The 64,037-nt window shown below is 39.0% G+C and overlaps 2 protein-coding genes across 7 annotated transcripts; both read right to left on the bottom strand.

Annotated features, from left to right (window-relative positions):
* Positions 1–2,394: 2,394 nt before the first annotated feature.
* CHST2 (carbohydrate sulfotransferase 2) lies at positions 2,395–4,314 on the bottom strand. Its single transcript, XM_062603500.1, has one exon. It carries the CDS (start codon positions 4,185–4,187, stop codon positions 2,892–2,894), a length of 1,296 nt encoding a protein of 431 aa, XP_062459484.1. The 5' UTR covers positions 4,188–4,314; the 3' UTR covers positions 2,395–2,891.
* Positions 4,315–16,967: 12,653 nt separating this feature from the next.
* Positions 16,968–62,493, bottom strand: U2SURP (U2 snRNP associated SURP domain containing). Of its 6 annotated transcripts, none has more exons than XM_062603172.1 (28): positions 62,149–62,493; positions 55,411–55,458; positions 52,507–52,605; positions 51,279–51,393; positions 50,752–50,885; positions 49,578–49,619; positions 48,728–48,795; positions 46,956–47,050; positions 46,833–46,868; positions 46,648–46,730; positions 46,005–46,170; positions 44,762–44,973; positions 43,775–43,818; positions 40,483–40,587; positions 39,187–39,257; positions 38,941–39,100; positions 37,636–37,798; positions 35,647–35,726; positions 34,470–34,557; positions 33,299–33,421; positions 31,893–32,049; positions 31,425–31,520; positions 30,784–30,850; positions 29,593–29,755; positions 22,901–23,011; positions 20,285–20,403; positions 19,277–19,453; positions 16,968–18,132 (listed from the first exon to the last, which is right to left on the bottom strand). In XM_062603172.1, exons 1-28 carry the CDS (start codon positions 62,476–62,478, stop codon positions 17,994–17,996), a joined length of 3,291 nt encoding a protein of 1,096 aa, XP_062459156.1. In that variant the 5' UTR covers positions 62,479–62,493; the 3' UTR covers positions 16,968–17,993. The 6 variants fall into 6 exon arrangements, with proteins under 6 accessions (XP_062459156.1, XP_062459157.1, XP_062459161.1 ...); XM_062603173.1 differs by having other exon boundaries at positions 46,836–46,868; positions 62,149–62,289; XM_062603177.1 differs by lacking the exon at positions 22,901–23,011.
* Between the last annotated feature and the right edge of the window lie 1,544 nt (positions 62,494–64,037).

Here is a 64,037-nt window from a genome sequence, read left to right as displayed (position 1 = left end):
ACATGCCCAGGTACAACCGTTCAGTATGTTGGGTAATTCCTGCTGCAATGTATCAGGTAGAGCTCAGATTATGGACCAAATTCAGATGCTGCAACTCTACTGGCACACTGTTCATACCAGTAAAGCGAAGCAGATGCTTTGATCCACCATTACTAGAAGAGCAGTGAGTGCTCACTCAGAACAACAGGATGAGCTTTTTAATATAATTAGAAGCCAAAAGAGATTTTTGGAAACTAAGTCATTATTTCACACTCCCAGACACAATTACCTCCTGTTCACTTTATTCACACAGAAGAGACCAAGGAATTCTGCACACATGAATGATCATGCTTCAGCCCCAAAATCAAAAGAGGTTATGCTGTAACACAGTCATGAGAAAGCCTCATTTAGAAACCACAGCGAAGTTTTAAGCCAGGGGAGCCAAAATCATGGGGCACTGTTCCAGCCCAGAGGGGACACTGGGCTCACTTCCTCACAGGTAGCACCCCACTCTGCAGAGGCTCTGCAGCTCCCCGGGACCGCCTGCCTGCTGGTAGCAGCGCTGGCAAACACACGCAGGGCGGTTGCGAGGCAGGCTGACAGGACTGTGCGGTGGGTAGCAAGGGTGGGTCGTAAAGTAGTGGGTGGATAAAAAGCAAGCGACACGCTCTACAAGCAGATCATTTTCAAGCACTGCCCCAGGACACACAGAATGATATATAAAAAAAATAAAAAAAACACCCCACAGGATACAGCCAAAACCCAGACATCCAAAATCCACTCAGCACCACAGCAGAGTACGTACAGAGATAACACAAAACACCTCAGTCCACGACAACACCTTACTTAACCTTTATCTTACACATCAAATTAACTATTCCTCCCATTTTTAGCACTGCTATCTGGAATTTAGGAATAGATCCTAACAGGCCAATTACAAGATCTCCCACTGATAGAAATTATTCACATTATTTGTGCCGATGATGAACTGAGGGAATGGACACACATAATGCAGTCACCCAGCAAGTGTATAAGCAACCTTATGCAATAATCTTTTAACTAGTTTATTAAATTAGTTTCCTTTTCAGAGTACGTTCAACATCTAATGCCAAAATTTAATCAAGAATAGCTTAGTAGCCAGTTATCACCTCTATAAGCACTAACACAAGAAACAGACATATTACACATCACAAACATTTTCACACTTACGCACACACACACTTATCAGCAGTTTAATAAACTGTCTAACAACAGTTAATAAACAGTTTAATAAACTGTTAAAATCAGTTTATTTTCACAAATCACTTTCCTTTATCCGACTCATACTCTTCATCATTTCTGAAGGCACAACACCCAAATAGGCAATGTAAAATGTACTTCTTGTAGAAAAATCTATAGTCTCCTAAGAGAACAGTTTGGCAAAACCACTTTCATTTAAAAACTCAGGTTCCAAAATGAGCCTTCGAAGAGCATCAGAGAATATCGCAAAGATTAAAAACTACTTGAGGTGTCTGTACTTCTCGTATGCAACACACCACTTAACCTTTAATAAAACAAGAGCTTTTCAGGAAATTATAAAAGCAGAAGTAGTAAAATCTGTTTTGGGTTGGCTTTTTTTTAATCAAGTTTTAACGATGGGGCAGAGTCTCTGGGCAAAGCTCCCAGAAGGAGCCAGACCACCATCTGCCTCCACCACAGAGCAATAACAATTCACAAGAAACAAGCATCTAACCAGCACTCTGAAATCAAACACTAGCTTGACTCCGTAAAAGCTCCATCACAGCTATGAACAGACAGCTGAACGTTTTCTTCCTCTTTGTACATAAATATAACTTTGGACACTTGATAAAGGGGAAAAATAAATCATTTTATGCATTTTTATGCTTCCCTGTTATGCCTGTTATCAATCAATGTCAAGAAATATCTTACATATCTTATGTATTGTTAGCACTATATAATATATATAAATATATAATTTTTTGTTTCCACACATGCTAATGTTTTTCCAGTATGATAAATGTCTTTTTAAATCCTGCACTCCTTGTCACGCTGTAGATCCACTTCTATTTGACAGTGACTCCTGGACATACATGTCAAGACAAAAATAAATACTGCTGTGATGGCAAACGTTTCAGAACTCTCAGAACACTAATACAGTGGCACTTGAAAGACTTTATAAATACAACAAAAAAGACAATAGTTAAATAGAAACCTGCTTTAACATAGCCATAAAACCTGCACTGCATTTGTGAGATCTGTACTTGCTCCTGCAAAAGCAGCTCCTAATCTTTGAACATGTCAAATGTTGCACTCCAGCCCCCCCACCCATACTATTTGAAAGTCCATGTTGCTATTTTAAGGAAGCATCCCCTCCAGCTGTACATAAGCAACACTGTAATTCCCAAACAATTGAGGTAATTATAAAAATGAATATCATTTATTGGTTTCTTGATTACTATCATGTCATATTTTCTTTCATACAAAAAGTCTGATTTTCAGCATTATGCTTTCCAAGGGCAACCCTTTCACACTAAGGGAGATAAAGATGTGTTAGGAATTGTGCAAGAGTTTCCGTTAACCATCTTCAGCCTACAAGAACTCCATTAACAAGATTTTGGTACAGAATCATTGCCTGACATTTTAGAGAAGGGGAAAGGAGCTTTACACGTATTTTCTGATCCACTTTATTTATTTACTTTAATAGCATCTAACTCAATGGAAGGGAAGGGGTAAAAAAAGAAAGAAAGAAATCATCACATTACTGTATGTTACCCTTCAGCAGTCTTTGGAGGAAATCAGAAGCCAGGCTGCTTTTCCCGGCTCCCTCCCTCACTCAAGCCAGCTGGAGCCGCTCCTCTCCCCAGCAGGGCTCAGCCACCAGCCAGGGCAGTTGGCAGGCACCCGCTGCCCCGTCACAACCGCGGCTTCCTGAGCAATGTTCTGCTGAGGTCCTTCACCTCTTCAGGGCTGCCAACCCTCTCATAGCCCAGCAGGACCATGGGCTGGTGGCAGTACTCCTCAACCTGCTTGATCTGCTGGTAGCTGAGTGCAGTTCTCCAGGCGCTCAGCGCCTGGGTGGCGTTCCTGGCCGACACCACGAAGGGCTTGGAGGAGTAGCCGGGGCCACTGGTCATGTTGAGGGCAAACTTTTCCATCTCTGGGCTGACGGCCAGGTTGACAAAGCTGTACACCTGCCGCAGGGTCTTGATGGGCTCCACCACCAGGTCCTCATAGCGCACAACCATATAGTTCCCCTGGAGCCAGTCAGGGGGGTGCAGAGCAGTCTGCAGGGTCTTGGCCATGCTACTGCAGATGACCTCCATGGCACCCAGGGCATGGTAGTCTGAGCCACCACCGCCCTCCTTCTTCCCGCCCAGCTTGTGGCCAGCATCAAGGAAGGGCATGCGGTGGATGTGGGGGTCCCGGCTCCTCACCACCTGCAGGCTCTCCCGGATGAGGCCGTGCCGGGACTTAATACGAGAGCTGGCGACAGCCCTGGGGTCCCGCACCAGGTGGATGACTTTGAGGTCCAGAGTCGGGTCCCGCATGAGCGGGGCGAGGACAGCCAAGTCAAAGACACGGACACCTTTGATGACCAGCGTGCGATACTTGTGGCATTCCTCCTGGAAGCGGCTGAGGCGCTGCGGGGGACACTTCTTGCACACCCGGTCATCCACCATGCCCACCACCTCCTTACGGTAGGCCGGGCAGAGGGGCGAAGAGCAGATGACCTTGTTGGTGGCCGCCCCGAAGATGCCCAGTGTGGTGAGGTTCTTGCCGGCGCCCGCCGTGCTGTACAGCTGGAAGACGGAGAAGTCGCAGCGGTACAGGGAGCTCAGCATGTCGCGGGCTGCCCCTTGCAGCGAGACGGCGTCCCCAGGGTACAGCTTCTGCCAGACGTGCCACACCGGCTCGTAGAGGAAGAAAACCTCGGGGTTCTGGTTGAAGAGCTCCCCGAAGAAGGACGATCCCGAGCGCCAGGTAGTGAAGACATAGACCAGCTGCCGCCGGGGGCCCGCCGGGCCGCCGCTCCCGGCCGGCGGCGGCGGAGGTGGCGGCGGGAGACGGTGGCGAGGGGCGGCCGGGGTCTCCCCGCAGCGCCGCGGCTCCCGCCGCCACTTGTACTCCAGCAGGTTGAGGGCAGCGAGGAGCAGCAGGAGCGCGTAGCCCAGGCACAGCGCCAGCGCCTTCCGCCGGCACACTTTCATGCTGGGCGGCGGCGGGGCCAACTGTTGCTCAGCGCCCCGGCGCCCCGGGGCCCGCGGCGGGCAGCAGGGCGCACCGCCCCCGGCGCCGTCTCCTGCCCGGCCCCCCGTGCCCGGCCCGCATGGCGCAGCCGCCGCGACGGCCCCGCCGCCGCCCCCGCCCCGCCGCTGCCCTACTTAGTAGCCGCGCGGCCACCCGCGCTTCTGCCGCGCCGCCATCGCCGACCGGCCGCGGGCGCCGCCGCAACCTCTCTCACGGCACCCGCCGAAGCGAGGCGGTGCCGCGCTCTGCTCCGCTCCGCCCCACAGCGCTGCCACGGGGGCGGGAGCAAGGGGCGGAGGGCGGGAAGAGCGGAGGGGGCGCGGCGCCGCGCCGCCAGCGCGTATGGTGGTCCTGCCCCGTGCCGCACGGCAGCGGGCAGACCCCCGCCGCAGCTGCTGGGCCGGGAACCGCTCTCAGCTGCGGCCCGAAATGGCGGCGCCCTCCCCCGCGCTCCCTATTGGCGGCCGCAGCCGTCACTCTGCCGCAGCCCCGCGCCCGCCGCAGTGCACGGCCGGGTACGGAGCGCCCCGCGGCGGCGGAGGTCGCGTCCCTGCCCCAGCGGCAGCCCCGGCCCTGCGGGACAGCCCGGCCCGCTAGGTAACGGCACCCGGCCCCGCTCCGCCGGTGCAAGACGGGCGCTGTTTATGAGTTCCCCTGTGCCCTTGGCGGGGGGGCTCCGCCAGCCCGGCTGCGGGGTGCAGGGTCCGTCGGCAGTCGCGGCTCGGACAGCGAAGCTGCGCCGGTAACAGGAAACGGGAGAAACAACCGTAAAAGGCCTGAAATGGGTAAGATGCCAGCGCTGGTCCTCGGCATCGTCAACTCCGATTACTCAAAAGCCCTCTAGTAACTCCTGGCTGTCAGACACTGGAAGGCTGTGAGCACAGGCGCTTTAAAGATCCGTCCCCAGAGCGCACGGTTATGTCAGGGCATCTTGTTTCGGAGGTTCCCCCCTTCCTCCGAGGGAGGGAAGAGCAGGGACAAGGACGATCACTGGTTAAAGAAGCACTCGGTGACTCTCTTCTGTCCATTGCCTTCACCCAGCAGCTCCCCCACCCGTGTAGCCTTTCCCACCCTTAAGAGGACTGTGCAGCCGCCCTCTAGAGAGCAGAGAGTAGGTTTGAGCTGCTAGAGAGCTACGCCTGACTCATTCCCCTACGATGGGTGCCACTGACAGAAGTTGTTGCTGGAGTATTTATTTTCTGACTGACACAGATCCAGCACTACAGCACCGTTTTACCTTACAGAGTGGATAAAACGACAATGCATCCAGTGTGCATCTTGTCTGGTAGCACTCTGTTTAAAAAAGGGAAGAAAAACGTACAGTTGGGTGAAGGAGGTAAACGTGTAAGCAATCTTTATATCTCCTATCAAAGGGATTGCTATACTCCTCCCAGGTTTTCCGCAGGGACATTAACAGCCAAGCTGCCTCTGCAGAAGAGCTTATAAGCCCTTCCAGCCCCAAAGTGATAGGTAACATCCATAGCAGGAGTGCTCCACTGTCCTCTGCTCGCTCCTCTGATCGATGAAGCCTCACAGGGCACTGCGAGGGGAGCGAACCCTGGCCCAAGACAGGAGTGGCACCCACAGACAGCCTGTGAGCTATACAGCGATTAGAGCACAGGGGACGAGTCATGGGAGTCACTTCATAAATTGCTAGCGACTCCCGGAGCAGTATTAAACTGTTAATGTGACTTTTCATACAGAGGTAATTTGCTAATAGCAGAATTAAAACCACCATGAAATATTTAAGAGAAGTCTGTAATTCATCAGATGGTGCAGGAAAAGGGGAAGCCATTTTTTATCCACAGCCCTGCCGAGGAAGCATTTAAAGTCCCATTCTACAGAAATCAAATGCAAAGTTTAAACCCAATAAGCTTAAAACAAGTAACTTTTGAATCATAGTATCTAATGAAAAGGGATATACTTTGCAGCCCCTTGCAGCATAAAACTCTTGCAGTTGTTTTATTCTTTAGTCCTAATCTTTGAGTTCTTCACATACAAGAGTACTTTTGCTTGTATCCCTTTTATAAAGGTACCAATCAAAAATGCTTTACATCCTCACTAAAGATGAAGTGACCTTCGCCCAGCTGAAGCAGAAATGTTTATTTTAAATTTTGGAATGGCTTGTAATAGCCTCAATGAAGCTATATGAAATGATGAGTAACAAACAGCAGCACTACAACACAGTAGTCAAAAAAAACAGTATCCCACACGAATATTGAACTGCAGTGCTAATGCAATAAAGGACACACTACAGGGAGCAAAACCAATTCATAGCAGTGAAAATCATTAAAATACCATGAAGTTAAAATTATTCCCCTCTTTCCAGTTTACTTGAAGGCAGGTACCGAATTTTGTAGGGGAAAACAAAAAAAAAAAATAGAAAATAACCAACCTACAAAGCCATCTCCAGTCCTTACACAATTTAAAATTTATCAAGTAACAAATAAACAGACATGAACTGCAAGTGTAACATTTGAAATGGCAAATCAGTAAACCCAAACACTGAAAGCTGTAATTGGATTGTGCACCCTCCCTGCCCTTACACAGTGGTTACATCTCTCTGAATCAGTGCATGTGCGAGGCTGGCACTAACTGCCTTCATCACATGGCTCCACCTCTACCCAGGAGCAGGGGTCAGAGACGCTCTTTTAAGTCGATGTACACACTGCAAAATGGAATCTTGCTTTCTCAAAACCAGAGTTCTGTATGTATTTATTCTGTGCAGGTGGACTCAAGCACCCACACAGAACCCAACTGAAATGATTCAGGTTCAGTGCAGCTGCAATATTTGATCTTCCTGGAACGAGTTTCAGACCTGGTAGTCAAGTTATCACTTTAAGCAACTCAATATCAATGAATACTTAAGAAGTTTCTATGGAAAAGATTTATCAAGCCAATGTTCACACCAAGTTTGGTCGTGTGTGGGTTTTTTTATTAAATCATCTATACATCTGATGTAAAGTATTACAAACATAGATGGAAAAAACCCCAGATCACTCACATTGCAGAGCTGTTCATGAAGCTGACACACAAGTGTTTCGGGCCATGGTCATTGTGTACAAAGAACTTATAAGGATTCTGAATTTTGGTTTTTCTTCTGCAGGCTGAGATTTAAAGTATTTGCTGATCTTTGAGAGCAAGAGTGCAGGCAGGCAAGTGGGCAACACTCACCATCAAGAAGTGTAATAGCAAGTTCTTTGCTGTGCTTTGCCTTGCACCAGCTATTTGGTAAGGCACAGCAGTGCGTGCAGCCAGAGCAATGGGTTGTAACAGTGATTTAACTAACACAAGTTGCTGAAAAGTTCACACAACCCCAGGTTTAAAAGACAGATTCGTAAAAAAAGCATTGAGATTGTACCAATGAATCACTCATCTCTTTGCAACTACTAGGGAAAGCTATCATCTGGCAGCTGGCAGGGAAGAACTCTTGGGTTTTGCACTGAAGGGAAGAAAAGGTATGTCTATCAGAGGTAAAATGAATAATAGAAAAAGTGATGGGGCAGAGTTTTGTCATAATTCCAGGCCCAGGTTCCTCACTGAAGAGCACTCTGGTAACTTACCCACTTGCAGAGTTGCTTCCATGATTTTTACAGCTGCCCCCAGATAAAAAAAACAAACATGAAATAGAGCCCCAGTTCAGTGAAATGCTGAAGTATTTGCTTCATTTTAATCATGGGCTTAATTACGACAGTAGCCAATTGAAAATTGAACTAAAATCAGCACCATAGTGAAGGAGTTACTTTGTATCTTTTCAGATAATAAAAGCACTTTGCTTAGTCTCTCAAACCGCTTTTGGAGAGCAGGTAGAGTGTCTCAGCAGATGGTTCAGGCTCTGTGGTTCAGGCTCTGCGTGGTCTTACCATCTTGCCTATCTGCCAGAGTAAAGGTGTGCAAGAGGAACATTCAGCCCTTCACAAATTTGTTCAGATACTTCAATGTCTATTTTCCACCCACTGTGTTGCTTCCTGCCGGTCTAATTTAGGCTCATTAGTTTCAGTACGCCAGATCACTCATGCCAAGTAATAAAACCTTCCTTTACTTGACAAGTAAAATTCACCATTAAAAAAAAAAAGAAATTAACACCCCACCCCCCCCCAATCACTTATTTCTAGACCAACTTAATTTTTTAAACATTACATCTTGTTTGCTTTCACAAAGCAGAAAAGACTGCATCTTCCCCTGTGCAAGTACTACACGCTACAACCCTGTCATCCCTCAGACGTAAAGAAGGTGGCTGTACTTACCCCAGATTCTGCAGCCAGCAATGTGTAAAGTGAGGGGTAAGTAACTGTGATTAAAATTCCCTGATTTAAGCTACAAGGAAAAAAAAATATGAGCTTTTGCATTTAATGCTTAAATATTTTATGACACAGTTTAGTATTTTATATCTAGTTATTATGATTTTTACATGGAATATTTAGACAACCCGAATCTTAATTAGTTGAATTATTTATCACCCTCAAAGTGATACCACCCAGGCCAGACTTCTCCAAGATTCCTCCCCCCCCCCCGCCCCCCCCCCAATATCCCTTTGTTTAACAGATGGGGCCACAAAAGGTTTGATCCTTACTGGGACACTTCCTGATTTGATTTTGCTTTTAATGCTTTGCGACTCACCTTTCTCGTGTTCACAAGGGTGGAGTGGGCACAGGGTAAAGAAGTTTCTCCTGAGGTCAAACTTCAGCAAAACATTATCTTTAAAAAAATCACATTATTTTGGGATGAAAGATGAAGATTTATGCTTTTACACACATAGTGTGTGATAAGTTCAGGGTATTGATTAAGAAATCCTATATCTAGTCTAATCTATTCAGGATAAACATTCATGCTGAATTCCTCAAACACTGCTCAAAAGTGAAATTCTAAAAAATAAAGCATAAGTTATAAATCACAAAATGTGAACAAAATGCATATAAAATGGAGTAGCTGCCCAAACTTGGAGATCTATGAATTTAAGACTGTATTTTGGTATCACCACTAGAGATGGGTGAGAAAAATCTGCACAGTAGCGCTTAGAACTGCAGATGTTTACATTTTGCACCTTCCTTCAGTACTGTGCAAAACTTTTAACAGCTTTTTCAAGGTCTCACACAGTAGTGGCAGTTGATTTTCCTCCTAACACACTCGTTTACAACCACACTGAAGTCTTCAGCAGCCATTCCATTAGGCAATGGGTGCAGCAGTCTGCCTTCTAAAGTGCTCATTTTCTCTTGGATGTTCCTTCTGAACTGTGTGTGCAGATGCTGTGCTGCAGAAGCAGCTGGCAAGGACTGAAATTAAACCAAGTGGTCATAAACCAGAAATATTTAGCAAAGTGGACACAACCTATCTGTAACAAGCTGTTCCCGTACCCACCCCCAGTTTCTCCTTCATATTTACCTCCAGTTGCACAAGTGACATTTCCAAAGTTAGTTTCAGTAAATACTTATAAACTCCTGTTTGTGCAGCTGAAGGAATTCTAGAACTTTATGAATGCCCCAAGGACATTGCAGTGTAGTTCAGTCTTTGACTTTTATTAAAGTCAGAAATCTTTTCTCAGCTGTTGTGTAACTGGTTTATATTCTGAAAGGAAATCAACAGATTCTGCTTTCATAACCGAGTACCTTAAAACAACTGGCAATGTACTGTTTCACATCAAGAGCTTCCAAAACCTTTAGCAGATCACAGAGAAGAGGTGCCTCAGCCACATACATTAGGGTATCTCTAAAATCACTATAACCAAAACCACAAACCTGGGTTAATTCATGTCTTTACACCCTCCACCTCAATGGCTTGCAGTGTCCAGGAACCGCCAAATCTTATCAGTGCACCTCTCCCCTTGGTCAGCATCCTGGCACTGGGGGGCTCTGCCCAGGCACCACACAGGGTGTCACCCTGCACCTCCTGCCGCAATCCCCGAGGACAGCAGGCAGCAGAAGCCATACAACAACATTCCCTTTCAGCATTCAGATGATGGAGCAAACTAGCTGGTCCTCATTTGACGACAGATTCAGTGCTTATCACGTAACTAACATGCAACAATGACTGACTAGGAGAGATCTGGAAATTAATCACAGAATCATAGAGTAGCTGTGGTTGGAAAGCACCTTAAGATCATCTAGTTCCAAAGCCCCTGCCATGGGCAGAGACACCACACACTAGACCATGTCACCCAAGACTCCGTCCAACCTGGCCTTGAACACTGCCAGGGATGGAACGTTCACAAGTTTCCTGGGCAATCTGTCAAAGTGCCTCACCCCCCTCACAGTAATCCATTCCATCTCTTGAAAACTCAGTGAGTAACATAGATCATTAACTCTTGAAAATCTTCAGGATTTGAGAAAAAGGGTTTAACATGATCAAATCTCCACTCCAGATCACAGTGAGGATTTCCTACAGGCTGGCCTGAAAGTGAGCACCCCCAGTGAAACCTAACTGCCTAGAAATCAGGCTTTATCGCAAACTGTTCTTTTTTTTTTTTTTAATTAGCTAGGATAGTGACCCTCTGTAAAAACAAAGGATGAGAATCCACAGCCCCTCAATTCACACAATGGCCAGAGTTCAATCCCAGTCTCGTGTCTTACATTTTATAGCCAATTCTTTTCCTGGGCTTGCTCAAGGCAATATCCTCCCTTCAGTTAACCAGCAGGCAGTTCTTTTCCCATAGCGCAGGGAAAAGAAACTAGAATGCCAGGAAAAAAAAAGTCACCAGCAACCCAAGAGATGCAGATTTTATGATGAGAAGACCAGTATCAGCTGTAATAAAAACCTCTCTACTGTAAGTTCAGAAGGTTCATCTCCACTCTCTGAGCTACTGTTTGCAACAGCGCAGCATTAGCTCTCACAGTATGTAGCAGGTGAAAACATCTGGATAAATGATTCCAGAAACATCAACGGTATATCCTTTTAGCAGGGCTAGAAAGATGAAAACAGGTTTCCACTTCCAATGATGAATTTGGCAATGATCTTGGACATCCGATTCTGAGCACAGGCCAGTTCCGTGATCCATCTTCCACAAATCCAAATTGCATGCATGAATTCCGCCTTCCCCTTCCCACGTCAGCTAAATTTTATACCCAGAACAGTCAGTCATTCAGAATTAACCTATTCTGCTAGGTTAAATCTTTTCCTGTAAGATTTCTGAGACCTATTACATAGTAGACCTCACACTCACCCCTTCTCCATGCTCACCTTTTTACAGGCACATTTACCGTACACAACCCCTACTGACTGAAGTCTCAGACCTTAGTCCAGCCTCAGAAGCCCAAGAGGAAGAATCAGATTTCACACTTGCAGGCAACCTCTTAGTAACGGTTTGAAGAGCAAGATTGATGGTCTGGATTCAAGGCAACAAACTCCAGGAAGTTCTTCAATCTAAACAAGTAAAAATAAAAATAGAGCAAGTAGGATATCACAACATGCTGTGTTTCTTGACTGTGAGCTCTAAGTGAAGACTGTTAGTAACTGGGACTTGTAATCTAAATGAATGCTCTGGGCAGTAACATCAAGAGCTCATATTCCAACCTTTCCCATCTTGTGGGGCATCTGAGGTCTCTTTCCTCATTTTGGTCTTCCACAGATCTTGCAGACGCTAAATTATCTTGGAGATATTTGCTCCTCTCAGATTTGACCAATGTGTTCAAATTCACTGGAGAATAAGAGGCAACAGAACAAGGCACAGCCAGTGGAACAGCTCACTGCTGCTAAGAGAGATTGTCCCAGTTCTGCATTTCCTTCCTCCCATGCACCTCATCACATCAACCTGCCTACCCTGTGCTTGTCCTACTTTTCCACTAGGGAAGTGGTCAAACAAGTGCTAGAGATGGTGGTGGGAAAGTGACAGGAGTACGCGACCACAGCGGAAGTGAGCAGGGTGCAGAGTGCAGCATCAATGCAGTGCATCTTATCAAAACACACACTTCAAATGAAAACACTGTGGACGCAATTGCACATTACAAGGGAACTGTTACCAGAAATGAGGACCGTCCTGCTCACTGTCTGCCCTGTTCCCTGCACTGAGCCAATTCAACTCACACAGACAGCAGAAAGTCGGAGTGAGAACAAGCACACAAGAAAAGTGTTTTGCCGTAGTAAATTGAACTGGCTACTCACAGGGCACAAAGGCAGCAGTGACAGGACCTGCACCCCACAGCAGCAACAAGCTGTGACACGAGCCCAGCCACAACACACAGCCTTGCACTACAGCATGACACGGGCTCCATTCCTGTCACCTCGCATTCCTGCAAACCATTCTAAGCTTTGAAAAGCTACTCGTCATCATCCCAGTATCTGAGCAGCAGTTCTGAGTGGGAGGTTTTCTTTTTTCAAGAGAAGGTTATACAAGCAACTCTGCAGTGATCAGCCCACGCCTCGCTACTGCATTTCTGAGAAGCACAGAGGTCTCTGTCAATAGCACCAACAGAAGCAACCACTACAGTTTGACAATGCAGGCAGAACCGGCACCAACCAGCAGAATTGCTGGTGAGGCCAAGAAACTGCCCTTAGCACAACACGGATGAACACTGCTCTTTTCCAGGTTAAAAACAAAACCATTGCTGGATATTGGCAAACTGACACTTTTATTGTTGCCATGTCATTTGGAAAATTCTCTGCATAAAATACAATACTAAAAGCAAGTATGACAAAAAAGTTCACATGAAACTACCATTTCCTCTTTAAATAATGACAAACAGAAAGCTTTCCAGCTTATGACAGTTATACAGTAAAACATTCCTGGCACAAGACGAGACATGAGAAGTGGGAAGTGGAACAGGCTTACCCATGAAAACTGACTGTGCTGACAAGAAGCAGGTGGAGGGGGAAATGGTATGCAATTGCTTTAGACTTCTGCATCCTACACAATGAGAAATACACAGGGACAAAGCTAAATTAACATTTTAGTCATGACTCTTACAAACTGACTTACAAACTGCAGAGCAGCAGTTACAGCAGCAGCATGAACTGGTGGAACACTGAAATCTTCCAACACCTCGCGCAGCAATGAGAAGAGAAATTCTACTCTGAGCTGTTTTATTAAAAGACAAGTTTATGAACTCAACCTTATTCAAAGCCTTACTCAAAACAGTAAATGCTGGATAATGTTCAGGGTTTGACTGGTCATATCAGGTTTCTAATTTGTTTAATCTCATGATACTGAACAGTGATTTTAAAACAATTGTGAAAGTCTCATCTTGATTATTCACTGCTGCCATCTTCAGCTACAGAATTCACTACCCTTGCTGCCCCAAAAATCAAGACGTCAACAAAGAAAATGCGTAGAAAGCAGACCAATCTTTAGTAAAAAGGCAGCAATTCAGATACCCTTCAAAATTACCTTTACCTTAATGCAGCCAAATGCATGTGCCCTCAACTAAGTATTTAATACAGACCCCAACAGTTGAGAAACAACTCACCCCAAATTCCTCAAGCAGCTATATGAAAAGTACAGCAAGCCAACAATCAAAAACTAGATAAGGCCTTAATCTATCTACAGAAATACAATAATGCTCCTCATTTTCATTAAAAATATTCATTCCACCAAAGAACGGTAAATGCCTGTGGAGGAAAACCCCACATGTAAGCTGCCTCAAGTCATCAAAGATGCTTGGAACAGATTTGCCATTGTTGGCTGATCTCACTTCTCTCATCACAAGATTCAAGTTTTGAAGTCATGTTACATGAACTCCTTCAGGACATCTTCCAAGGCACACGTCAGAGACCTATTTTCAACATGCCAAGAACACACCCTGAACACTGGTTGATCCCCAACAACACCCTAAGGATAAAACTGGATTTCCTATTTTAGCACTCTAATGTAGAGGTCTCAGGCAGTATTCATACCAAGGAGGTCTAGTACAATTTTTACACAGTTTCAGCTATAAAATCTGCCTCAAACCAATACGAATTCAAAAGCTATCCCAATGGTGGGCATAATCACAAGTTCATAACCAAAAAAGCGTAAGAGTAGTTTTACATGCAGAAAACCACAACAAATACAATAATCCAGCATCTTCAATGGGTTCACATGTGCTTGGGAAGAGTACTGTATTAGTACAGAAGGTGATTTATAAACGCGGAAAGCAGAGTACATTTGGTATCACTGGGACAGATTAACTGATGCTAGCAAGAGTTGCAATTCTAAATATATGCTTTGAAAAACAATTTGTTACCCTTGTTCATAAGTGGTTTATTCTTAACTTCAAAACCTCCACGGGGGAGGCAGGGGGAACACACATGCACCTAGTGCCCAAATACTAACCTGGCATTGACTTTCTGAAACAAATTCTTCCTCAAATAGAATTACAAAAGGTACATGCAGCTGGCGTGCAGAGAAGTCAAAGGAAGCCACAGAGTTTAAAAAAGGCAGTTTAAATATGAACACGTCTGTAACACTGAAAAGAAGTATTTTAACTGTCAAAACAGAGACTCTATGCGACCAAGTAACTTTTCTCACTGAGACAAGGCCCATGTGCTCAGAGCATGACTAAGTTCTACAGAGATACACAGAGGTAAGGACTGGTTGAGAAAAACAGGTGAACTAGCAACCCCATACATAGGCCTTTGCATGAACACCTGAAAGTCCTACAGAGTGCTGGGAAAGCTTCACCAAAACATATCAGCACAGCAGCCTCTGCCATATACCTGGGAATACACCATATACGTTCCGTTTCTAATATGATCCCATACTGAGACAGGCCTCACCAGTTGCTGTTTCAGGCTGCCAGAAGCTTACTCCGACACACTGGAATTTGTCTGTAGCAAGCTACAATCAGTTTCTCTGCTTTGGATAAACCTAAATGCTAAAGCATGAATATTGACCTCTGATATCATCAATAAGGCAGGGCAGGACAGGAGAGAGAAGCCCTTATCTACTGATGCTCCCCCCTCCAAAGGAAATGGTCAGATGCTCCCTGACTGGAGGATAATGGGCTTTCTTCCTGTACAGTCACTAAAACCATTTAGAAACACTGGACCACGATGCGTCAGGACAGAGCTTTTTTTCCACAAGACTTCATCTGGATGCTACTTCCCGAATCCCAGTATCAGTATTTAAATTACACCTATCCTGCATCAACTAGATGATTTTTTTCACCATTTCACCCCAAAAAGCTGCAGAAACAAAGTCACATGGTAATTGCACACCATGACTATATGCTGTCATTACAACATGATAGTTTTCAGTCTTCAATATTGATTCACATCTTTTACAGAAGATTTGTTACCAGATGCTTCTGCTCCCTGTTTTAATTTGTGGAAAAGCCAAGCTATAAACAAAACTACCTATAAAACAAGGGAAGAAAATGTAGGATCAAAAGATACTCTTTTCAACATCTCAGCATGATTAAAAAAAGACATCCAGTTAAGGATACAGTCTTAATTGTTCAAGAGACTATTAGGTATAAAAGAGCTTTTCTACAACCTAGGCTACGAAGCAAAGAACAAGAGGTATGAAAATGGCATTGAGAGAATAAAGATACTGAAAAAAGGTATTGCATAATAATGCTGTTACAAAATAAAGTCTAATGGGTGTCTCCCCTTTAGCTCTCTAGCTACTTGGCTTAAGCCTTTTATAATCACTGCTGAGAATTTTATACAAGCTGAAATCAAAATTAATTATTGAGAAGTATGCAAACCTATAATGCTATTTTCTACCCTGACAACTTTTAGCTATTAAATGAAATACACAATTGATTCCGCAGATAGAATATTCCTGTGGCAAACCATCCTTAGTCTCACTTTACCTAAAACATTGACATTTATCACTCTTCCATTTACAAACAGCTATTCAGATAAAAGTAATAGTTTTAAAGTTGTTAATCAGATCTGAGGTGATCTTCCCATTGTAACAATTCTCCCTGTCCACAGCTTATGCTGACACCTATTTTTTGCTCTAGAAAACCATCTGTCCAGTCTGTCCCAGGTGTGCATACACAGCATTTAAGAAAAAGTAACCTAGTTTCTAATAGTTTAGCTACCAACATCTGTACATCTTAAACACTCTATGTTACAGGGAGAAAAATATAAAATATAAACTCTCCATATTTCTAAGCCAGTTTCTTTATAATGTAATATAAACAGATATAAGGTGTATTTTCTTATCAATGCATCTATTCAATACTTAGACTAAGAAAGACTTCACAGTACACATGCATTCCCCATATTTTCAGTATTCCACATAATCTCTCAGTTCCCATTAACAAAGGGAATTTTCCACTTAATTCTCACTTTTGCATCAATTCATATAATCTTTCAACAGTTTCCTATCAGCAAAAAGAAAACCTGAGTTTTTTTTTTAATTAAATATGCACTTTTTCAGAAGACTTCTTAAATCCTGGTTCTGAGAGCATTTTCTCTTAAGCTATATACACATACAATTGTGATTTCCCCCAGCACATTTACAAGATCCTAACAATGTAAAACCTGTAGATACACAACTATAATAGCGGCCATCATTCAGCACCCTGTGCCTGTGTTTAAGTCCAGATTTTGCTTTTAGAAACAGTTCACAGGAGGCCAGATCCCTTTTAATTTTATGTTTTTATTACAATCTCCCCACACCTCCAAGTATAAATATTGAACCCTCCCCATTTCTCATCCCTCCCTGCCTCCCACCCACAGAACGTTTGCATGGTAAGAGACCAAGGTGAAGCGTTTTAAAGCCACATCAATGCCTAAGACACAGAACAAGTTTGGAGAAAGGAAAGCCTAACATTAAGAAAAGTTAAACAGCTCTGATTCCAAAATATTAATAAATAAAATATGTAGTAAAAAAGTTTTATTTTTCCTAATTTTGAAAATTTTTCACAACAAAGGAATAAATTCAATAAAATAATGTAAAAGCTGTCATTTTTGGGGTAAAAATCTGGTTTAGGAAACAATAGTGTACTGTAGGTTTCAATTATGGTACTTAGACTTAAGGAAAAAGTTATAGAGCCTCAGGCTTGCTGCCCTTTTATTGTTCCCTATGCAGGCCATAAATATGGCTTGTTATTGATACATCATATATATATATATATATCTGATATAAATATACATATGTATGATGCATCTCTGTGGAGGCCCTTTTTAAAAACCAATCAAAAATGTTACTGTGGTGTCACAAATATTCCCTGCAACTAAAATGGAGAGATATGAAGCAAAGATTTACTTATAAAGCTTATCACGGTAGGCACCAGACTGTTCAACTGCTTAGAGTAAAATATCACAGCAGGAAAGAAAACCCATCCACCGGATTCACAAGTTGATTTTATCTGGATAGTCAAACTAGTGAAAGCAAGAACAGCTACTGCTATACTGAGAGAGCTAAGCACCATAGTATGTCTGAAATACACAGTACTTCTTAAACAAACTATGCATTCCTTTAGAGAGCTGTATCACCAGTGGGGCAAGAAAACAACATTTAATTTTCTGTTCAGATTTTATTTGAAATCTAATTCAAATTGTCAAAGCTACAAAAAGGGGGAACATTTGAGTTATTCCTGCTATGTCACAATATTCTAGAACAAAATATCACTACTGCCAGCAGATCACTTACACACATTTCTGATGAAACTTCTAAACACAAAAATGTTTCTTTTGGGAAATAGTCACAATGAAGGTATTTTGTACAATATAAAACAATGACAAGTCTACAGATGCCATTACTCATGAGTACTCGTGCATTCACAAAAAAAAAAAATTATCAGGAATGCTTTTTTGTTTTTTGTTTTTTAACAGACTGTTCAGGCACAAAAACAAAACCGCATTTCCAGTAAGTGACAGCATCATAAAAAATAGTAACATTGTCAGTGTTTGCTCTTCTTTGACTTCTTGTGAGATCTGTGAGGAGAACGGGACTGAGACCTGGATTTTTTCCCTGACTTTTTAGGGGATCTGGATCGTGATCTTCTTGATCTTTTGGGTGTCCTGGAGCCAGAAGGTGATCTGCCCAAAAAAAAAAAAAAAAAGAAAAGAAAAGGTTCATGTCTAAAACTGACTGATGAAACCGGCTTTGCTTGCAGTTATTTGGAATTTATTTCTTCAACTAAACAAGGTAGAAAATATTTTTCGTTAGTAAGGGGAAAATAGCACAATGATTTCTTGCCTTTGAGAATGAGGCAGTTTTTGCATTATAAGGTTTTTAATGCATTTTGGGGCTTAACTGCAGTGCTTAGAACCCACAAGAAAAGTAATACCAACTCATGTCCTCCTTAAAACTACATAAGGAATTCACAGCCTTCCACATCTGCCTCAACCACCTTGGCTCTTGTATTAATAGCAGCCTATATCTGTACATAATAAAACAGAAATGAACAACTGTTTTGAACTGTTACGCTAAAATACTTCTGTTTTTATCTGAATTCCCAATTTATAGCACAAGAATCCGATTACTGTGAATATTCACTACGATATTCTCAACAACATGAAAAGAATATTCCTCAATATGTCTGAGAAATCTTCAATTAATGAGACATTCTACACTTTTAAAAGAAATGGAAGCTAAACTTTCAAGTTTTGAACTGCAAAACCATCAATACAATAATAAAATCTCACCCCAAGTTTAACATTAACTAGAAACAAATATCTGTCAGTCTGGAGAGTAGGAAACACCTACTTCAGAAACAAAACCCCATAAGCAATATCTAATCTAGATTTTTTTTCCCATTTAAAAAAAAATCATGGGAGAGGAGATTTATGTAAGCAGATCAACAGTGAAAGTCTGCATGCTCAGTATAATTCTACAAGTTTTATTGGCTATAGAAGATTTGTCCTTTGAAAATAAAATCTAATAAAGCAGTAAGGTGCTTTGGTTTAAAAGCAGTATTACTCAAAATTATCAGTAAACAGGTGAACAAGAAGATAGAAGTGAAGAGTCTTGAGCTATCAAGGCAGGAGCCTGCATACATTTCAGACACCAGTGTCCAAAGATATTACCCAGCAATATGCAGCATAGTCCATTACTAGAGAAAATAATTGTGTATCCAATGTGCTCTGTTAAAAAAAAAACAAAACTCACCCACAAAAAAAAAAAACACACCTATATACTTAACTTCTCTACAACCTAAAAATGGAGAAGATACCAGCTTACCTTTTGCCTTTTTTACTGACATCTCTGGGAGAATCCTTATGTGATGACCGAGAACGTGAACTCTCTTTGTGGGACCGTTCTGAGCGCTCTGATCGTTCCGATTTTGGTGACGGAGATTTTGCTCGTCTACTGCCACTGCTGCGAGATGGGCTGGGTGAAGCACTGTGTCGTCTTTTCCTTTGTAAAGAAAGATACAGTCATATACATACACACAGAGACACAGAGAAGTGAAAATGGATACTAAAAAAAATAACTTTCTTCCCGTAGATATTTTCTTTTGGCAGTATAACATTAGATCCTTTGAAGTAATTATGAAGTAGTAGAGTTTTTACTACTTAAAATAATAAAAAGAAGTTCAACATGTGCATAAGATTTTCTCTGGTTGAAAAAAAAAAGTAACAGTTAAGGCCTGTAACTCTTCTGCTCATCTTTGACAGTGTAAAAACATTCTGTCATGGTTTCCTGACAAGCAAGACATTCTACCCAATCTATCCTTAATACCACAGATAAGTTTGGCTATACAAGTATTAGAAAATCAGAGTGTACAATCAAGTATCCTAAAATCTCACCGTTTTGAAGAGTTTTCACTATGAGATGAGTAACATTTAAACCATCACAAATAATTTGTGGTATGACTTCAGTACAGTTTTCTGAGTAATACATTGCAGTTAGTTCACTGCTAAAAAAAGAGTTAAATATCCTTTTTGCAACTGGTAGTGATTCTACCATATTTCCTCAGGGCCTAAATAAGCCAAAAAGGAATTCTAATCAAAAGGGTACATCACTTGGCGCAGGATAAAAATGACACTTCCTTTAATATTTTGAAGTATGTTTTAATAGCCAAAGCATGTTTCTTATTGTTTGGTGGTTTTTTTTTTTGTTTGGGTGGCTTTGTGATTTTCTTTTAAAATAAGGTGTGTAATACACCACAATCTCAAGGCTGCCACTGTATACAAAGATACTATGAGGTTTTTCCTCCCATCCACTTTACTCCAAGGAAAGCCATACCTCTCTTTTCTTGTTGGTGTGCATTCCTCCTTTTCCTTCTTGTCTTTGGACCTGGAGTCACATTTTTCCTTGTCCTTTTTGTCTCTGTCTCTTTCTCTTTCCAACTCTTTTTCTTTTTCCTAAATTATTAAAAGCATTAATGATTTCAGGAGAAGTGTGACTAATTATTAAGCAAAGAAACTTAAGCTAATCACAAACAGCATAAAAGCAGTGAGCACTGAAAGAACACAGCACATAATCCAAGAGGGAGCTAATGTCACACCACACCACTCTTCAAATCTGTACTACTGCTTTGTACACAGCAGAATTATTTATTGTAACACAAACATTGACAAAACCATGTAAGATGTTGCCCTAGGTAAGAAAGTCCGAGTATCTAATTGGAAATGAACAGTCTTCATTTTATAGATTTTGGGGAAACATTACAGCTGTAATAGATTTTCTAAACTAAATTGAACACAAAAGGATACCAAGAACCTCTTTTCTACTTAAAACACATGCATTCATCTTCATTAATCCAGACTGAAAACTGAGATAATCTCATAACTACAAGATATCTAAAGACAAAACAAAAATAAACAAGATTCTGCAATCACATCTACTCTGTCAAAAAAACCCACAAATATGGTTCATTTCTATATACCAACAGGACCATTTTGAAAGAAAAAAATATACCCTGAGCTAACCTTGCCTGTCTGCCAAATATAAAAGTAACTATACAAAAATAAACCTAAACCATCGGCAAGTCTGAACACAGAGATCAAGAGATGTGCTTCATCCACTATTGGCATAAGAAAAAAAAAATCCTTCTGTGGCAAAAGAATGAACAGATGTTCCCTGCATACCCCATAAAGATAACAAAGAAGGGGCAATTTCACTAAATCAAAGAAGGGGTGGGGGAAATGAGGGGAGATTAACACAAGTGCAGGAAACACCAGGACAGTTATACCAATCTAGCCTCGCATTTTCTTTACATGGGAGACTTATCAGTAAAATTTTAAAGTTCCCCTTATCATTATACCTGCTATTGCAAACTACTGTTAGATTCCATTAAAATCAATGGGCTATAAAGATATTCCTAGTTTGTTAGCATAGCTAATTATTTCATCTTGATAAATAGGAATAAACTATCTTAAATAGCTTTAAGTTCCTATTTTCTTAATAATACACAACAGTACTAGGATCTACTCTTGGAATTAGACAAAAAATGACAACCAGCTACCAAGTTCGTGGGAAATGCAATCAGAGCGAGTATAATGTTATAAAAGCTAGCTTTATTATGGCATTAAAGCAAAAGATAAAGTTATTCCCTTATCAAAAGAGTTGTTATTTAAGAACACCTGTTCTTTATCATTAAATTGTTATAATTGTTAATTATCATTACATATTTCTTAACTAAATACTACCTACTACAGCTTTGAAAGTGAGATAATTATAAAACAATGTGAAATACTGCAAGTTGGTTGAACTTTTATTCTACACAAGGTATCTAACAAAGTTATCAGAACTATGATTTCTGGGGTTATAAGCTAACTGTTTAAAAAAGTAGGTAAGCTAACTCTTTAACGTAGGTTCTAACTTACTGTCTCAGTAAATATTCTACGCTTATTGTACAAATCACTTCTTTCTCAAATTACAGAAAACACTGAGGAAGTGGAAAGTTTTAGGATGTAACTACATTTAAAAGGAAAGTTACTTCTAAAATCAAAGTCTTAACCACTAACATCAACCTCCAAATGTGTAAATGTCCTTTAGGGATCAGCTTTCTTAATTTTTACAAGTCTCTTTCTTCAAGGTACTTGGCAAAGTTACTTTAGCGAATTAGTCAGATATTGAGCGCCAAATAATGCAAAGAACAAGTGACAGCCAAACATCTGGTGAAAACTGCCTATTTGTATTTCGCTTCCAGGAAACCGCATGGGTACCTAATTTCATCATCGATCTGTCAGGCTGTGAAACTAGATTAGAGAAGCATCTGCCAGTTACTCTCCCTCTCTAAATGCATTGTCCAAAGAGGCTCTGCGTTCTTTTGTAATGTTTCAAAGATTCAGATCACGTCACATGCATAATGCTAATTTCTAAAGCCACTCTGACTTCATAGTGCAGAGAGGACTACTAAAAATGGTAATGATTCAGAATTATTCCCTTTTGGGTGACAGTATGAGCTGGAATTATCCAGGAAATCTTAGACACTGGAGAATCAGAAGCATATATGCGGCTTAACACCATTCTTTCTCTTCCTTTGGAAGCCTTTAACACAATGGATCAATTACTGAAAGAAAAATGAAAAGTCTGAGGAACAGCTTCAATTAACAGCTCTCCCTTTTCCCACATAACAGTTTGCTTTATGTAGGAGATCCAGAAGTGACCTCTATGGTTTCAAAACATTCTAATGATACCCATATGTACAGTGTGAAATCCTACACCATTATGAGATTATGTAGGAGAGATTATGTCTACTCTGCAGAAAGCACTTGGACTCAGACATGCAGTTTGACATTATAGTAGAATTTTATCGAAGACCATGGGTTGTTCTGCTTAATGCTACCTTACATTCAATAAACTCAATAAAATCCTATCACAGAATCAGAGCCAAACATAAAGAACATTTCTTACCCTCTGGAGCAGCTTGTCTCTATAGTGTTCAACCTGTTCCTGAAAACTCTGGCCTGGTTTCTTGGGTCTTTTCCCAGACTCTAACTCATCCTGAAACTTCATCACCTTAAGCTGTGAAAATAATACTGACCATTAGGTTATTGGGCTTATTGTTATCCAGTTAGGCAGGTGACTGAAAAGAAAATTCCCATGATTTGTATTCTTCATTCTTCCTATACAAGTTTGTGCACAAAAAGATACTAACTTTATTTAAACTGGATCAAATCAACAAAACCACATACACGTCTGCAGGCACCTGCAGTTGTTTACAGACATGTTAAAAACTAAAAATAAAGGGATCATTTTCTGTTATTCTATTACATTCTGTTCACATCATTAGAATAATGCACTCTTATACTTCTTAGATAATCTGTTTGTTTCCTTTCAAAATTAAATAATTTACTGCAGGTTTCCTAATGTATCATTTCAACTTTTCTGGTCTACTTCAAGTTTTCCTTCAGAAACTGGGTTTTTTTTCCATTGAACCCTAAATGTTAAAAGACTGATACACTTAGGACATTAAAACAAATGCATCTCCTCTTTAGGGCTGTTTGCACCGAGTGGCTGATTTGAAAGAAGTTGTTTTTTACTAACATAATACTCTATCGTGCACTAGCAAGCTTAGCAACAAAATTCAGTTAAATGCAACACTAAATTTACTGTGATAATATTCCCAACTGAGTCAAAAAGTTAAATAAGTGCCAGAATTTTTCCATGTGGATTTTTTTTCCCCCTAAATGGCCCAAAACCTTTCCCCGAGTTGATTCACATCATAAAACTTCTCTCACGTGTCTTAGCATTCATTTGTCAATTTTTAATTCTTACTGACATGGCCTTTTATAGACAATACTTCAATTTTTCTTTTTTTTTTTTTTTTGTGATCAGAAGAATTTGGGGGGGCTGAGGGGAGGGGAGCAGCTTGGTAATAAGTCATGTTGTATGTGTCAACCATCTTTCAAATGTTTATGCTCTGACCCTCCTGTATTTCCTGCCTCAATACCAATTGCACAGTCATATATGCAGGAGTAGATTTTTCCAGTGCTTGAGGTTTGGTTTCATTTTTAGCTAACACACAAAATATTTTTGTCTTTAGAAATATTTAACTCTTCCACACCAAACACACGCACACACACACACACACACACACACAAAGGGAAAGACTTTGTCAACTGTGTCCATTTTGATTATCTGAAGGGATTCTTATTCTTCAGGTCCTCAATTCCATAATATGAAGGAGGCACTAAATCAAATCCTAAAAATTTCTTTTTTCCTTCTCAAAAGAGAAGGCCATACCAGATATGAAGACACCATGTACTTTAATCCTTCCCATTACTGACAGAGAATGAAGGAAAGGTGCAACAAAAACATATCAATCATAAGAGCAAATATTAACCCAGGCAAAAATAGCACTACTTTGAACAGGATCCTCTTCCCCTTCAGTTATAGAGCTTATACGAACAACACATTTTTCATTTTAGTCTCAAAATACTATGGAGCAACTTGGTTTTGGGGGGGAAGGGATAGACCCAAATGAGGCATTGCTACCTTGTAGAAGCTAAATTTCTGACAAATTTTCTGCTTACCTCCCTCATTTTACAGAGTACATGCTACCTAAGGGTGAGCAGTTTTGCTTACAATTCCTCCAGTTAAAGTCAGCAGCCAACACAAAGCTGACGTCGTCATTTGTCATTTTTTCTCTGCTCCTTGAAATACAGAAATACCTCTTGGATCCATATATTCAGAGTCACCCTGTCCAACCTGTTCTGCTACAAAATCAAGTTTGCTTTCTCTACCGTGATAAGGAAGGAAAAATAAGAAAAGCCTATATAACCACTGACTCAACACCTCCCCAGACTCCAACTACGTTAACATCCTATGGTTTCCCAAGGCAACTGTGGTCTTTTACAGAACAATCATCAATGGATCTCTGCCCCACATAGTTCCTGTATCTCCCTTTAAACCTATGTAAACTGACGCCTTTTAGTACAACCCTTGGAAAAAGAGAGAAGTGGTACAAAATGCTGAGGGCATTAACAGCTCATGTCCACCCTCCCTCACCACTCCAAAGAAAGAGTTCCTCCTCACCCCTGCCATCATTAGAGTGCTTGGCTTAGCCTTCCAATAGCCAGATCAACTCACTAATCCAGCAGAAGTCCACTGCCCACCTTCAATTCCACCCACACACATACACTGCCCACATTAGTGAGATGTATTGGCTCAGGGTAAGAATGAGCAAGTGACAGAGCTCACAGGGAGGATCAGGATAGTCCCTTTCAGCAGAGGCAAGTAATTAGCTTTTGCTATTTCATCACCACCATAACTGTGTTTTAAAAGAAAAACAATTACTTGGGTCTCAACGTCCACAAAAGAATTCTCTAAATAATTCTACCGCTCAGAATTACTATGTAAACATATACCTTAGTTACTTCCCTTCAGCATTTCACTATTCATAGCATATTAGTCATAACAAACATTATTCTTATTGATCTTTTCATGTAGTATATGATGTTTATATTCCTATCATAGAGATCCAGATACACACCCAGTAGAAAGAGATCTCTAAAACTTAGGCTTAAATATGCTTAAACACCTAGTTGATGAAGCATTGATTTTGTAAGCATTCTGACTTTGTAAACCTGCATTTAAAAAGAACTAATATACTCTCACTGAATTGGTTATTCTTTAACTATTTTTGTCAAACAAAAACCATTAAGATTGTTCATCCTCAGAAGAGGATACATTGACTTTAACTAGAGTCTGTAATATGCATGCATGGCAATATGGAAGAGGAAATTTCTCAAAACCCTGTGCCAAAACTCTGTAGTATTAATTTCTCAGGTACAGCAGTCTCCCACAGCAGAGGTTTTCAGAGACTGCAATGCAGAAGTGTCAAACATCAGTGAGGTTCCTGTGAACAATCTCTACTAAGTGCCCCAATGCAGGGATCATATTTCTCACTAAACATAAGGAGGTATCTCTCATAACCTCAAAATTAAGAGCTCCACAACACAAGTTTTGTCTTTTGGTTCTCACCTTGAAACTTCCCCCTCTCTCCTCAAACTCATTTGGGAGAGATTAAAAGATTCAGCCTTTCCTAGAATTTAAGGCCTGGATTACAGACTAACCAGTTCATTAGCAAGTTACAGAAAAGGTTAACATCCTGGTACCATGTTTCAGGGAAACCACAAAGTGATGCAAACCCAAGCCCTGACTGTAACATTTTGCCGGCTGACACACACAGGTGTGCTGTGGGTAGCCTCCTTTGCTTAAAATAAATCTGTTTTCAAAAACTGTTCTTGGTTTTCTCATCTGCTGATACGGAGTCCATACACAGTCGTCTCTGGGGCAGGGGGAAAGACTTTTCATAAGAGGTTATTCCACCGTTATACAGCCTAATAACTTCAGTAGCCCATTTCAAACACAATTTATTTGAGGTAAATTAGCTGCATATTACACACTAGGATTAACTAGGAAGTAAATCACCAGATGTTTGATAAAACACAGGAATTTCTGCTTGGTATGCAATTGCACCTAAATCTAGACTGATTACAGATAGGATACACATCCAAGACACCTGGTTGGAACCAGGTGATCTTTAAGGTCCCTTCCAACCCAAACCATTCTATGATTTTACAACTACTCTGCATACTAAGCATCATAAAAGAAAGAATGGAAACTCTGTGGAACTTTGGGTTCTTGACAAAGGTATACAGGGCCCTGAAATTCACAACAGGCCTTGCATACGATCTGCTCTTCTGGACTACACTTTATCTGTTCTTACCTTGTGCTTTAGTCATTCTCTGTTGAAGACTGAATACTACACCAAAAGAACTCTGATCTATCTTGTCTGGTACAGCAATCTGTATCAAGAAAGCAAGGAGAGTAACCTCCTTTCCTTGGTGACATACAGGAAAAACCTCCTTGGCTTTTGGTAGAAAAATAAATTGCACCTCAAATACCATGAAACATTGAGGGGTGGGGTGGGAGGAGCAGGGGACAGGCAGGTACACAGCTGTGGGGAATCTCTATGCACTGGGCAGGGGGATACTGACAGAGCACAGACACAGGACAGTACAGCAGAACCCAACCCTGCACCTCCTGGAGTTCAGTGGTATGTAACAGAAAGGCTGAACAGGAAGACTGCAGACCATTAGTCTCCTACCTCTGATTAAGCAATGAAATTCTACTTTGAGGTCTCAGGTAGCTAACACAAAGGTGAGCCAAGACAGTTACTGAAGAGGACAAACCTCCTCCACTCTGTGCTTTCTGGGTAGGATTATAAAAGCTTGCACAGCAACATGGAGACAGAAGTAAAGTACCTTAGAGAAAGGTCCAAGGAGGACAATGCTGCTTCCTTTTACCTGTAAAAACCATTCTGAAATTTGAGTTATAATGTAAAGCAAAGCACCAATCTTCCCACACTTAAAAAAAAAAAACAAAAAAAAAAACAACAAACCACACCAAACAGTGAAGAAATCACTGTTCTTCTCTGTTACAAAGAAAATCCTTTGTTCTGGCTAAGGTCTGGAAAGAGTTAACGCTCCAGGTTCCCAGGGGTACAGGGAAAGCAAACAAAGGGTTAACAACTTGCCTTCTCTGATGGCACCAGTCTGATGTCTGTGCCCAAAGTTTATTTCTTACTGCACTTTTCCCTCCCAGCTGACAAACTGAATTTACTAACTGTGCCAAGGGAAAAAAAATTGTACTCATGAATTTAAAATAATGCATTAAAAAATATGTGTCAGCTTCCCTGCGAGTCACTGTGTAAAGTGCCAGAGAATCAGACTTTTTTGTCTGTCACATGACATTTTTAACAGTTTACGTTAGATGGCGTAACTGTTAAAGCTAGTAATCAGGGTTGGTTTTTTCCTCCCCTCAAATTTAATAATGGATGTGTTCTTCGGCAGGGACTGGGTACTTACTAAGAAGAAACTTTGAGTGTGAATGCTTTTTGTGTACTTTCCTGTCAATGACAAACTTAAGGAGAGACTTTAAGTACTTCTACCTAGTGTCTGAAATGTTCTGAAAATGAAAAAAAAAGAAAAAATTACAATCCTTTTCTGGATATTCCAGAAGTCTCAAACTGAGGTGGTAATTCACTTACCAGAAAGAATAAAGATGGTAATATGCACTTGAAAACATCACATATTTACCATATAAAACTGTGAGAGACATTTGCATTGATGAATGTACTTGCAACACTTGTGTGATGTAAAATTGACAATGGTTAAAGTAAATGACTTCCTAATCCGCCTCCACAGCTGCCAGGATAACTTCTGTAAAACAGATCCCTGAGTCTGAAAGGAACCCTTTCCATAACCAGTACAATCAGTACTACAACAAAATGAAAAGTAGGTACACTTGTACTTTCATTAGTCTAACAACATATATTTCCTACAAAACTACTGCCACCACGAGTCAAGACAAGACACAAATACCGTTTAGATTTTCTCAGATTCAGAATCTACTCACTTCAAATGGCTATGCATCATGAACTTTCAAACTGCTATGCAAAGCAAGAGGTTTCTAAGTGCTGAGTTATAGTCCATTAATTTTAATAATCTGAATTACTAGAAGCATATTTGGGAGAAACAACAGTTGTGACATTTTAAAATATCACTTGTACACCTTAAATGATTACCACGGGGCTTTGCTAATGTCTGATTTTAGCGAACTAGTACATTATAACATAAAGAGATAGGCAGCCACAATTTCCCCATTCAAAATATTACCCAAATTATAATCTGTCACTTGGAGATGCTACAACTGCAACAAGTAGTTTAGCAGCTTCTTAGTATCAATTTAATGCACTGAACAGAAGGCACAGGAATTTCAGTGTTCAGTGTATCACGGGTTTTAATACTGAATAGAAGCTGGAAAGCTGTATGCAATTTTAAACCTTTTAATTTTAATTGCATTAAATTTAATTTCATTTTAAATTCAATTTTGCATGGCACCATATGACAGAAGGGCTTCACTGCAAGACAAAGCTTGTGCTAAATGCAAGTTCTAGTTACCTTCTCAGTCAGCCACAAACTCAGAAGCCAGTATGAATACTTAAGAATCTGCACTCATCAACTTTAACAGCTATACTAAGGCCTATGCTTGGAGAAAGGATAACAGAACGAGAGAGTCCTATAAACTGCATGTAGGTCTTTGATTAAAATACCCCATTTCCAGAGCCACCTGGTTTAGTTACATCTAATTCTTTGTTTGATGGCTGATACAGTGAAAAGAGCGAATTCTAAATGCAATAAAATACAGACACTTCAAGGCAAGAGAGAGAACAAGAAAGGCATAGGACTAAGGCCACATCCAAAAGTCACTCCGATGTGCCAAGAGGAAGAAAGTGTAGGGCAACCCATGCAATCACAAGCTAGCAGTGGTACTGAAAAAGGACACTGAAGAAGAGTAATTCTCAACATGCAATATACTCTGACTCAATTCTTCATTTTTCCTGCATTATTTTAAAAGCCAAAACAAGCAAGACTGGTAAACCAACACATCTTTGTGAAAACACACTGGACTACAAAAAAAAAAAAAAAGGATTCTAATGATTTCAGTAAAAATAACTCCCTATTATACGCAGAGAACTGGGGAGCAGTGAGAACTGGAAAGGTACCAAAGGGTGCCATAAAACAGCACATACTGACCTCTATCTCTCGGAGTTTGGCACGCTTTTCTTCACTCATTTCTGAATATTTAACTGATGACTTGGATTCAGGCATTTCTTCTTTAATAGGATTAGAATACATGTGTTGCTCTTCTGACTTCGAACTCTGAGTGTCGTCTTCATCTTCACTTTCTTCTTCTTGACTTTACAGAAAACATAGAATTAAATGATATAGATATATATAAGAACGACTTGTTACAAAATTTACCATCTCTCCTAGTTATTATCTAGGATTAGTTACTAGGCTTGAAGTCTGTTAAGTAAGATTATGTTGTGTAAAAGTCTGCAGCTACAAAAGTTTCTGTGAGACATATCTTGGTATTCTCATCTAAATTGTTACGGTTTTGGAAGACTATTCATAGAATTATCCCCAGAAAATTTAAACTTTTTATATAAATATATTGCAGAACAATTCTTGAAATTTAGTCACCAAATCTACATCTACCTCAGCTACAAAACAAGTCCACTACCTCAACAAAAATCTCTTTCAGCACTGTAATTTTGCTTTTCAAAGACATTGTTTTATAAAGGAACAATATTTACTACACTCGCACTTTTTCGAGACAAACCTGACATGGCAGATACTCAAAATTATATTCCCAGACTGGCCACTACAGTGGTGCAGGACTGCATGCAATGCAGTAATATATTTAAAGCATTAACTAATAGATGCTCTCAATTGCCCAAAGTAAAAGACTGCTCGGAAACAACAGATGGCATGGAGTCTATTAGTACCCAAAGAAACATCTACGCTGGAACATGATTCACTGTGTTTGTCTCAAAAGCAAAAGGCAGAGGTTTAGACATATTCATACATACCTGACATCAAGATTTCCAAAATGCAAAATACTACTGCCTTTGTTCTTACTATCTGACATTACCAAATCAGCATCAATTTAAAGATTATGGTTGACAACTCTACCAAAAGGTATAATGTTTTATGATAGAGAAAAATTATGCAGGCTGCAAGCAAGCTGCACTAAAATCCTGACTTCTCTCCACTTCCTTACTTTCTAATTTTTTTTTGTTCTGCTCTTACAATACATACATTGCATATAGATGCATATATATGCATATGATACACAGAATACATATATCTCATTGGAAGTTCCAAAAATGCTCAACCTTAGAAGCAGAAAGCATGTTTTCAAGAGAATGAAAGAGTATTTACTTTTGAATTTCCTCCTCCTCGGATTCTTCATGTTGGTCAAAAAGCTCCCATTTAGAAGTAGTAACAGCTAGAAGAGACCATAAGATCATTTTAACAACAAAAAAAGCTATCACAAACTCAAAATTAGTATTTGTAGATATAATAAAAGATGTAAAAAAATTTAACAGCACCTAGAACTTAATTCAGACTTCTATTTCACAGAAATACTCAAATCTCCGCACTATCACAATATTTACTATTTGCAGAGCTACTGACTTATATTGTGCGTCATGTTTCAGTAAATCCTTCAAAAGCAGCCATTTGTCAGTTTCTAAAATCTCACCTCCCAAACAAATATGTAGAAAGACAACCAACCATACACCCAGATTTTTATTTTTTTCCCCAATATTTAGTGAACTGGAAATTATTTCTAAAGGTTGGTAGGTTATTGAAGTAGAGTAACAAAACCAGAATACACTATTTTCTTCACCAAAGTTATAATAAAAAAAAGTTACAATTGAAAACCCTACTGCATTCCTACAGAAATCACATTAACAGTTTTAAACAGATCAGTTGAAAATATTCATGAAACAAAGAAGTGACATTAAGCTTTCAGTTTACTTCAGGAGGCGTTTACTTTAATATACACTTTGAAAACTAACCTTGAGCTTCCAGTTCTGATTCATCCACTGCTTCCCACTTCGAAGGGGCAACTTTAAATATAGGCTCATTCTTTTTTGAGTCTTCAGCTGCATCCACTGTTAAAGACACAGAAAAATAATTTCCAGTACTCTTCAAAAGTACAAACAGAAAAATCCTAATATAACTACCAGATTTAAATACTAAAGCATATTAAGCTGCTTTATTATTCGCAGAAAAAAAGAAATTACTATTTGGAACCGGATACCCGTAACATCAGAAGACACCTACTGTGTCTCTGAAGCAATCACAGACTAAAAGCAGCTTTTAAACTAATTCTTCCTAGAACAAACTGAAATTAATCAAAGTCAACATTTTACAAAGCTACATGCCATGTTAATTCTTGGCTGAACTTCTAAAAACTACTTGGGGAAAACAGATCATTAAAAATTGAAGGTTCAAACTGAAAGCAGTATTGAAACATTTCATACAAGGAACTCCATCAAGATCGTCATCCAGCGACTTAATTGGGACTCCATCCAGATCATCAATAGGAGCAGCATCAATAGGAATTCCATCCACATCCTCTAGTGGAGCACCATCAAGCTCTTCCTCAATGGGAGCACCATCAAGATCGTCTGGTACCTCCTGAAAGCAAAGAATAATTAATTATTTCAATAACAAATCTACACTCCTTTTCTTTACTTCTGCAATCACTGACTCATTTCTTCTTAAAGGAACAGTTTTGAAAATACCTAAATACAAAACCCCTCAACTTTAACAACTTCTGTTACCCAGTACAGTTGCTTATTGTAGAAGATTCACATGACAATATCCTCCTATAAAAAATTGTAGGTACGAATTTTAGGTACGAATTTTAGGTAAGTCCACAATGTACGGGAAGCTTTGCAATACCTATATTTAAAAGAAAAGATACTAAGCTGAGGTTTAGCTTGAAATGAGCCAATTACAGTTAGATAAATCATACTTAGTCCATACGAAAGATTCCGTGAGAACTAGCAATCTGAACAACTAACAGAAATTGATTATGTAGCAAGAACACAAATTTAAGGAACACGTGTAAATGCTATGTACACCTACATACTCTAACATGTTAGGTACACTGTCTTTCATAGGGGCATGTTCACTCTGCTCTACTATAAGAGAAATAAGCCAATTTTCAAATTATACTGTAGGTCTGCCTCCAACTGTTCCGAAAGGCATGTTTCCAGAGTTACAAGATTAACTTAACCTAAACATACATACATTTATGTCTTTATTTTTTTGAGTAATACATATACATAACTGAAAGATCAGTACACACTGACTCAGTGCTAATGACATCCCAAAACTTTTAAGCATAGAACTTAAAAATGTTGAATAGTAATTTATACATATCACTGTATAGTAACTAAAACTCATTACATATCCTATTTAAAATAACCTCTATTAAAAAAAAAATATATTTAAATACTGTAGCATAACACAGAAGTTAGGAACTTGCTGCTCTAATACAGTACAGCAAAGATCAAAGTAGAATATCACCAGTGCAAATGACCTACAACAACCTTCTTCTCAAACTAAGAAAGCTCAAATGGTTCCGTCACATCTAAGTGTGACACTCACACAAAAAGAATGTGGATGATTCAGGCAGCCAGATGCCTGCCACTTGTCTTTGCTCTGAAATGGCTTCACAATATACCACCACCACAACACCTAATCTACAAGCAACAAATGTATAAACAGATCAAACAGTATTTGTATTTAACAGTAAGGATTCACAGGAAAAAAAGGTCTGTTCACCTTAATAGAGACATCAAAATAGTCCTTGTCAGCCCTATTTCATACTTACACATTTTCCTCAGCAGCTGCTAGCATCATTGCCAAGGTCACTTACCTCTGTTTCTTTATCTTCCATGATATTTACAAGCCCCAAGAAAATATTCTGTAGTTTGATCAGAAATGGTTCTGGATAGATTGCCCAGTCTTCCCATGCTCGGAAGCATGTCATTACCCGTTGCTAGAAACAACAGGGAAAAAACATGCTCATAAATTTGTATTAGGAAATTTTAAGTGATTGGAAATACACCACAGAGAACTAACACTGTAGACAGCTACTCCTAAGTAGTTCCATACTAGAGTACATTACAATGATACCATGCTGATATGAATGAAATTATGTTCCTACTTTTATGGGGTTTGTTTTTGTCAAGCTTCAACTCAAGCTTGGCACATTAAATGTAGCTACAGGTATTAAAAATAATAATAAAAAAATATTCTACTGCCTGTCTTTACTACGTAATTTAATAAATAGTTTTAAAATAGCATGTAACTACAATTGATTTTCAATCTGGAGCAATTGGGAGGAGAGAGGTAGGACAGCCAGGATAAAACCCTTAAACAGAAAAACTACACTGTCAGCTTTGTATTTAAAGATTCTGATTTAAATAGAAAAAAAAAAAAGAAAAAACAAAAAACAACCAACCAAACAAAAAAAAAATCTCACCACCACCAAAAAAAAAAAAATCCAAAAAACAAACTGCAGAAGCCTCTTTAAAACAGGAGAAGGGAAAGCTAGGCCGAGCATGAGAATGGTGAGAAGCAGAGCACTTCACCTCAAAAATCACTCTCAACTACCCATGATCAGACTGCTTATTAAACCTCAAAAAAGAAAGCCTAGCACAAAAAAAAACTTTAAAAATAACTTTATGCTGTCAAATCCACCAGTTTCTTCCCACAGGTAGCACCCAAGTTTATTTCTGAAACCAAAATATAGGCAGTCCAAAAATGATCAGAAGGCTAGAAGGCCTTGTTTGTACCTCAAGTACTACACAGGTATCCTCTCAACTCCACCAATATACATCTACAGGTACACTTCAGTTGTTAGATGCTAATTTTCTTCCTTAATTTCAAGGCTATCTTTAAAAGAGAGAAAACTTGATTTATTTTTTTTTAAGCTGACTGAGGAAGCCTGAGGTCTAAATCATCTATCATAGTATGCTATCTCTTGTGCAGGAACACCTATTTATTTGACTTCTATGTCATGTGAATAACAATGAAATACATACCTTGAAATTTTCAGACTGTAAATGGCCTTGTATTGTACGGTAAGTAGCATTGAGATCAGAGAATATCTGACATAATTTTGTTTCAAAACTAGAATTAAACATATACATTTCTTTAGTTAAACTTTGTAATATATGTTTTTTGGACATACATAATTAATGAAAATGCCTGGGACAGGACTCAGAAATACAAAATTTTGATCCCTATATTAGCCATGTACTGAACTATAAAGCAAATGATTACTGTATATTAAATCATCATGGACAACAACAGAATTGTGAAGGGAGATCTTCACATCTGCTGCAGTCTCTTTATACCACCTGGAAAGATTGGAGGAGGATAAAAGGAATTTTACAAACTTATATAAAATGAAAGAATTGTCTCAAAATTCACCTTGTATTTTTTAAAAATTCTTTGTTATATTTCTATTCTAATTTACTCAATGAGGTCCTCAATGAAAGCACAGTGAGTAGCATCTGCCTAGCTTCCCTTGAGCTTCTCTCAATGTGCAGAAAAGAACCCTGGCACAGCAAGATACACTGCCACAAGAAACATAATTTTCAATCACTTGTTTTATAACATGCTAAACATTTCCCATCATGCTACCATAATGTCAGAGAAACTCCAAGACGTAGATGCAATTAAATATCTAAATATTACAAAGGCACTCTCCATTGGACGCTGTTCTTAAATTCTTCTCAGTGCCTTAGAAACAAAGTACATAATTCCCTCACAATTTCTTCAAAGTTCATGGAGATTTAAAACAAAAAAACACCTTTCAATTAAAATAAAAGAAAAAAAAAGAAAAATCTATTTCTAAAATTGACTTCTTCACATGCATTATTTCTTATACCATACCTTGGATATCACCTACAGACTCTCTTTCTGTAAAGGGGCACAAGAGTTATTCTCACCTCTGTGAAGTTCCATGTAAGTTGTCCCTTGACAGGGCCCTTGAAAGGGCATGTAACACTTCTTTTTATATTGTAAAACAATCATATGCATTAAGATACTACATCTCATACATTTTCATGCAGAGAGTTATAAATATCAGTGTTGTAACAGTAACCTCACAGAAAAGCGTTAATTTCTCTAGTCACATTTACCCACCGATACACAAAACTGAACACAAGGATTTTTTGGTTTTCTTTAGTCAATCACCTAAAATATTATACTTACAATTTTCTATAGTAGGAAGCATTGGCAACTTTAGCTGAAGAGTTGTATAACACATCCGACACTAGATACAATCTTGCAATCTACAATAAAAAATGTTCAAGTCAAGAGAACTCTACAGTTTAAATGACCCTGAAAATAAATGCATTTTTTCCAGAAAAAAAATACAAGATAATTTAAACTATCTAGAAGTACCAAATTAAAATTAAGTGTAACACGGCCCTATTGTTAATAAACATGCTAAGAGGCAAGTACCTTATGCTACACGGTACTAACCACTGTAACCTATTGCACAGTATTACAAAGGACGGATCACGGCATTCCAGTTTTTATTTCCTTATTTGAACAAACTATTTTCAACTTCACAGAAAGGCAGAATTTAAATTACAAGCAAATTCAGAACGAACGTAATCATTAAATCATAGAATAGTGAGGGTTGGAAAGGACCTTAAGATCATCTAGTTCCAACCCCCCTGTCATGGGCAGGGACACCTCACACTAAACCATGCCACCCAAGGCTCTGACCAACCTGGCCTTGAACACCACCTAGGATGGAACATTCACAACTACGCTGGGCAACCCATTCCAGTGCCTCACCACCCTTACAGTAAAGAACTTCTTCCTTACATCCAACCTAATCTTCCCCTGTTTAAGTTTTAACCCATTACCCCTTGTCCTATTCCTACAGTCCCTAATGAAGAGTGCTTCCCCAGCATCCTTATAGGCCCCCTTCAGATACTGGAAGGCTGCTATGAGGTCTCCACGCAGCCTTCTCTCCTCCAGGCTGAACAGCCCCAACTTTCTCAGCCTATCTTCATACAGGAGGTGCTCCAGTCCCCTGAACATCCTCATGGCCCTTCTCTGGACTTGTTCCAACAGTTCCATGTCCTTTTTATGTTGAGGACACCAGAACTGCACACAATACTTCAGGTGAGGTCTCACAAGAGCAGAGTAGAGGGGCAGGACCACTTCCTTCAACCTGATGGCCATGCTCCTGTTGATGCAGCCCAGGATACAGTTGGCTTTCTGGGCTACAAGTACACACTGCCGGCTCATGTTAAGTTTCTCATCAACCAACACCCCAAGTCCTCTGCAGGGCTGCTCTGAATCTCTTCTCTGCCCCAACCTGCAGCTGTACCTGGGATTGCTCTGACCCAGCTGCAGGATCTTGCACTTAGCATGGTTAAACTTCATAAGGTTGGCATTTGCCCACCTCACAAGCATGTCATCAGCAAACTTGCTGAGGGCACACTCGATCCCACTGTCCATCTCACCGACAAAGATGCTTAACAAGACCGGTCCCAACACCGATCCCTGAGGGACACCACTCGTTACTGGTCTCCAGCCAGACATTGAGCCCTTGACCACAACTCTTTGTGTGCGGCCATCCAGCCAGTTCTTTATCCACCGAGTGGTCCATCCATCAAATTGATGTCTCTCCAATTTAGAGACAAGGATGTCACGTGGGACAGTGTCAAACGCTTTGCACAAGTCCAGGTAGATGACATCAACTGCTCTACCCCTGTCCATCAGTTCTGTAGCCCCATCATAGAAGGCCACCAAATTGGTCAGGCAGGATTTCCCCTTAGTGAAGCCATGCTGGCTGTCACCAAGCACCTTGTTGTTTTTCATGTGCCTTAGCATGCCTTCCAGGAGAATCTGCTCCAAGATTTTGCCAGGCACAGAGGTGAGACTGACTCATCTGTAGCTCCCTGGGTCTTCCATTTTCCCCTTCTTGAAAGTGGGAATTATATTTCCCTTTTTCCAGTCGTCGGGAACTTCACCTGACTGCCATGATTTTTCAAATATGATGGACACAGAATACATAATAAAATGCCACAGGAGAAAAAGTATACTCATATTCAAGACCTCATTTTAAAACAAAAACCTTAATGCTATCTGAAACTTATGAAATAATGCTTGTAAATAATATGTATGTGCTGTTACATGAGCTCTTCCCCCAGAATATAAGATTATAAAAAATCTCCAGACCTTCTTCGGAAGAGGAGTCTTCAGAATAGATAATGATTCTGTTATGCAGTCTACAATTTCCTCAGCAGCTTCTGCATTATTTAGACAGAATACCATTGCATCCCCAATATCGTTCTTCCGAGGTGTTAATCCACGCAGAATTTCCTCTAATTTGTCTCTTTGTCTGAAATATCAGAAATTTTAATACTTTCAATATAAAATTAACAATACTTTGGGAAATCTCCATTTAATTATGCTTTTGATTTTTCCATCTTTAGGACAAAAGCAATTTTAAATATTTTTATATTCTGTTGTCTGAATATTTTAGTGACTCATGAACATATGCATCCACATTACATAAACAAAGTGCAAAAAATTCCCACTCAAGTCTTGACTACATACAGAAGTCAAGGAAAAATAATAGAAATAGCTAACACAGCACATCAGTATCTCTAATAATGTAATTATCTTTGGGGATTTAGTTTAAGCTTAAATCAAAACAGACAAATCTAAAGCATGCAAGTAATTTCTGCTACAGAATAAAAAAAGATGCAGAAAGCTGGTAGGAAGCAATTATTTCAGGTTCTTCCTAACCTCCACATATAGACAACACTCTCAAAAGAGTATCTTTCTGAGCCCTTCAAAAAGATCTAAGAAATAAATTATGTACTAAAACCTCTAGAACTATGACTGGTATCATAACTATGATGAAAAGAATAAAACAAAAATAAATCTGCATGCTAAGATCACAGTTGGAACAGTAACAGCAAAATTAGGAAACTCAGGTATGAATTTCCACTTCTATAGCTGTCCCCACCACAATTCACAAAGAACTCAGATGATGTCTCTCTTCCTGCTTATTACCAACTGCTCCCAATTTTAATTTCTGATGAACACTATCAATAAGTTTAAGCTTATAATAACTGGTCAGCTCACGAGCAATGTTGAGCTGCTACATACCCCAGAGAAAATGGCAGGCAAACCCATCTTCCCAAGCACCTTCAAATAAAGGGTTAATAAAAATTCGTAGAATCATAGCATAGCTAGGGATCGAAAGCACCTTAAGATCATCTCGTTCCAACCCCTGTCACTGTTCAATGATGACAAATCTAATCAAATCCAGAATGTATCTAGCAACAAGCATCATAAAAAAAGACTAACTGAAAAGCACTGAGGTTAAGAGAGTTTCTAAGTAACACTATGGCAAGCATGGTAACACTTAAGGGATGACGTATTATAACTACAAAATCACAACAGGAAAAAACCCAAGCAGATTAGCCCCATAAATTGCCCAAACCAGCCATATGAACTGATGGAATTCCATACTCTTCCTTAAGTGCACCCTTCTTGTTTGGTTCTTCCACAAACGCTTCCGTTTCTTGCTCTTCTGACATCCCATGCAAGTATGGATTCAATGGTGGTGGCCTCCAAAATGATCCATTCTTGAACATACGGAAATCTTCTGTCCTCCACTTTGTTGGAGCATCTCCCTAAAAGAAAACAAAAGTATTTTAATTCTGGTTTTCTTCATTTGATTATGCTGAAAGTTATGAATGGTCATTCAAATTCTACTTGCCTGAAGAATTGAATAAAGCTTCCATCTGTAATATACATGGGCTGGAGTCTGGTTTTCAAATAAAAACCTAGACCAAAGAGCAAAGAAAATATACAAAACATATCACACATTATTTAACTGAGGCAAATCCAAAGGAAGTAGTAAAATAAAATATTAAAAAAAAAAAAAAAAACAAAACAAAAACGAAAAAGAAAAAGAAAAACCTGCCAAACTCTGTTCAGAATCCCATCCCAGCTGCTGAGTGAACTCAAGATAGCTAAAATCATGTACACCTACTGCACAGCTGTGCTGAACAAGTACAACTGCTCATGCACATACACATGCAAACTGCAAAGCAGAGTGCAGAATTCAAAGGCAAAGCATTTGTCAGAAGTTAAAAGAACAAACAGGGTTAAAAAGAATGCCCGTGGAAACGGACAGTAAAGAAGGAGAATCATCACTAGGAAAAGTCACTATGGGAGCAACTGCAACCTCAGCAGAAGTGGTGCAGGAACTTGTAGTTGCACAGGTTCCTCAGAATGAACTTAAGTTTTCCACCACTAAACTGCTTGAATTGTCAGAACACGGACAAGACTTGGAGGGTGGAAGGGGGCACGAGTAGCCCATTTTTAATGACCAGGATATCTTCTCAATTTGTATACAAAAAACATAATGAAGCACACTTTAACCTTACAGCAAGTAAACTATTTTTAAAAGGTCATTTAGTTTTTCCACAGAAAAGCTTTTCAGTAACTGCATTTCACAAGAAATTTGGTAATTAATCCTTTTTTATTCCATTACCAACAATAGCTGGAAATTCTGACAATTTCATTATGTCGCCTAGTATTTCATCATATTTGCACTAACATCAAAAGAAGAGCAACTCCCAGCTCTTGCTAAAGTTAGAAATTAGGCTCCAGGAAGACTGGACTTTACATTGAGTTACTATGCCTGTTTTGGGGAAGACTTTTGTCGTTTTTTTAAGAAAGGAACGCTACTACTTCCACTGATGGCTTCAAACCCCTCACAAAAGTGGGCATTAAATGTAATTTTATTTATTATGTAGATACTTCATGTATGTACAGATGTGTTTTATAGTGTATAGTGTTTTATTTCTCCATATACATCAGTAACAACTGGAATGAAGTGCACTCTTCAAAAACACAACATTAGCATTTATATAATTCGAAAATTTTCAATCTGCAAATAATGATAGACATAGTAAAACCAACTCTTATTAGCATTTCAGAAATGCAAAATATTAGCAACAATGAAAATAGTGCTATGTCAAACTGAAGCAATGTAATAAGCACCTGAACATGGGATTGTTGATTTCTCGGTTCATGATCATGGCTTCAAACATAGGCCCTTCCCGTACCACAAACTCTATCATTCGATGTATCAAAGCGAGCAAATTCCTACAACAACAACACAGTTAAAGAAAAATTGATTCAGACCTAACACTATATAGAACTACACTCCACCTAAGATACTACAACTGTGCAGGAGATTATTTTGCCGTATTGTTAAGAGAACTGTACAGAAGATTGGTAACATGTAACATATAGCCTTCCATCGTAGACACGGGCATTCTAAAATATAAACATGCCTACAACTGGTTAAGAGGAAACCTCTTTCCTGAATTTCCACAGCTTACCCTACAACCATGTGCTTAATAGTACTCATGCATAAAAATGGGCAACTGAACACCAAAGTACAATTAACTATCAAAAACCTAAGCCCTCATCTAAACTGTCTAGAACTAAGACCAAAGTGTTAGCCAAAGTTCTACAGAGGAAGAAGTGGCTGAATATTATGCTTAAAGACACATAGTTTTGAATATTCAAGAGAAACTGCATTTAGCTTTGAAATGTTCCAGTATGAAAAGCAAAATAACCTCCTTGATGCCAAACAGGGCAATGATCTTATTAAATTCAGATAATCTCTTTTTGGTTAAGACTCAACTATTGACACAGAACAAAACTGTCCATTATTTCATGTCATACCATCCAGTCTCCTTCCTGACAGACTCAAGTGAACCAAGTCACAATTAAAAAAAAAAAATTAAATAAAAATCTGAATTCATTTCATTCAGCACTACCATCCTGAGACAGGCAAGAAGCAGATGTGAAGTGCACATTTTTCAAGCCACATCTGCAATGCAGAGTCACTTATAAATGCTAACAGGAGACAGTCATATAAGTTTAGTGAAGAACAGTGATCAGCAGTTTCCAACCTTTTGAATTTTTTTGGAAACAGGATCCTGAAATTTCACCTACAGATTTCCTACTTATATCAAAAGCTCCACAGCATGTGTCCTTTGAATGTGATGCAAACAAATAAAAATATACAGATTTTTATATTTTTAAACTTATTTTCTTAGATTTAACAAATGGATATTGTTTCTTCACATTATCTCATTAGACTTTCTTTTAGAGCTTTTTTAATTATTAAAATTCAAAAACTGTTACATTAAAAGCTGCAGAATTTTCTAATTACTTCTTAGTAATGAGGTGATTATTTTCTACCATGAGTATTCAAAGTTACAGATATAATGCACTAGATCAAAAAAAATCAGCTTAAAAGCATAGTAATAAAAACCAGCCCCTGCCATCTGCCAACTTAGCAGATGTGCTGTTTTATACCAGCTAGCATATATCGACATTTGCCTCAAATATTACACAAAAAAAAGCTGCTATCAGTTCAATTTTCCTGTATTTCTTTTTTATAATCCCAGAAACACTGTAAAGAGGATATAGTCTCAATAATTCTGTAGCCATTTTATTTAAAGCAGCATTCTGAATGTCTAAATAGCAAGGCGGTACTCGCTACATGAACTGTATTTGAAAACATCAGTAAGAAAACAATTACCAACTAGATTTCAAGCCTCTGAGCTATCACACCATTCACTCATTTTAAGGCAAGTTCAATGTGATCACTTCTGGCTTCCTGCAGAACCAAGCCATTGATTTTCATCTAATTTTTCTTTGATCGAGTACCATGAAGTTGCATAAGAGTCACTTATGCCTGAACAAGAACATCTGCTTTGGAAAGATCTCAGATGTAGGAACAAAGATTCAGTACATCCCATATCTGAAAGAGGTTATTACATGCATTTTGGTATATAAGACATGACAACTTGAAAGTGAATTTCTCAAAAAAAATTTGACAGTGTATACTCAAGTTTTTCTGTTTAGCAAATACAAAGAAGAGATGTTAAAACCAGTATTAATTAATGTTGTGATTATAATTAAATACAGTGTCCCACTGAAGCCAGTTGAAATTTCTGCATGATGCAATGTACTGTGTAATAGTCTTAGCAGCTGTCATTATCTTTGAAAGTCATCAGGAAAAAAAATTTTCAAATACAATTCAATTAACATGAGCTTTTCTTATGCGAGCTTTCAAAATGCTACAGTAAATAAGATGGAAGGATTTTCCTCTGAAAGCTACTTACTCTGTAAGCACTGTAAACTTTTACAAGTACTTGTTCTACTATTCAGTATTTTTGTCCAATCAGGACTCCTCCTGGTTGTCCTAATTACTCATGTCTTTACCCAAAAAAATTGCACTGACTTAAAATTTAATCAAGAAATACTAGTGCGTTTGAGCATCGACTGACATGTATGTTAACGTAACTACCTTCACAAACCTCTTTCTCCCCCCACACACAGGCAAAAAAAAAGAAAAAAGGGACTTTGTGACAATTAAAACAGTGTAGTAAAAAAAGATGATAGTTTTAAGTACATTATTTTAAAATGTCATTTAGCTTAAAGTTGGCCAACAAAAAAAACTTTTTCAGTTATAATAAAACCACATTTATTGGAGCCGATCGTACCAATGTCTGGTCAAAAACTGTATACTTTCCCAATCCATCCCATGATGTTTTCCTGGTCCCCCGCTGCCGCAGACAGTTCAGCTGGTGTTGCTCACCAAGGCCAATGTCAAAGAGAATTTGGTAATCTTTTGTGCTTATTTACTTTTAAAACAGTGTTGTCTTCCTATGTTTGGGAAAAGGTCTTAGCTTAACTGAGCAAGAGTATACCTATGCTAGTGAGAAGGTAGGAGCACTGATGGGGGCCAAACTGTAAAAATACCCTTGAAATATAGAACTAACTTTCTCAGCATCCATGATTATTAACTGCTGCACATAAAAAAAAAAAAGCAGACATTAAAAAATAAAATAAAAGATTAAAAAATATTAAAAACAAATAGAAAGAAAGAAAAAAGGGGGAAAAAAATCCCATACCACCACACTGGAGACAGCTGCCTCTTAGCTACAAAGTACACAGAGACTGATGTCAGGACTTAGCATCTCTAAGACAAGCTATTTCACCCTAGTGTTCACTCACAAAATTACCCTGCAACTATTTCTAGTACTCAAATTAAATGCAAGAAGGTAATAACCTAAACCTCTCTTCACAAGAAAAAAAAAATTATTTAAGATAATAAGACCGTAAAACACACACATTTCTCACAAGTGTCATGAAGCAACCATTGCTCAGTCAAGCCATTACCTTTTCCTCAACATCACCATTTTTCTTTAAAATTCCGAAGGGGAAATTTTCTATATTTAGATCAGTAATAATAAAGAAAAACATGTACCTTTCTGTTGGGATAACCACTTTGACTATGGCTTGCGACAGAGTCTGTATATGAAGTCACATCAGATAATAAACATAGAATATGTGAGTATTGTTAACAAGTAACAAGCAAAAATATACATATGCAATGAAAATACTACACATCTATCACAAGTTTTGCAGGCAATCACTGCTGTGAAGTTATAACTAAGCAATAACACAAAATGCAAATGGTTGTCAGTGAACCATAAAGGTTCACTAATTGCAAAGTATCAGAACATTCCTGTCAGAATGTACATTGATGCACTGAATAGGTACTATGCTGATAAAATTAAGAAAGGAGTTCTTAAGTTTATGAAATGATTCTAAAGTATTTGACTTGAATCACGTTGTTATTACTTTATTCCCAAGTCTTACAAAAAACAGCCCTAACATTTAAGTGTCGTTCAAAGAACCAACAAATTCTGACAAATGTAAATCAAGTTGGTTTGTGATTACAAGATACTTACCCTTTTATCAGCTAATAGTCCAGAAAAAAAGTTTGAAAACTGACTCCGTAAGTAGCATAAAATACTTACTCAATGTCCAGATTAATTACCTTCTACATAAAATATATCAACTCCACTAAAATAGTGTAAAAATAATGCTACCCAAATTAAAATGTAGTATTTTCTCTAAATAAAACAATTTAGATCCTGCAATTTGGCAGCCAACAAAAGGGGGGGACGTAGGAGAAAAAAATCCAGGGAGCCTGGAGGGGGAAAATGATAGCCAAATTTAAAGCAGCACTAAAATAAATCAAGACCAAACATACTGTTCCCTAACAAAGACATGAAATAGAACTTCAGAAATTAAGTAGGTTCCCTTGGGCTACAGCAGGGAGCCATTGAGTTTGTACACTAAGTGCCGCCAAAGTCAGCCTGAACAATGCAAATCTATGAAGCCACTGAAATACTGTCACAAGTGTAGTATTTATCATTGAGATATGGCCCAGGGTACTGTAAATTACCTTCTCAAAATCTTCCTTGTTTTTTGGAGGTGGTAACATTGGAGCATTAGGATTTTTCAATCTTTCCCTAGGCTGGGCATTAAAAGGCAGTCCTGATGGAGGAGGTGGGAGGGTATGCTCCATCATAGAAGGTGGGATGTATATTGGATGCGGCGGTATAGGTACAGCTTTGCCCCAGCCTAACTTCATTTCAAACGACATAATCATCTTGCCTGAAAAAGTGAAAGTAAATAAAACAAAAACTCCATTATGCTATAAATTGGTTCTGCATTGCTCGAGATTTCTCCATGTAAGCACAGCATTTAGATTTGTCTGCCATGGTTTACTTTTTGCTTAACTGCCGATTAGTGTATCACATCTATCAGGCTACATCATGCAAATGAAAGCCTATTGCATGTAATGTTTAATTAATCCTCCCCCAAAGCACATTTTCAGGAGGCTACAGTACAAATTATTTGACTTGTTGGGGAAAAAAGAATTTTAAAAATTTGATATTCAGCACATGAGAATGAACAACTTTTTAATCATACTGTTTCTCCAATTCACCAAAATGTTTTGCTCATAGTAACAAACTTGAAATTATGCTATCAAAACCAAATGTAAGAACTCCTACATAGTGTAAGTCTTACTAATGGTCCTAGTAAAGGAACCACTTTGACTAAACTGTGCAAGGGCAACCTTGCAGTTTTTATTCTTTTTGTCTTGGATGCTGATTTTTCTTTTATTTCCAGGCTCTTCCTGAACTGTAAGGACACAGGTTTCTTCATTTCTTATATGCAAAATTACACATCCAGTGTAGTAGTTACCTCTTCAGTATTAGGAATTTAGCCAGAAGAACAGAACATATCTGTCACCAAATATTTATCATAGTCTGTATTCTAGTTAAATTTATTCACCAAAAAAAAAAAAATTGTTGTGAAACAACTACAACAGATTGCTTCTTAAAATAGCCTGTTTAGAGCAGAGGTTATCAAACATTACCTCCGGCTCACATCTTCAAAACAGTTGGAAACATTACATCTTTACCCACAACAAAAGCTACCAGCCCTATGTGTATGCTGTAGTTTGACAACATTCAGCTGCCAGTACAACAGTGTGAACTAAAATCACTGCCAGTGCGATATCTATTCAAGTTACAGCATGCCTACCTACTAGCCTACTAGATAAAACAACTTGAAGACGTAGTTACTCCTCAGTATTCCTACAAAAATAATTAGAATTCCAAAATGAGAAATCTGTTTACCATTTAAATTCTTTAATGCTCTTTCAGCATCTCTCCTGTTCATAAAGGCAACAAAGCCACAATTTCTTTCTCTCGCTCTCTCTTCATCAGTTCTTGGCCACATAATTTTAACACTTGCTAATGGTCCAAAGCGTCCAAATTCTTGACATAACATCTCTTCATTCATCTACATGAAAAAAAGGTAAAAATTATCATCTTGCCACTGTATTTCTAAGATTCTCATCCTTATTATTGTCCAAATGTAGAGATTTTAATTTTCTGAGTTTCCTGGAAAACAGCACTTTACTGACACCTCCCCAGTGTGATATACTGCAAAAATAATAATTTTTAGAACAGCATTTTAAACTGAGCACACTCAAATTTTTGAGATCTGATCCACCTTGCATGAAGATACCCATGGAAAAATAATTTTAACTGAGTATTTTTCCATCTAGTAATCAACAGTCTAAACGTTAACTTTTGCGTCATCATGTGCAGAGCACTTATTCAAATGAACACTGCCTCTACGGTCACCAACTGTACCTAGTATATGGGTTTAAACATATGCAAATGGTTTAAAGTAAAAAAGGGGAAAACTGCCAATGGAAAAAAATTCATCTGGAACCAAACATGCCAACAGTGCATTCCATGACTCCAAACTTACCTGGGGATTAATATTTCCAAGATACAAATTTGTTGTGCTTGGATCTCCAACATCATGTGACCCTGGTGCATAATCATCCAGTACTACAATGATGGAGGAAAGAAAAGGAAAAAAAAAAAAGTCATAATTTTTGCTACACATTTAAGTGGCAACATTAGACTGAATGAGAAAAGAATCTCTATTACCACCAGATGATCTGTTTCTTCTTGAAGGCGCATCCACTGAATAAAGAGAAGAAAAAACACATGTATCATTTAGTCTACAAATCATATAGCCCAAACAAACATAAAAAAATAGTATCTACTTACTTGAGCGACGCTGGCCATCTGAATCTGACTGGGGTGGTTCAAAACGACTCAATCTACCTTTTGTTTTATGTCTTTCATCACGTTCCTCTTGTATTCTACAAACATTTAATGTAATTAACAACTTAATACTGTTTTGAGGGGGTTGTTCTATAATTTTAAATTTTACTTTACAATTATGAGAATTTTTAATATTGAACAATAGGTTTCTTGAAGATTTCAAATTGCCATTATTTTTTAAGTTCTGCTTAATCAACCGGAATATATCTCCGAGAATTATTCCAGCTGCATGCTTCCTCATTCATACTGTCAAGGTGTTTCAATCTCAAACAAAATTTACTTGGTTTGAGAAGCAGTTTACAAGACCAGAAATAAGAACTGTGCTCTGAAAGTGACCCAAATTCAACATCCAGCTGCCAGAGATCCACTGACCATTCAGATGACATTTTAAAATGCACACAGCTCTTTAGCATCTATTTCACCTTCTACCTTTCCTAAGCCTGTAGGCCATCTCGTAGGGTGATGGACAGCCCCACATGACTACTTCCACAACATACAGGATCTCATTTTATGCCTCTGAGGATAGTACTCACAAAATAACTACTTGGCCATTTATGGATTCATAACGCAGTACCTATTGTTTACTAATGCATACAAGTTATTTTGGTTTCTATCTCTAACATCAGGGAAAATGTATGGCACATTACACTCAATAGATGTGCTGCTCCATCTGTTGTATTATACATTCGAAAGTGAAAGAATCTTTGAGTATTATTCAACTTGCTTTTAAAATTAGGCAAGCTGAAGCATATCTCTAGATTTTAATTCCATGTCTTTTTTCTGCATTAACACAAAAGCTCAACATCATACTGAAGTTCCTCTGGGTATAGTTTGAGAGACACTGACAAAAGGTCTTACTCTTCCCTAGTCTGATACACATTTCAATTTCCCCATCAGGGAAAAAAGAACATCCAAAACCTGAACATCCTTATCTATTTCAGTACCAACTTGTCTTGCTGTATCATCACTTAACAAAGAATGAGATCGTGTTAACTCATGATCTCATTTACAAGCTCACACTTGCTAATCTGTAACAGAGTTGCATCCCAAGGTCAGCTTGTAAGTAGTAACAAACTGACAGCAGCTGTCAGAGAAACAAACACAGGTGTTCAATTTTTATCCTGGTAGATGGCTGGTTGATTCAATCAACATAGCTTCTCTTAACACCTGACCCAAAAATCATCTTAGGTAGCACTGGAAACCAACAGTCACTTACTGGGATCTCTGAAATACTTATGCATTTAAAAGTAATTTTTTTTAGTTAATTGCTCCAGATATTATTCTACTTTGGAAGGGAGTACCAAAGGGTTTCAAATCAAACACCTCTGATGTGCAGGGAAATCCATTCATTCCAATAGATAAATATTTAAGCTAACATAAGAGACTTTTTTGGTTTACTTTTGATCACTTTATAGACTCTAGTCAATTGAGCAACAGTGGTAAACACTTCCTATCGCCAATCAGCATAAGGGGAGAACTACCATGGAACATCATGTGCTAATTAGATGGCAACTGATTATCCAAATCACCAACACTCATATACAAAGTTCGAACTCTGTTTATCATTGCCATTGTTAATTAAATTATGCCACTCCACAAGCATCTGGGAAAGAAACTTAGAGAAACAGCTTAGCAAGAATGATCCTAAATATTGTCTGTGAAAAGAAGGCAAAAACCTTGTATCTTCCTTATTTACAATAAAAAGTCAAACTTACTGCTTTAATTCTTCTTTGAAAAGTTCCAAATTACTCTTTTTCTTTTCTTTCTCTCCTTTCTTCAAAGGCTAAAATTAAAGATATATCAGCCAACACTTCAGCAGATAAGATGAACAAAAATAAAAACTACATGTATATAACAAATATTTAGATAATTTCCATGCATATTTTACCCACAGCTTTCAAATCAAGAAAACTACAGGAGAGGGGGGGGAAAAAAAAAAAAACACCACAAAAAACAAGACTTGAAAACATTAAGACTGAGCACTATCAAACACAAAGCTAGAAAATATAAAATTAAATACAGCTTAAGCGAAACTTGACTACTTGTCATTGCTACAATGCAGCATGTGTGATCACTCTCTCTTCAACATACAAATTTAAAATATCCATGATTTATTTTGTGAGTTTGTTCCACTTAGGAACTTAGAAGCTGACTCCACCCCTAGCAAACCATCATGCTCTAATTATGTGTGTGCATATATATGTAAATTAATTTACATACATATATTCAACTATTTTTTTCACAGGCTAACATTCTACATGAAAAGAATTTCTTCTCTTGCTTCCTTTCAGATATAAATACAGGTCTGAAGAAACAGTTATTCTAAACAGTACAAGATGATCAGAAAAAAAAAAAAAACAAAACCAACACTCTGGAATGACAAATATGGATACTGTAATTTTTTTTTACTGTAATGTGTACCTTGACTAACTTGTGAACTTTCATCTTCAACAACATTGCTTTCATATAACCGAATTTAAATGAAAACGTTTCCAATAGGCAGACATACAAAATATTTATTGTGTTACACACTACAGCTTTGGAAAAACTGGACTTCCTACTCACCCCAGGCATAGTTGTTTGTTTGTTTTTGTTTTTGGGGATGGTCTGCCAAATAAATAAAATCATTTTTACCTCATTATCTTCAATCACCATTGGACAGGGCAAGTGAGTAAACTGATTGCATTACTTGATAAGTATTTTATGACAAATGTGAAAAGCAGTAATATTCTCACAGTACAAACACTTGCATATGACATAACAGAGCTCAGCATAATAAAAAAATGCTACAATTCATTTCTGTAACTGTAGAGTTTTACATATAATGAAAATCACAACTGCCATCCAGTATTACCACAGTAGTCAAAAATCTGAGTTTTGTTTAGAGTTGGAGGGATGGCATTACTCATAATTATCACATTACATCTCATTTCCCACCCTTACAGGCAGTATCACGTGTGTTTCACTGAAGCTTAAAAACTGTAGTGAGCTCTATTAAAATACTTTTGAAAGACATTCAAGACATTAATTACACATTACACATACAGTAGTAATAGTAACCATAGGTAACTACCACTCCACAACTAAGTTTGTTCGTATTTCCATTACTTTTTATGATAAAATCTCAGTTGAAAAAGAAAAAAAAAAAAAAAAAAAAAAAATCACACCATGCTTTTGACAGAAGTCAAAATAAATTAAATAAAAACAAGGTGCTCAGCTTCAAAAATGTGCAAGTTCTATAACCAATGTGGTACAACTCAAAAAGCAAAGGAACTTCTCAAACACCAGCTTAAATAAAATTTCAAAAACCTCACCAAGGAAAACTTAATCATTGCAAAGGTCCTTTTCAAAGGTCCTTTTTTTTTTAAGTTATAAAAAGCAAAAAAGAGATGGCAGCAAGAAGAATTGCTTCTAAAACTTCACAAATTCTTGGGATTGGAGATCCTGTTACTTTGCAAGTCACTGCATCTGTATTCATGAGAAGTCTATCTTAGCAGGAACACAGTAAACACAGGTGAAAAATCAAAGTGCAGCACTAGGAATATCACGGATACAGGGCTAATGGACCTCTGCATTTCATCATCTTGTTATTTGCTATGGTATTAAGCAAATCAAAAGGTTCACCTTTCAATATATGATAAATGCAGATCAAACTACTCTGTGAGATCTCACAGACTTTTTTTAAAACGCTTCTAAATATTTCCTAAGTATGGGTTTAATATTTAAATAAGAAACTTACAGGCTTTTTGGTTTCTATCATTAAGAGAGACGGAGGCTTCTCATTAGATGGCTGGTTTGGTTGATTTTTTTGATCTGAAAATCGTGATGAAGGCTTATAGATTTTACCCCGTTTTTCATCTGTTTCATGCTCCTCTGCAATTAAAGGCAAATTAAAACCAAATTGTATTAATTAATGTTGCACAATACTGTTCATTAGAAAGAATACTATTGTCCTTTAGTCTTGTTCATTCAATATATTATTTCATTTTAAAAAGTGATAATACAAACTCCCCTAACTTAGCACCTTTTAATATAAAGAAGATTAGGTTTTTAAAACAAAACATTTCTTCCTCTGAAGTTTTAAACACGTCATACGACTACCTACCTAGTGAGTCAAAGCATAAATCAGATTTTAGCTACTTTAGATCAAGTCTCCTTTGCTACTTCTAATGTAACACTGATTTTAAAACACAATTCAAAGCAAATCTTCATCTTTACTCAAAGACAAATGATTCCCCGCCCCCCCCAAAAAAACATTAGTTATACCTTTAGATGCATTAACGATTCCTCCTCTTACAAATGTTTTCACTTTATTACCATCACCTCCTTCAAAGGCAGCAAGGAATTCTTCATAAATTTCTGCAGCAGCCTTCTCATCCTCCTACATAACAAATGTTAATCTATTTACTATCACCACAGAATAACCTTCACTAGACAGCTATTCTTAAATTAGCTATGTGACATTCCTTTTTATTTTCTAGAGTTCATGCTACAAACTGTATCACGTAAGTTTCAATTTTAGACAGAATTCAAATTTGAGAGGTATGTGGGGAAAACACAGCACATAATACATAAAGCAAATAAGGCCTGTATGCTCAAATGTGACTGTTCATTTACAAGAGTTTACATGGCAATTTAACATTCAAAAGATAACAAACAGAAAATATCAAAGACCAGCACTATGAGACTGAAGCTTTGTTGACCAAAGCATCAGGGAACAGCACATGTTCCATCTTGGCCATTACAATCAACCCATGTGACTGAAGGAAATTAACAACAATCACCTTTACATATTTCACAGAGAAGTTAATTCAATGACTTAATAAAGCCAAGTGTAACACTAAATTTAGTACTACCATGTTACTTTAGGCTCATATTTCAAACAACCCAGGAGGAGCTATCCCACTGAAACATAATAACAGTAACGTGTCTAAAGTTCAAAGTCCAACATTTTCAGAACTTCCACCTTACCAACTATAGGCTACAGATTCCCTAATATTCGGACACTCCTGAGTATCCTAAAATTCAGTACCAAATTTCAATGTTTTCATTCATTCCAAATGAAGTAATTACACAAAAACAGGTTTCACAGAATAACAAAGATGTGTACAGAAACAGTTTCAGAGATAACAGTAGTCTAATTACTCAAATCCAGTGATACGGAGCAACAAGGAACAGAAAATACCCTAAGGTGATGCTTGTCTTCGTTTTGAGCAATACAACAACCAATGAATTGCTGTAATTCAGTAGTTCAGGTAGCCAGAACTTTGATTCTCCCACAGAAGGGAAGAGAAGCAAGCCTCTCTCTCTGTAATTATATATATACACCATGGATGCTAAGAACAAATCTAACATGTAAAATATAATTCACTTTTGTTCTTAGAGAGCTACAATTATCAAAAGAAAGAAATCTGGTGGTAAAGCTGAATGCAATCTAAAAGCAACCTTATTTCAGCTCTGCATACAAAATAAAATTTCCACTGTACACCATCACCTTCTTTTTTAATTCTTCTTGCTCCTTCTTGCTCAGAGTCCGTTTGGCAGTGCTCATTTTGCCAATACTGAATGCTTTAAGTTTGCTTTCCATTAGAGGCTGCAAAAGAAATAAGAAAACATTTAGCTTTTCACAAAATAAATGAAATGTTACTCTTCATGTGGTCTAGACCAAAAACTTTCCACCTGAAGTGACTTAACCCAAACAAAACAAAGGCTTCCTGTAGTTCTCTCTGAACTTGCCATTATCTAATACAACCAAAAAAACTTAAATCTAGGGTTTTTAAAAACAAATCATCCTCCATTTAATGAGAAAGACTGTAATACAGTCTTCAAACACAGCTGAAGTATGATGGGTACTTGCTGTAAGAGCCTGGAGATCTAATCACTGCACAATACAGAGTTTCTATAGCTTTGGAAACACAGACTCTGCACTACAGTTCCTTTTTGATCATCGCAATTTCCAAGAAAAGAAAGAAAAAGAAAAGTTCCAAAAGCTTTTCCTGACTATTTTGGCCAGAAGAATGTTTGCACAAGGCTGAACAGGTATAACTGAAGAACAAAAGGGATGCTAAATTTCAGCTGTACTTCAAGGTTAAATGCAATTTTTTGTCTTGAAGAAGAAAATGCCTTCTTGAGGTTTTAAACTACTAAAGAAAAGACCTTGTATTTAGCTCTTACATTCTTTCTAACTTAATCTCCATTCCTTCCTTCCTTCTTGACACCTTGATGAAGGAAGGACTCCATGTAACAGTCATGTCTGGAGAGTATGAAATTAGAATTCTTAGGATTATATTTAGGTAGTTAACAGACAGTAAAGCATTGAGAGAGTACAGACAACAGGATGAAGGCCACGTTCCAAAGACAGAGGCAATGGGAGGGAAACAAAAGATAAGAAACTTCTCTGGGAACTCCTAACTTAATATAGTAATTCATAAAGAATCAGCACAAGAACATGAAATAAGCCCCAGGAGAACAAAACATAAGCAATTAACCTTTATTTTCAAAAATTCTGTAATACTCTTACACTGCACAGTGATGCTTAAAACCACCACTTCTGCTATGACCACTCTTCAAAAAACAATCAGCTGAATCTAATAAAACATCAAGACAAATAAGGTGAATGACTTACCTATCATATTATTTAAAAATTGCCAACAGCACAGGAGAGTTTTCGTTAGGAATAACCTTCTATGTAAAAAGTTTTATTTCCAGTATCAGCTTCTGTTCATAATCCTTTTTTCATACCACAAACACCTACTAGATCTGTACCAAGCATATAACCAAAATATCTCAAATTTCTTCGACAAATGTTCCCTACTTCATCATTAAAAGGAAAACTATCAGTTACAAATTAATGCAAGGTTGTCTGGAGAGTTACCTGGTTTATGACAATGTTTGTCATCAAGAGATGCTGTGACAGGTTTATCATGAGCTTCAAATGCATCTGTGTTTTTGAAGTTAAGATCAGTTTTCCTGTTCCCTGAATGACAGCTTGTATTTCAGTATAACTATATATAACCTTGTAAAAACACAGGCATATTGCTATGGCACAGCACTGGAGACTAAAGGCTTATCCTGTCATCAAGAAATAATCTCTCACAGTGATTTTACAGTATACCTGCAGATCAGCCATGAGTGTATGTTCCAGTGACATAAGAGAAGAAGCTGCAAGATAATGAGAGTTCTGGCACTAAGATCTCCTCAGTTTAGACAGGGTCTCAAGAAAAAAAAACAAACAAAACACACAACACCTTCAAAGTGGCTGGAGTAATATGAAGTTAATAGGATGAAACTAATTTATGTCTGCTAGTTACATTCCAGTAGGCAACTAGATTATTATTAACCACGTGCAGTTTCACAGAATTCCAAACAATACTGCTATACAAAACATGAAAGCCTTCCTCCTTCAAAAAATGGAAAATAATACAGTGAAAAGGGTAAAGCAAAAGATGGAAACAAAGAGAAAACTTCTGACTGAGTAATCAAATCACTGTAGGAAAGCAAAATCCCATCAAATGTAACACTGCACTGACTTTAAGAAGGCACAAAGTACTTAAGTCCCAGTTCCATCAACAATGCAAAAGAGATTTAAGAGTAATTTTCCAAATTGTAGCAAGTAAAGCAAAATCAATAAAAGGACCTTTCTTTACGAAAAGTTTCTGCTATCACAACTTCAATAATGTTATCTTACAAGCAATTTAACAGCTGGTAATTGACTTTTTCATCTAGAAAATCAAATTGAAATCTTGAAGAAAATCCAAACCACAGAATGAATTGTCTGGTATTAGCACCCTGTTTGGCACTTGCTGCCTGTTTTCATTTTAGCTCAGAAATAGGTAGGCCTTCAAACAACATACCAACCATATGACCAAATAAGGTTCCTGCAGGGTGGCAGGAGACTAGGTAATAATTCCTAATTTTCGCTTGAAGTATATGCTATTAGAAAGAAAAAGAAATTATGAAGGTAGGGCTACACTATCTCATTTTTGAGAAGCCAACCATATACAAGAAGACACTTTAATATATAATGACCCTTACAATTAATCCCCTAGTATTTTGAACTATTCCTCTGTACGAGAGAAGTGTGTACAGCACCCTCACAGCTTCTTCCTATTCAAGTATCTATTATGAATATGTAATATCATGAAGCAGAGATCTGTATGCTAGTGGTTGGTTGAAAGCTTCAAGGAATGCTTTTAAAAATCAAAATCAATGCTTGACTTACAAACACATACAGACGAGATAACCAATGCACCAGAGTCTGCCTACAGCAAGTGGTTTTCTGTGGAAAACAGGCCTTATTCTGAATTTGAGGGTTTGGTAATTATTTTTTTTTTTTTTTAGAGTTTGTGCTGGGGGTTTTTGGATTAAGTTTTTGTCTTTTTCATTATTTTGGACTTACATGTGAATCAGCAGATCCAGTGGTGTGTACTGCATCTGGAGCCCTGACCTGAAGAGAGAATGAAGAGTGAGACAGGGAAAAAGAAACAAACAACCTCTGTTTTATTAATTCAGTTCTCTGAATGTGATTTTCATTTCAACTTCAACATCCACATACACAAGAACAAAGATACATGTATTTTAATGTAATGTATTTTAATGACATATCTGAACAGGGTCGCAGCATAAACAACATCGTACAAGGCAAGTAAGGGATTGAAGACAGACTGTTCTTGCTACAATTCAAAACATGTAAATTTCCACAGCTGGATTTTATAAATACACAACCAACACTACTGCAAGCTCAAAAGACACAACAAATGTTTGTTACACCGAATCTGCAAGAGTTATCATTAAAAGCTGTTAAAGTTTACATGAAGCGCTTGATTATATTTGCCTTACTAAAAAATAATTTCCAAAACTGCTCTTAGTATGCTGTGCACAGATGGAAACTGGCCACCTCAGGAGCACTAATTTAAGTCTCATTTGTACATATGTACTAATTAACATTATTAAACTGTAACTGAATATTAACATGTAAACCAGTGTACATACAAAATCTGCATATGATTATTTTTTTAATCCGTTTTTTAAATGAGTTAAAGTGATGGAGAACACTCCAACAAACAGGACTGAACACATTTTTTAATTCTGTAATACCTACATTCCAGAAAACCTCACTGACATAACATCAACTATTATGACATAACTCTGATGCACAAGTCATACCTACACTGAAATCAAAGTAAAAATAAAACAGTTCTATTAGCCGAAATCTGTTCATTAGTTACAGAACCTTAACACTTCTCCTTATTACCAGCAACTTATACTTTCCACCAGAAATAGTAATACAAGAGTGCTCATCTCCAGTCTTCCAAAAGAGACAAGCACCGAACGCTACTCTAGACAGCAATTTACTAGACTTGGTTTTCATTTTGCATCATGCTTTTTCATCAACTAAGAGGCATTTATCTTTGCACAAGTTTATTCCTATCTTTAACTGTCACATCAATTTAGAAAAAAAAAATGGCAGACAGCACTTCAACAACCAAAAATATGAACACAAAGGTAAAGAGACACACAAAGATACAACCCTTAATAAGGAGAAGTAAAAGGCTCATAGGAATTTGTTTGGTTTTTTTTTTTGAGAAAGAGAAAGGGGCAGTGGGGAACCACACCAAAAAAACCTAACTGCGTCTTACTGTCAGACCTGCCAAATCCACCTACCTGCAACACTACACATTAATCACAAGGCACATATTTGCACAAAAGTTAGTAAATTTAGTTCACATATACCAGTAGTAGTTCATTAAAATGTACATGAGAGCAAATATCAAAAGCATCTTTTGCTAACAGCACTTCCTGCAAACTTCTCTGTATTTGGCGCGGAATTTTTTTGTGATTCACAACTGCCTATAGCACTCTAATCAGTAATGTGTTATACACAGTTCTACGCACTCCAAAAATGTAGCTTAAGGAAACCTGTCTTCCCTCCGAGAGCTTATCATTGTACAGCACAACATCACAGATGAAAAAAAGACACTGTGCTAAAGAATTTCAGGGCTTGAAAATAGCATTCTTCCCACTGCCAGCTGCCACCCTGGGGCAACCAACACATCAGTTACAATTCCATCCTTAAAAAAAAAAAAAAAAAAAGCATTTTCAGACCTGTAGTTAAAAAGATAAATCTCAAAGGTGGGATGATACAGTGCCATCTGCCTTAGTGTACTGGCAGATTCGAGACCTAGCACTGCTTGGGGGAAGGAGGTTGTTTGGCAACAGCAGAATGAACTTACCATTTCTCAGTTCTCCACATCTGTTTCATTTACAGAAGTTTTGAAAAGCAACACCTTTGAACAGGGACTGGTGCTGAAACTGCTTACAGGAAGAACAACTAACAAGGCACCACACGGTAACAAACTGTACCAACGCTCGGTACAATGACACAACACAATATCCTGAAGTAAGAACATAAAAGTAACAGACACTAAATCTGTTTCTCCAGCAACAGAGGAGATGATACTACTTGGGAAGGTTTTCAATGCATGGTAGCACATAGAGATTCTGCGGGCTACCTGCAAAAAAGCAGACCAGTGATCAAAAAAAGTCTGGAAGCCACTGAGCTAGAAGTACAGCAGTGCTCCACAACCCACCAACACACTCCAACATCAGCCAAGCAACAGAAATTCTACTAAGGTGTGCTCTGAAAACCTCAAAAAGGAGTTCTAGCTTTTAGACCAACTTTATTCCACAAAACTAGCAGCTTTGCAGAGCCACATTATTTTCCTTCTCATGTAGGTCTTCTTTTCCCATCTATACATATAGTTCATACCGTTGGTACTGCTTCTGACCATACAAGCAGCTTTACCCATGAAGAACAAGATGAAATAATTCTTGACAAAATTATGGATTGCCATCTGCCAGCTTCTAACAAGCAATTACTAAAAAAAGAAAAAAACCTAGCCTACACAGCACTGCACATTGCACCCCTTGACAAAGGGGTAATTTTGTTTCCTTAGGAGTTATACCACCTGAGTTGACTCAGCAAACTCAGCGTCCTTCTAACATTAACAGAGGGGAGCATTTCAGTTGCCCACTTGTTTTGAAACCCAGACCAACATTATTTATTCCTCTTGTCATCATGTTAAGTAGCTCAACTAAACTAACTGTTAAAAGAAACATACCCAAAGCTCTGTCCTGCACTTGATGATGTCCAAGATGTGAGGGTAGCTCCTTCATGTTCCAAACATTAACAGAAAAAATGCAGTGAGTCCATCTTTCAGTCATTGCCAGCATAAACAATCACAAACATTCTCTTATTCCTAGTTCATTGTCTCTACTACTCTATATGAAACCTTCTCCTCCGCCCCAAACCATACTATTTTCCAGCTGGATCACTTTCCCTACACAGGTCTCTCAAAGAATCGTGCCAGCATAACTTAAGTAGCGCTGCAAGCTGCCGAAATGGCATTCCAGTAAAATACGGCCCTGTCAAACCGCAGCTTTGGACTTCAGGTCACTCAAAGCTCCATTACTGAGTATAGCCAAGTTCACTCAACCTTCAAAAGAAAGGTTTTCAAAAGGAAACAAATACACACACACACACCCCCCCACACAAAAAAAAAATCTTCAAAGGACCATACAAACGAGACTTGTGATTAATTTCTATTAGTAAGCCAAAGCAAAGAGCCCTCTCTCAGATTCTGGTGTTTAAATTTTTTTCCAGCTTCATGGCAGCTTCCAAAGAAAACAGAGAAGAGGTGACTGCTCTCCCAAATTTTCCTTCCTGCCAGCAGTGCAAGTGCCCACAAATCCAGCTCTTCCTAGTTTCTCCAAATTTAATGATCACTCAGTAAAACTGGCATGATTATGTTATTTCACAAATATTTAAGCTGTATTCAGTAAGTAAACTTGGTTTGTTTGGGGTTTTGTTTGTTTGTTTGTGGATTTTTGTTTTGTTTTTACTAACACTGGAGTCATTTCAGTAAAACAGTAAAGAGCAACAAAAGCACAAAAGCTGCCAACAAAACCCAGAAGACAATCCATGGCCTTCCAAATGCTGAATGTTATTTTTACAACTGTAATGGCTACAATTTAAAACATAAATAAAAGCCCTGCCCTTGCAAAAACTAACAGCTTCAGGTAGTGTTTATGAGAAACTAGTGTGAGACACTCTTGCCCTGTTTCAACACCTTCCATTGATTCTGCCCTCATATTGAGCACACTGAAGTAGATTACTTTTCCCAACCTAACTGATCACCTATAAAAGAGAGAGTTGGCAAGTCCAGCTAAACCAGCTTCCAATCCACACCAAACTCTTCCAGTCATGACAAATCAACTAAAGAGGATAATCTCTGGGTGGGGAAACGCAGCTAAGGTGAGGACGACTGGCTTGTGTCTGCACTAATACCAAGGAAAACCAAATGGAATCACCACTTAAATTAAGATGTTAAAATGCAGCAAAGGCAGGGAGGTTTCCAGCTCAACTTGTCTTTTTCATTCTTCTTTTCTCTATCAAACTATATAGAAAACAAAAGCTTGCAAATACCTGAAAATTATTTCATATCTAATCCATTTATTCTTTACATTTACTGAAACAGCTGAACAACAATATGGAGAAAGTTAAAGATAAGTTTCACCATCCTGCAGAATGCTGCATCTAACCGGAATTCACCACACGTACAGATTTTACATTGCTGGTCTACGTACACTTCAACTTGTCAGAAAAAGCTGTCCATTCATAAGCAAGCGATCACTGTTCTTCAGTATTTAATTTAATACATAACTTACTTAAAAGCCCAAGAAATGCTTTTATAATTAAGGAATATTGCTAAAACATATTTTTAGAATGAAAAAGGGAAACCTACAGTTTGGTACAAGTGGATAATCTCTTCTGCCTCATCGTACCCAATGTGTACAACATATTACATGTAAGAGCAGTGGACATGCAATGTAACTATATTCGACAAGCAATAAAATCACTGTTCTCAGAAGATAAATAATTGGAAGAGTCATTCAGCAGCTAATATTTCACTGTGTCAAGACAATAATTGAACATAATCAGTATCTGCCATCTCAGAATCATACCCTACACTCATATCCTGTGCAGTCTTGGGCAAACTCTATTTTTGCTTCCTTAATTTTGTCCTTGTTTCCTACTTAGATTTCTGGAAAATTCAAGCACATATCTTGCTACACCAATCTCAAAGGGACAAAGGAACAGATGATGCTTTTGCAACACACTTCACATTGGAAATTCTCAAACTTATTTAGAAGCTGACGATATCCTAAAAAGCAGCTACCACCACAACAAAAGAGGCAACGGGTGCTCCTGGACCTGCACCATCTCCAATGAAGGATTTCAAATAGTAAATCACACAGCTAATGCCCCAAGAGCTAAGCATGTCTGATTTTATTTCATTTCTCAACAGAAACATTTTCACGGATCCAGATATATGCAGTCACTATTTTCTCTGGCACATGAAATACTACTGACAATACAAAACAAGCAGAATTTATAATGTTAAGCATGGGGAAAAGACTACTGGAAACACAGCACATATGTCTAGACTAACAGGAGACTGAGGAGCAAGGGGACACAGGACTTCCTCAAGTGGCCTCAACAGATTATCACATATTAACTGATTTCACATTCTTTAGTAGCCCCACTGACTTTAATGCAATAGATGACTTGGTATGAAGAATTAAGTGTCTGCACATACCTCTGAGTATGAGAACTGAGATCTAGGACAGAAAGCAATTCTTATAAATTAATTATTATATATTAAAAAAGAATTATCAGTACAGAAATAGTAAACAACAACACAGAAAAGCCTATGATGTAAAGAAAGGGATCGCATCTGGGTTGGTTTTGTTTGTCATGTTATCGGTTACAGGAATCAATAATTAAATCACAATTCTATGTCTAAGTATATATGAAATCCCACAATGTCTTATTCCCTGGAAGCCATTCTCTATAACTTAAGACCTACTTCACTATTAAAGTTTTCTGTCCAGCTCTTCCTTACAGTTCCAAGCCAAAGGCAAGACCCAAATATGTTTCCTACCAGTATCTGAAATAGTTCAAAAAAGGGAAACAAAAATAAACCTCTCCTACTGTAATAACACCGAGTAAATATGCAAAGGCTCTCGGTAACTACATTTCCGCTAGTTTCCTAGCAGCCAAAAAAAGAAAAAATAAACCCTGTTTTAGCTGAATATGAAAATAGGTAAAAAATATTAATCTGTATATCACTGGAAATTCCTGAGCCAAAACGTGGCTTCTCCCTTGGCGATTTACATACACCAAAAAAAAAAAAAACACACTACAAAAAAAAAAAACCTGGAAGGCTTCTATGATTCTGGCCTGTATCTGCAACAGAGCTCAGTGAAAAGGAGTGCTCAATCTACTGCCACTGCATCCCCCAAAACTGCTCTCCTAGCAAAAGCGGTGTTGAGGGGCACAGGCTGCTCCCAGCCGCTGTTAGCCAGTCACTGGCTTCAGCCCGCAGCCCTGCACAAGTCTGCCGTAACTCCTGCGCTACCTGGACTGCTGGTCCACGAATCCAACCAACAATAATTACAGGAAGTACGAGCCGGTACAGGGAAAAGAGCGGGGAATGCCACGGTGGCTTTGGGAAATACGTAACTGGATCGCAAATCAAAAGACGACCCTCGACCAAAAATCTGCGTTTTCCTTTACACTCGAAAGTTGGAAACTAACGCCCCCCGGGCTCCAGGCAGCAGGGTATAAGGACAGCAGGTACGAAAGGGACGAAACATGTACCGGCTCACGGCTCGGGCATTAGGGAACCGTCCGCACCCGACGCCGGGCGCGCCGGTTGGAGTAGGACGGCTCACGCCTGCCGTTACAGCGCGCAGCGCGCACCCGCCCCCACGGCCCTCCGCCGGGGCATGGGGACGCGAGCAGGCCGCTGCGGCCGACCCATCAGACAGACGTGCCAAGGGCGGTCTCGGGAAACGGGGATACTCGGTGAGAGGCCCGGGCCCGCCGGCCCCGCCGCGCCGCCCCCTTCCCGAGGCCCGCAGTCACCCCGGGCAAAGAGCGGGGACAGAGCAGGCCGCGCCACCCGCACCTCACCGCCCTGCCACTCCCGGACCTCACCGCCGCGACAACAGGCGACACCTGTACCCCCCATTGTTGGAACAGGCCCGCGGGCGGCCCCGAGAACGGCCTCACCTTCCCACTGGCTTTCTGCGAGCTGCTGGGCGCCTTGTCCGCCATCTTGCCTCTCCCTTCGCTCAGCCCTGGCAGTGAGGAAGCGATCGTCGATCCCACCGAACCCGTGAGCGGAGGGCGGGAAGCCGACGGCCGAGACACCGATGAAGCGGCCTCCGCCCGCCGGGGCGGGGCCTGGCCGTGTGCCCTCTCCTGTGCGGCTCGCCGCGGGTGCGTGTGTTTCCCTGCATGTCCTTGTGTTCTCACGGCGCGAGAGGAGAGCCGCGGTGAAGTCGCCGATCTGCCCGAATTTGCACAGCGGCCGCCGGCGTAATGGTCGTAGGCACTCATAGACCGCCGGCCTGGGGCTGAGCGCTCTGCTCTGAGGAGGCACCAGCTACCGACTCTTCTCTGTGTGAAGGACCCAGGGTTCCGCGAGAGAAACCCTCACGCGTGGGTCGTAATACAGACACAGGGCACTGCCCGCATGTGCTGCACCCCGCGACGGGCACAGGGTCACACCGATGTTGTGCACAGCTCTCCTCACCCCCGGTCCATGTCCACAGGCACCGAGCAGACGCGCGGCAATACAGCTTGGAGGCAAGACTCGCCCCTGAACATCTAGTGAAGTGACACAGAAGGAATAGTGGTTTGAACATCATCAAAACGTGACATCAAATCAAGAAAAGCCCAGGCATAAATACCTGGTCATCTGCTTGGAACTAGATGATCTTCAAGGTCCCTTTCAACCCAAATCAGAGTATGATTTTATGACAGCATATCAAATCATTCATTGTCGGGTTTGATAGCACAACAGCAACTTTATTACCATTGCTTAACTAGAGATCATAACCAGGGGACTTGCATTCCTGTGCTTTTATGGGTTTCAACATTTGTGGAAGATGCTGAGGTTGAGATAATAAGGAAAAGACAGTAGATACACAGAAATTAGTGAAACCTTTATATCATAGAATCGTTGAATGGTTTGGGTTGTAAGGGACCTTAAAGATCATCCAGTCCCAACCCTCCTGTCACGGGCAGGGACACTTTCCACGAGACCAGGTTGCTTCAAGCCCTGTCCAACCTGGCCTTGAACACTGCCAGGGATGGGGGAGCCACAGCTTCTCTGGGCAATCTATTCAACGAAATCCACCAATTCCTGACACCTAGTGCCCTGCGAGCAACAGGACGGAGCAGGGCCTGCACTAGCAACCACATTTGTCAGTGGAGCATGAAGTGGGATCTTCCAGAAGAAGCAAAAGGAAGCAAAAGGAGAGGGTGAGGTGGGCAGGAAGGCCAGGAGTTCAGAGAGGAGGTCAAAACCCTCCCCAGCTGTGTGGGGAGATGGTCCGATGGCGTGTGTCACTCTTCCAGTAGCTGTCTTCAGGGTGAAGGTTTAGCCAGGAGTCTGTCCATGACTACTGATGCAGTGTCACCGAAACCTGGGAAACAAACTCTCCAACGACAGGTTAGAAAGCTGACATCACTTTATGACAGTACCAGGTGTGGGGGATCACTCCACCTATCACACACACCCAGAAGAGACAGCTTATATATCTTCATTATATACATATTCTTTAATTCCAGGAAATGACCACCAATTCTCATGCATGTGGTAATTTGGACAGATAAGGCCATGGCGCAGGTGCTGTGAATTTTGAGGAGTGGTCTCTGGGAGCTGTGGTGGTTGTTTGGGGAGAAATACCCCTACTCATTTTGTAATGTGTGGGATTTGTTCATCAAGAAGTTTGGGGGGAGGGAGGCTCTCTGTGGCTGTCGTTATGTGAAACAATATTCCTTTTTGATTCTGTACCTGTTGTACTCCGTAAGTTATGGGGGGGGAGGTCAGTTGTATTATTGCACAGGATTGTGAGGGAGAAAAGAGGGGGGTTGGGTGGCTCGAAGTGGTG

Source organism: Pezoporus occidentalis, unplaced genomic scaffold, assembly GCF_034315485.1.
Source record: "Pezoporus occidentalis ecotype Australia unplaced genomic scaffold, CSIRO_AGI_Poc_V1 ctg8, whole genome shotgun sequence".
Lineage (NCBI taxonomy): Eukaryota > Metazoa > Chordata > Aves > Psittaciformes > Psittacidae > Pezoporus > Pezoporus occidentalis.
This window is presented reverse-complemented; position numbering and strand designations above follow the sequence as displayed.

Bases quoted from the DNA above. Each gene is read 5' to 3' on its own strand.
- U2SURP (XM_062603172.1), bottom strand. From the start codon at position 62,478: ATGAGTGCCTACGACCATTACGCCGGCGGCCGCTGTGCAAATTCGGGC. The intron at 52,606-55,410 runs GTAAGTCCAAAA...TTTCTTTTGCAG, and splicing joins CTGGATCTGCTGATTCACAT to CCTCTAATGGAAAGCAAACT. The intron at 43,819-44,761 runs GTAATTTACAGT...CTTCATATACAG, and splicing joins ACAAGGAAGATTTTGAGAAG to ACTCTGTCGCAAGCCATAGT.
- CHST2 (XM_062603500.1), bottom strand. From the start codon at position 4,187: ATGAAAGTGTGCCGGCGGAAGGCGCTGGCGCTGTGCCTGGGCTACGCG.